We start from the raw sequence: 72,089 nt of genomic DNA on the forward strand, positions 1-72,089 counted from the left end.
TGCACAGCCTTTTCCAGCCCAGGAATACCTGATCACCTTGGAACCTCCCCAGCGCTCAGGACAGTGCTTTGCACATAGTAAGCGCTTAATAAATGCCGTTGTTAATTATCAATTAAGCCACTTAACTGCTCTGGGCCTCAGTTCCCTCCTCTGTAAAATGGGGATGAAGACTGTGAGCCCCCCCGTGGGGCAACCTGATCACCTTGGAACCTCCCCAGCGCTCAGGACAGTGCTTTGCACATAGTAAGCGCTTAATAAATGCCGTTAATTATTAAGTCACAACTGCTCTGTGCCTCAGTTCCCTCCTCTGTAAAATGGGGATGAAGACTGTGAGCCCCCCCGTGGGGCAACCTGATCACCTTGGAACCTCCCCAGCGCTCAGAAGAGTGCTTTGCACATAGTAAGCGCTTAATAAATGCCGTTGTTAATTATTAAGTCACTTAACTGCTCTGGGCCTCAGTTCCCTCCTCTGTAAAATGGGGATGAAGACTGTGAGCCCCCCCCGTGGGACAACCTGATCACCTTAGAACCTCCCCAGCGCTCAGAAGAGTGCTTTGCACATAGTAAGCGCTTAATAAATGCCGTTGTTAATTATTAATTAAGTCACTTAACTGCTCTGGGCCTCAGTTCCCTCCTCTTTAAAATGGGGATGGAGACTGTGAGCCCCCCCGTGGGGCAACCTGATCACCTTGGAACCTCCCCAGCGCTCAGAACTGTGCTTTGCACATAGTAAGCGCTTCATAAATGCCGTTGTTAATTATTAATTAAGCCACTTAACTGCTCTGGGCCTCAGTTCCCTCCTCTGTAAAATGGGGATGAAGACTGTGAGCCCCCCCGTGGGGCAACCTGATCACCTTGGAACCTCCCCAGCGCTCAGAAGAGTGCTTTGCACATAGTAAGCGCTTAATAAATGCCGTTGTTAATTATTGTCACTTAACTGCTCTGGGCCTCAGTTCCCTCCTCTGTAAAATGGGGATGAAGACTGTGAGCCCCCCCGTGGGGCAACCTGATCACCTTGGAACCTCCCCAGCGCTCAGAACAGTGTTTTGCACATAGTAAGCGCTTAATAAATGCCGTTAATTATTGTCACTTAACTGCTCTGTGCCTCAGTTCCCTCCTCTGTAAAATGGGGATGAAGACTGTGAGCCCCCCCGTGGGGCAACCTGATCACCTTGGAACCTCCCCAGCGCTCAGAACAGTGCTTTGCACATAGTAAAAGCTTAATAAATGCCGTTGTTAATTATTAAGTCACTTAACTGCTCTGTGCCTCAGTTCCCTCCTCTGTAAAATGGGGATGAAGACTGTGAGCCCCCCGTGGGGCAACCTGATTACCTTGGAACCTCCCCAGCGCTCAGAACAGTGCTTTGCACATAGTAAGCGCTTAATAAATGCCGTTGTTAATTAATTAATTACCTCCTCTTTTCTTACAGATGAGACCTGACACGATGGAGCTGGAGATAAGACCTTGAACTTCATTCCCGGCCTGGGTGTGTGGCGGTTTCCTCCCCCAAATTAACCTGGCAAACGTGAGCGTTTCCTCTCCTTGGCTAAATAGGTGGGTGTCAATCTGGTACTAATATGCGAATATTGGTTTTTGTATAATGGGCAGAGCTCAGTGTAAACAGAGACTTCCAGTTTTTTCCCTGGAAAACAGCCAATCTTGTATTCCGGACACGCAGGGTCCAGCTCCCTATCGAAAAAGAGATCTAGGCTCCTTTCAGGGTTGTAGAGAGGAAATGCACTCATGGGCTGGTATTTTTCATGTTATTGCCACAAAATGATTACGCCTCAACTGCCCTGCTGGACTAACAACTTGGTGGGATAAGCTGAAAACGTTAAAAAAAAAAAATCTGTTAAAAACAGGTGTTGGAAGAGTAGGTAATTAACTGGATTCAGTTCATTAATCCACTCAAATCTGTACCACTAGAGGATGAACTCTGACCAACTTAAAAAAAATACAACCATACAAAATACCAACAAGCAAGGCCCAATTTGCGGGAGGGGCTCGCTCAGTTTCCCTCTTAGCACTTCTCAAATAATAATAATAATAATGATGATGGCATTTATTAAGCACTTACTATTACTATTACTATTAAGCGCTTACTCACTGGGAAAGGAGGAGGGGTTGGCTTCCTTCTCGCACCCCAATGTCACTTTTGCACCATTCCACCTCTCCCATCCATTTCTTTCCCTTCCTTTGAAGCCCATATAATAATAATAATAATGGCATTTATTAAGTGCTTCCTATGTGCAAAGCACTGTTCTAAGCGCTGGGGAGGTTCCAAGGTGATCAGGTTGTCCCACGGGGGGGCTCACAGTCTTCATCCCCATTTTACAGATGAGGTCACTGAGGCACGGAGTAGTGAAGTGACTTGCCCAGTCACACAGCTGACAATTGGCGGAGCTAGGATTTGAACCCATAACCTCTGACTCCAAAGCCTGCGATCTTTCCACTGAGTTCACTCCCTAAGCAGACCTGAACTCAAATATTCCGTTTGATTTCATTTTAGCCGATGAACAATACATCAAATCAGATATGCACACCAATTGTTTTTATTTTGCCTGTCTTACTACTCCTTCAAGAGTTGCAGGTTGTCCTATCCCAATTATCTAAACAATTAAAACTTTCTACAGTGAGGGGCAGCCTTAACAAAATAAACAAACCCCTGTTGGGTAAATCAAGAACACAAAATGCTTTTTATCTTGTTATTTCTGATACAGATTATATTGCTGATTTAGAGTGGACAATTCTAAATGCCATAATTCTTCAAAAGCCATTGGAAATTTTGAAGAGTAAAATAATCTCATCAATTTTGCAAATCAGTGCAGGATTAGCCCGTTTTTGGGTAGGGACAGTCTCTATATGTTGCCGACTTGTACTTCCCAAGCGCTTAGTACAGCGCTCTGCACACAGTAAGCGCTCAATACGATTGAATGAATGAATAAGCCATCATGCTCTCCCCTAATATTTACAATTAATAGCATTCCTTAAATGATTCGAGTTAGAACTCTAGTGCTTAAGTTTGTACTTCAGGTGCACAACAGTCATCTAGATACATATAATCTTTATGCATTAGTCCAGACCCTGAAATACCATTTTGGAATGGGATAAAGTACACAATACTTTAAAGTACACAATGTTTGAGTACACAATATGCAAGTCTTTAATTTTAATCTTTAATTTGAATTGAAACGTTCCTGATTTTATTTTCTGGCTGATGTTGCAGCTCCAGTTTTTGCTTAAATGTTTACTGTATTGAAAGCATGATGTAATAGAGTAGCAATTCAAAATTACTATGCTCCTCCAACTACTGTACCAATAGTGTTTAATAATATTCAATAGCATTCACTTGTTACACGAGGGAGCAGTGAATAAAAGCCATGTCTCTCCCTGTTTTGTACATGTTTTATTTATCTGTACCTTAGAAGTGGAAGCACTTAACCACATCCCTGAATTTTAGACCGGGTTCTGCCTCCACTGTATGAAAATGGTTAAACTCTCCAAAAAAGAATCTCTAAAAGTTGATGTTTATCTTGAGCTAAAGCAAGAAAGAAAGCCCCTGTTAATAAGCACGGCTTACCAAGTGTGGTTAGCCCCTGCTGAACAAAGCAGTTAACTGTAACCATGTACCCACGGCATTGTTTGAAAAGTGCTAAATTGCCTTTGTAAAAGCAGCTTGTTCAGTCTTGGTAAACAATGCAGTTTGAGACCTTAGTTGAGCAGCAATTCTTTGGGAGAATGGGAGGGGAGCTAACATATAAACTTTCAACGCTTTTGAATCTCTACTAAGTTTCACACAGTTTAGAATCTAATAAAAAGCACCTAATCAGAAGTGGTTCACTAGCTGAGGAGGTAGACCTGGAGAATCAAAGATTTGACTTTTCAATCATTAAAGGACGGTGATCTTTGATCCATGGCTAATCCTGCTTTCGGCATAAGGATTGAGGAAAAAGATGCTGTTGCATTATTTTCTGTGCATTTAATAGAAATACTGAGATTTCCTTCTCTTTTGGTTGGCCCCAGTATATTTCAAACTTGAAGGTATGTGATCATGGAAATACCCACGAATACAGATGCGACAATATATGGTCATTTTATCTTCTTCCAAGTGCAATTCCAAGCTGCTGAGTCACGTATTAAAAAAAGTTTGGATGAAAAGAATATTTACTTGATTCACTCTAGTTCTGTGTATAGGAAGATTTGCACTGCAAAAACTATAGCCAACTTAGTAACCCAGATTTTTTTCCTATTTTTTTTCAAATGTACTAAAGGCTGCTTGCCCCTTCCTAGTTCTGAAAGCGTGCATTTTAACAATGAATTTGAACTAAAGAAAAATGTATTCCTCTCTCCCCTCAGGGACTAAAACAGTTGTAATTCCAAGAGTGAGCAACATGGGGCAACCATTTTGTGAAAAGCAGCTGGGGGGAGGCACCTTTTCCTTGCCAAATGGAGTTCAGGTTCTTTATGTGTACTGCCTGGAGGTTGGGAGGCAAAAAAAAACCCCAAAAAACAAAAAAAAAAAACACTGTCCCTCCAAAATAAGTAGGTCTTCTATTACAGGCCAATTTGAAGATTAACTATCTTCCAGCTAGCAACATCGCTACATTTGTTTTTCTCACCACTGAATGTTCAAAAAAGGTTAACATTCCAAAGAAAGACCACAAGCCAGGATTGCAAAACACCAAATCTATATTTACATCCACATATAATAACATACCTTGACTAAACTGAAATACATTATAAATTAAACGGATAATTTCTACTGCTTGACATCTTATGGTTTAACAATTAAAATAAATCAAACAAACTGGAATGAAATAAATACATAAACAAAAATCCAACAAATTGTACCTCTATATATGCACTGTTATCTCAAAAAAAGTTACAAAACCAGTAGTATCCCAATAACTAATACTGATGGGCAAAAGCGTTCATTGACATAGAGGGCTGTGAAATCAAGAAATGGGAAAAATAATGACGTGGGTATTTGGAAATGTGTTTGAAAGGACAAGTCTGAAAAAAACTGAAAAACTAAATTGCAGCAGAAAGGGAGAGATGATTGTTTTCAAATAGATTTGGTAATTTTTTGTCCATTTTAAATTTTAAACCCTGTCACATATCTCTTTAAAATGTAAGATAGCTGTGGCATGCATTCTGTAAAATCTTATAGGGAAAAAAATCAGTTTATCCATCTTCCAAATGTATTTCATCTTCAAAAATAGATTATAAAAGTGCAAAACTATGAAAACAAAATCTAGATATGTACATATGGCTCAGCTTATGAACAGGAAAAAAAGTAAATAGTGTACAATTTCCTGATACACAGCACTTCATTAAAATGCCAGTTAACAGATCTCAATTAGGTCCCCCTTTAATACAGAGTTAAGACACATCAAGAATGTCTTCTGTTGCATAATGAAAATAGGATTATTTCTAGGTTTTGCTACTTTAGAACACTTAACATTTGCTATATGGAGGTGGTGAGGGATGGGCCAAGAAAATAAACAGTGCAAAATATTTTTAAACAGTTTATTAATAAAATATACTGTACAAAGGGTACCATAGCCATGTGCTGAAGTTTAAAAAAAAAAAATCAACTGTAAGCTGCAGGTAGAGGCAACTGAGAACCAAGGTTAAAATGTCCCATAAACTGGTGGTTGTCCTCTTTTTAAACCCAAGCTGCATGTTCCTGGAGAAAAATATTTGCTGTTCCTAAACAAAGTGGAGAAGGTAGGTGGGCAACTGAAAACAATTCTCACCCCCTATCCCCCAGCACTTGATTCCCAAAATCAATCAATATACTGGCAATTAACTAAGTACCAGACATGCCGAATAGGAATATCTATACCAATCATTCATTTTTAATTTAAAAATTGCAAGCTATCTCCATTCCTCCCAAAGTTCCTACTGTTTTGCAGACTCTCTTTTTCTTGCTAGCTTGGGCTAAATGTCCAAAGACATAAAACTTTTCAACAAATGTGATTAAATCTGATAGAAAATTTGGGGTAATCTGAAAATATTTTGGTGCAATACTATCCAATACCGGAGCGCTCATGAACAAACGGCTCCTGGTAGAGACACTTTCTTAAAAACCCAGCCAGATCATGCCCTGTTAATTAAAAAATTAAGAAAGTGATGTGTTTGGTCCCTAGGTCATTATCAAATCACGAAATAGCTGGTAATAAGAAATTCACCTCTCGGTTGCCATGCGGAAATACTTAAAGTACAGAGGACTGAGTTCAAAACAGTTGATTTTAGTATTTGCAGCACAAACTGGTAGAGTCAATACCACCGTGTTCACATCAATTCTTATAAAGAAAAACAATATCAGATTTCATAGGATTTGATATCATACATATCATTGGGAATTTAAAATAAAATTATATCATTTAACTGAAAAGGCATAATATCAGAAACACTCAAAATGTTGAGTTTAGAGGGGTCGGACTGGGTGGGGGGGGGGGGCGGAAAGGGGGGAAACCACAGTATTTTAACAAGCAAGTTTCCAACTTAGATATTTACAAAGTTTACCTGAGGTGCAAGCATTATATACTTTTTTTTTTCCAAACAATTTTTTTCCAGCAGCGCTCAAGTATGCAAAAACTATCTAATATTTGGTCAATTAATTCTAAAAAAAATATTATTCAAGGTCAAAATAGAGATATACATTCTTAGCATTTTCAGACTACAATTTTTATTGCTATTTGGTACAAATTTTCTTTAACACAACCAAAGTTATAAAACTGTAGTGTTCTTTATATGTACAGTACAATCACAGCTTATTTCAGTAGCTTTCACCATTCATTTTCTCAAGGGATGATCTGAAGGTAACTCCACAGGGAATGCACACTATATATCCTTAAACCTAGAAAAAAGGTAAAGATAAAACAGAGTTTTATGACAGGCTGGATCAAAAAGAATCAGTAAAGTCCTACACCTCACTGCTTCCCAAAAAGCACAAACACCAAAAGCACATTACAAATTGATATAGGTCAAGGGTTAGCCTAGAAAAATTCAAAGGGAGGAATATCCACTAAACTCATTCTCATTTAGCAGAAGGCAAAATATTAAAGTAGTTCATAGTACATGAAATTTCCAAGAATAACAAAGTGCTAGTAGATGGGGGTTATATCCTCAGGTATTAAGTTTCAGAATCCCAAGAATGACTTAAAAACAAGCATAATGCTGATTGAACCAAGATAATATTACCATTCTAAAGGCAGATATGGATGGGGAAAAATAAAATGGGATGGGTCAATGAACTGAAATGAAAATTATTGCATCTACTCCAACTGTAGGAAGGAAATACTGGGGAACTGTGCAATATATCTTTGATAAGATGTATAACATGCATCTAAAAACACAAGTAGAATAGAATGCATAGTGTCAAGAAACACAAAGGGTAAGACCTTTGACCTCCACCCTATTTCTGCTTATAGTTTCACTAGTCCTAACATGCCTAAAGAACTACCATTGTCCATTGTCTACCATTGTCCACTGTCCTCAGGGGGAAAAAAAAATCCTTAAAAAAAATTATTTGAGATTGGGATATAAGTTGTAAAACAAATAATTCAGATACAGGTTAATCAATAATTAAATAATTAATAATATTAATATTATTGAATAATTCAGATACAGGTTAGATACAGTTCCCCAGTATTTCCTTCCTACAGTTGGAATAGATGCAGTAGTTTTCATTTCAGTTTATCGGCCCATCCCATTTTATTTTTCCCCATCCACATCTGCCTTCTAGACTGTGAGCCCACTGTTGGGTAGGGACTGTCTCTATACATTGCCAACTTGTACTTCCCAAGCGCTTAGTACAGTGCTCTGCACACAGTAAACGCTCAATAAATACGATTGAATGAATGAATGAATGAAAAGGTTAATCCTCAAAAAAATATTTTGGAACTGTATTACATGTTGAGGATAATTCCACTAGGTCGAATATTTATTCATTCTGCCTACTGGTATTTTTTATGGTGATCTTAACGCAATATGTAGAGAAATGCAGACAGATGCTTACCTATTCTCCAGATGCACGTAAATCAAATTTTCTTGTCATTTGGCCGATAATGTCCATTACCAATAAGACTGTCATAGTTTCTTTTTTGTAGCACATTGTTAGATAAGTGTTGATAAGACACAGGCCTTTTTCCTGATTTGAGAGAAGAGTTTAGATAAGTAATTTAAAATTTTTTACCATACAACCTAGTCTGTCAAAGTTTGAGAGTTTGCTTGGAATCAAAACAAGTCCATCACAAGGGTTTTTTTAATGTTGCTCTGAAACATAAATTTTTTAGACTCCAGTATTGAATAACAACTCACACCAAAAGAATATATAGGTAAGGTTTGTTCAAACATTTGTTCACCATAAAAATCTGCACATCAATACTGTTCAAAAAAAGTCTGAGGACATGTGCGGAAGAACATCTATACACAGAGGGACTATTTGAAAGCAAAACAAGTAGTTGGCTTGGGCACATAAAAAACTGCAAAAAAAAAAAATCCAAAGACATTACACTAATTACATAGTAGAATACAATTACACAATAACCCTAAGGAGCTCAGTACAAAGTCTTTCAAATCTAACATAATTATAGCTATTAATCCAAAAAAAGAAAGAAAAGGAGAAAGAAATCCTAATTCTACGATTTAGGAAGGTAGATAGGAAATTGGAAGCCTATCATAACCATAAAGTTATAGAACATGGAGAGGGGGTGCAATTTTCACCAGAATTTGGCGGTGATGGTCTTTTGAAGGCAGATTTCCCTGACTTTACCAGTACGCTATTTTAGTCCTTACCTACTATGGCAAGAAATAGAAAAAACAGTCAACATTCACTGATTTATGTTGATGGAAATTTACAGGCAACCCCAAAAGAAACTAATTTAGCCAGTAGTCTCAGTCTCCACCAGTACCAAACTAGGTGCTATTAATGTGAAACAACGTTGACTGATTTCATGAAGAGAGGCATGAAATGTGGGTAGAGACTAACACAAAGATGACGATATAATTCTTTACAAAGCTACTGAGGATCACTTTTTAAAAGTCAAACACTTAAGTCAACATATACTCCAGTAATTACAGGATGCCAGTCAGATGACAAGTACGGCTAGGAAAATCTCTTATAACCTATTTTTAAAACAGTAGAAGAGGGAAGATGCTAAAAAGCAAAGATGCTAATACTTTAACAACGCTTTAAAATCACCTGAGAAGGACAGACAATTTGACATTCTTACTGGATCAACTGGGATCTGGTTATACTAGAAAGTGTTCCACTGAAAATATTCTTAGGCTTGAATATAGCACAAACCGAATGGTTAAAAGAATGTTTTTGTAGTCAGGAAAACAGAAACTGGCACATTTTACAAGCAATAGCAGAAGGCATCATGGTTTAATCAAATCTGCCAACTGGAACGTGTCCCCCTGATACTGATGGCATGCCTCAAATCATATTCAATTTTTTTGAAGCACCAAAAAAAGGGGCAAATATTTGGATACATGTTACAGAAAAATACAGTAAGATCATATTTCATGCTTTATTTGCAAGCGCTTAACAGGTTTCAAGTTATTCTAAAGTTCCTAAGTACAGTCAGTTCTCCTATAACACGGCCACTGCTTTCTTAAAGAACTGCATGTTACTGTAGCACCTATGCCTTATTCAATGCTGCATGCAGGCTTTGCCGCTTTTTCAGGCACTACATCGTGAGACTATTCAGATAGGCATGCACTGTGCCAGAAGAACTTTCCCTAATTCCTCAACAGGAATCTATCCAAGATGCAAAATGGAGACCTGCTTTATGGAAGGATGGACTAAATTTTAACTTGCTCCATTTGAATGTCTCCCAGTGGCTTTATGACTGCTTTACAAAAAATTAAAAAGGGAGTAGAGGAAGGGAAGAAGAGGAGAATTGGTGACTAGAGAAAAGACCCCTCAGGAAGTTTCCACTAATTTCTAAAGCTATGGAAGCATGAGTTATTTTGTTTTCTAATAACTGTTCAGGGCACACCAGGTAACAGAAGGAATCAGAAGCAAACTTGACTCTGAAGGACAGGATACTCCACTGGGGCATTAGGAGAGCAATCCACCCTTTGGGGATTACGTTACGGGGAATTTGTACTCGCAGAGGCATTTTTGTGGTAAGTACACCTTTGTAAGCCCCAAATGCACTAGTTTTAAGATGTTTACCATTAGATAATAATAATAATGGCATTTATTAAGCGATTACTATGTGCAAAGCACTGTTCCATGCTCTGATCTTAGTAAGGGTCAACAATACATTTTAAGAAAAAGAGACTACTATTTCAGACGTTAAAACATAATACCTTCTATCGTTGAGCTTGATACTTGACTTCCACTTGGTCCACAAGAACTGTAGAGTGATCCAGAACTGTATGGCTCATAGGACTTCAAAATAGTCAGTACATTCTGAGAATCAACTTCATTTGAATTCAGGAGTCCTTGTTTAGTTGGCAGAACAGACATGGCAGGTGTGCATGGACATTCCTGAGGTAACAGATTTGCAATTCTACTTGCAACACGATATCTATTTATGTCATACCCTCTTCTGTAATTCGCCATTGTAGAGTCGAGGTCAAGAGTTAATAGATTAGGCTTAACTCTTTTGGAGGATGGTTCTCCAAATTCTGAACTGACATTACCTACAGTCCTATTACAAAAGTACTCTCTTCCTTGATTGTTAGGCCAAAAACTTTCACTTTTCAGGGGATACTCAATGGAGCCGTTGATATTACTGTGGGCTCCTCCAAGTTGTAAGGCTGATATGTTCAGAGACTTCGATTTAGCTTCAGCTCTTTTTACTCTATCTGGTACCGGAGAAACACTTGGTTTAGAATGAATTTCAGGTGGCTGCTGTCGACAGGTGCCCACTTGAGCTCCAATATTTTGCTGTGACCTGTGAGACTTCAGGTTATTTGGGGCTAAAGTGCTGGAGTCCATTCCTGAAGAAAGTGGGACTTTGCTCTGCAGAGGTGGGCAGTGCTTAACTTTTTCTAGCTGCAGAGATTTTGGTTGTGTGGGTAGGGATGCCTTGGGTTTAACGGGATTCATAGCCAAGGGAGGAACATCTTTTCCAAGTAAAGCTGGGGGGCATCCAGTACGCCTGGTTTCAGCAGAAGTCTTATTTCTGCAACAATTTTTATGAATGTCAGGGTTATATTTATGCATCAGTCTCTGGTGCATCATGAGGACTTCTGGGTAAACTGTTCTATAAGTACAAAACGGGCAGGTGCTAGTTGCTAATAAACCTCTAGCAACAGAAACTGCCACAAATTCTTGAGTGGTCCCAGTAGACAAGTTTAAAGGCTTTTCTTGAAAGTCCATATTGGGTTTGCGTTTACAGTTTAGTGCAATCTCTTTCACCTCTTCTACATCCATGTCAATCTCGCAGGCGATGTCTCCTCTTGAGTTAAGACTAACACCTATCTCGGCATTTTTTGCTTGAGATTCTGCTACGATTTTCTTCTTTAATTTTTCCTGATGCGGAGCCGCTGAATTTGCATTGTTTTTAGCAGAGCTCTCAACCACTGCATTTTTGCTGGAATCCTGAGAACCCTTCAAGGACGACAGGATGTCACTGCCCAGACGATTTTGAAAGGCAGAAGGCATCTCTTTTTGTTGCTTTGCAGGAGGGCAGCCTTTAGCATCTTTGGTACCATCAAAAAGCCTTTTCAAATTTTTGGTTTGAGCACCATTAATCGTCACTAGGGCATCTTCAGTCTCCCGACATAGTAATGAGTTTTTACCTTCATTCTTTACTTCAGCTGTGATATCCACCTGCTTGTCTTTGTGATGTCTCTCTAAATGATATCTCAAAGATGTTTTCTGGGCTGCTGCATAATCACAAAATTCACATTTGTATGGTTTTTCACCTGAAATAAATGTTTGAAAGATTAAGTTCGTACACTTCGACAACATAAACCTAGCAGGGCGAGAACACTTTGAGAGATCAAGTAACAAAAGTGTTAATTCCAAAAAATAACTGTCCTTCCAGTGAGACATTTTAAAATGAAGGCTCTAACTTACGATGCTTTATCAAGATCTGGGGAGTTAACTAGGCCAGAAGGAAGTTTCCAAGCAACGTTTTTCCTGAAACAAAGTTCGGAGGGAGGAAACTTGGGTATATAGGGAGTTTTCTTTAATAAATATGAATTACTAGCTGATAAAGACAGTAAATTTCAGATAAGCCTTCTCAGTTTTACCATTCATAGGTTTTGACTTCCAACACTACCTTCCTTAATGGCAGAACGGTGGTTCATCAGATGTTGGGGGAAGGAAGGGAAAGAGGGAACATGCACAGGAGTCACAGGGAAATGGAGAAACAATGTTTAAAACCCACGATGTATAGGGTAAAATGAGGGGAAAGTTGGGGAAGGGGGTGGGCGGGGAGAGGTGGGGAGGGTCAATGTTCAATTTACTTCCAATAGAGACAGGTATTCTACCGTGGAACCTTTCTGACTCAATAAATGAGTAAATAGAACTATATACTACTATACTATATATATATAAAATACTACTATACTATATATATAGTACTCATGTAGCTATATTACTCACCTAGAATATATTACTCATCTATAAATAAAATTCTGGGAAATTTTCATAAAGATAGGGTTATCTGAATTGGGTTCAGGAACCAATCCCCCATTCAGAACAACTGTTCCTATGAGAAAAGTCATTGATTCATAATAACTGGTTCCTGAAAAGTGCATTTTAAGTCAAAACGTAAGTCTTTAGAACTGCCTGTAAACAGATAATCTGTCAAGTCCCTGATATGAAAGTGTAGAGAAGTTAGAGATATTAAAGATGGAGGTTCAATAATCATGACTGAAACCATAGAGGGGACTTATATAATTAGTTCAGTGCCAAGTACTGACAGTCAAAATAGTAAAAACATTACATGCTAATAGTTTCAAAATGTTTTAAAAGTCTCAAAGGTGCAAAGGATTAATATAGTACGTGTTTGTTTCAAAATGCCCCAACATCTAGTCTTGGGATGATATCCAAACTGAGTAAGAGTTTCCTTCATTTTTAGGTAAGACTGAACATTTTTAAAAGAAAACCAGACATTTATTTACCTGTATGAGTTCTGAGATGAATATTGAGGTAATAATTTGAACGGAAATATTTTCCGCAATAGCTGCACTCTCTGGAGGATGCAAGACTCTTAATTTTTCCTCGTTCCACGGATTCTTCATTTTTATCTTAAATAAAATAATCATATTAAGAAAATAAATTTAGGTAAATATAATTTAGTGACTTAAATCATTAATAAAAATTACTCATGCCATGCAAACTTTGTCTAGTTCCACTAACTGCTTTAGGGCCTTAGAGACGTTTTGCTGAGAAAGCACTGAATCAAAAAACTTTTGTGAACTAAGTTTCACATTGTTACCAGTAATATAGTCTTTAACCAGCCTACTAATTTGTCCCCAAACTACACTGACATTTTATTTCCCAAACAATAACGACATTCTTTGCAATATACAAGTTATAGTCACAATGTATAAGCAATATAAACACATGGTCCCTTTCCTCTTGGGACTAAGCAAAAGCCATATCATTAACAGATTCAAATAGCTTTACTCCTTAGTAGCAGTATTTGAAATAAAAAGAGAATTCTGGAAAACTGATTGATGGAGAAGGCACTAGCTAAAAGGAGAACAGCTTCTTTGGAATAATTTGGAAATCCACGTCAATTTTCATCGTTTCTTATTTTAAAATCAGCTAACTAGTTACCACTAGAGGGTAGTAACAATTACAGCTTAGTGTTTAGAATAAGTACGAAGAATACTTTGCACAAAACATCTATGACAAAACAAATTTTTGAAAATACCCTAACCACATTGGACAATTCAGATTTTTAAACTGTAACTAAAAATAGAAAGGTTAGCGTATGAATGTGTTTAGCTAGGTCAGTGGTATTACTGCAATTGAGTCTAAGAAATAATAGTCATTAGGGAATTTCTGTGTCCTATTTCTATGCATACTGCATTCTGTAGAGTCCATACACAGTGCATCTTTTAAAATGTCACGATCCTCCTTTATTCAAATAAATTCTCTCTCCAATACTGGGTGGAGTACAATTGAAGCATTTTAGGTCTTTAATTTTGACTCAGAAAATCATTACTTGCATTATTTAGCAGGTTAAATATGTGCACCAACAACATTAAGAGGCAGTCAGTAAACCTAGTTATAGCTCCCAGATTCATCACTGACTCATCACAAGACAAGTTAAACATCCTACTCTCTTGAGTCTCACTTCCCCCTTGGGCAAGTTTCTCCATTTGAAAGCTAGAGATAAGGTATGAGGTGTCCTATATTAACACTCAGGATTGAGCAGTATTCTAAGTCTGTAGCCCTTCTCAAAGGATTTTCTTGAAAATTAAGCAGCATGGATAATAGGTAAGAAAATGGCAACTGCCTGTTAGAAAACTACAAACTGTTGCAATTTCCCATTCCTAGGACTTTGTCAGGATACTGTATCCTGTACATTGTGTAACTTCCTAGGGTTATGTAAGTGACCTTCATTTATAAAATAAGCACTGAAAATTACTTGAATTTGGCATAAAAAACATGATGACTAGATGACTATTTTAATACCATTACTACCGTACCAAGGATTTCTGTGCTCTCTCATGAGTTCTTCCAAAGGACTCAAAGTTCTTTAACATCCTCACTGGCCCAGATGAACTGGAGACACATTTACATCCCATTTTATAAACTGAGATGCTGAGGCACAGTGGGTTTATACAAGTCAGTAAAAGAGACAGAACTACTTCGGTATGTTATCCATTTAACTACATTTTATATAATGTTTTAAAGAATTTTAAAAGATTAAAGCAGCATGCCTAGTGGAAAAAGCTCATTCTTGGGAGGCAGAGGACCTAGGTTCTCAATCCCACATCTGCCATATGCCTGCTGAGTGACCCTGTAGAAGTCACTTCACTTTTATGCCTTAGTTTCCTCATCTGTAAAATGGGGAATCAATACCTGTTCTTCCTCCTACTTAGATTGGGAGCCCCATGTGGGATGGGGCTGGTGTTCAACATGGTTGTTATCCTGTACCTATCCCAGCACTTAGATCAGTTCTTGGAGCACACAATAAGCACTGAACTACAAGTATTAATTTTAAATTGTGGAATTTGTCAATATTAAGAAATCAACTATCTTGACAGTTTTCTAATACTAATGATGGCATTTATTACACACTTACTATGTGCAAAGCACTGTTCTAAGCGCTGGGGAGGTTACAAGGTGATCAGGTTGTCCCGCAGGGGGGCTCACAGTCTTAACCCCAATTTTCCAGATGAGGTAACTGAGGCCCAGAGAAGTTAGGTGACTTACCCAAAGTCACACAGCTGACAATTGGCAGAGCCAGGATTTGAACCCATGACCTCTGACTCTTTCCACTGAGCCACGCTGCTTAGCCCTTGGTATTTACCCCACCCTCAGCCCCAGAGCACTTACATACATATCCAGTTTATTTTAAGGTCTGTCTCCCCTGTAGACTGTAGGGTCCTTGTGGGCATGAAACACGTCCACTAACTCTCCCAAGTGCTTAATACAGTGCCCTGCACACAGTAAGCTCTCAATAAATACCATTATTATGGTATGTATTATGTCCTTACTAACAGTGCTTGGCACATAGTAAGTGCTTAACAAATACCATTATTATTATTATTATTATTATTATTATTATGTACCAAGCACTGAACATCATACTGGGGTAGATACAAGATAATCAGGTTGGACAGAGTCCCTGTCCCACATGGGGCCCCCAAACTACAACATAGGAATCACAAGGCCTAGCTGTTTCCCACCTGATTCTTAAAGGAATGATTGCTGACATTACGAATTTAATTATGCTATGCCTTTTTGACAATTATCAAACAACTTCCCCCCTACTACTGCACACTGGTATAATGCATAACTTTTATAACTGCACCTCAATTACCTCATCCGTAAAATGGAGATTAAGACTGTAAACCCCACATAGGACATGGACTGTGTCCAACCTGATTTAGCTTGTATCTACTCCAGCGCTTATTACAGTGCCTTGGCACAAAGCAAAGTGCTTAAATAGCATTAAAAAACAAAAAAGAGCAGTGCCAACACTTCATTTTCAGCACCCTGGGAAGAAAGAATGAGACAGGGCTGGGGAGGGTCACACACAGCCAGACACGGGACTGGGTGACACACAGAGAAAGCAACTGGGGCTTGGCAGGAAGCCCGCTGCTCATGTGGCTCTAGTTTCCAACTGGCCCCTTTCTTGCTAAGAATGAGTATCCTCCATTCTATGGCAAAGAAGAGCAATGCAGATATTTACTAGAAAACAATTTCAATTTGAAACATTTGACTTTAGCTCTAAGGGCCTTTCAACATTGCAGCGACTTGGTTCATAATGAAGCGGAATTTATTCATACTAAAATAACGTAAACTGCAGCCCTTTCTTGGCCCCACGTACCAATTACCAGGAAATTTAAAAATAAGCATGAAGACTACCGCATTTGGCTTAGATTTAGAATAATAATAATACTAATAATGATGATGGCATTTAAGCACTTACTATGTGCCAAGCACTGTTCAAAGCGCTAAATATAAGTAAATGATCTAACAAGCAAAACTTGAGATGGACTTATTACTGCTAATTACTAATTCATTGTTTTTAACCGTTCTAAGGCAATTATTCACTTTTACCATTCTCTTCAAAGAATTAAAAAAAATCTTGTGGTACAGGAGATGGAAGCATTAAGGATCATAACTCACCTAAATGAAGTGTTTCCGGAATCCCGTCTTCTGAGCCATCTTCAGAACCGCCTTCCACTCTGTCCATCGCTCCGTTTTCATCTAGAGCAGTACTCATGTCTGGAGAACACGTTCTCTGCTGCCTTCCTTCAATAGAAGTCGTGGGGGATTCAGCATCCGCTCTTCTATCTCTTTTATGCACTCTTGAATGTAGAACCAACTGATGGTACGTTCTGAAGGCTTTGCCACACTCTGAACAATGTGTTGGCTTCTCTTTGTTCTGGGAGAGTTTAGATTCCACATCCATGGAAGGCACTTCCCCACTGGTATGTTTGAGCTTCTCTTTGTCTTGGGAGAGGCTAGCAATTCCCGAACAATTGCTTTTATTTGTTTTGGACTTTCCGGTACTTTCAGTGTGGCTGGTTTTACTAGTATTCCAAATTTCTCCAAGCTCTTCTTTATCGGAACAAGAATCATCATTGTCCGTACTTCCTTCTTGCCCTGGTTCTTTAATTTCTCCACGGCCAACAGCAACTTTGCCTTTGGTAGCCAACTGCCAGGCTTGATATGTATTGAACGGGTCTAGTTCAGCAATCCATTTTGCAGATTTCCCCGATTTCCCAACATTTTCCGGACTCAAATTTGGCCTTAAGTTTAAAAATTGCAGGAATTCTTCCCTTGGAGATGAAAATCTTCCTTCGTTGGCACCAACAACTTGAGTCTCACCACCACTGGAAATGGATTCTTTGGTGTGCACTTTGCTGTGTTCAATTAGACTTTCTTTATTCGGAAATAAGAAACCACAAACCATGCAGATTTTGTAGGGAGATGTTATATTTTCAGCTGCATGCTCTTGAACAACTTCATTTATGGTTACTGGGCTCTCAGAGCCTTGCTGGAGTTTGTTCCTAGACCCAGGCTTACCGGTGTGTGTTCTCATATGATTTTTAAGGAACCACGGTTCTTTAAATCTTCTTCCACAAACGCTACACCAATAAGTAAATGAGTCCTTATGTTTTTTCATGTGGATCTCGACATCAAAAGCTCCACCAAATGTTTGCCCGCAAACTTCACAGCTGAATTCATTTTCCTTGCCATTATTTTCCTGCAAAGCAGACTCTGTTCGCACTTGACTTTTATCGAGAGGGCTAAGGTACTCTGCTTCAACCCGCAATACTGCTGGTTCGCAAAGAGTGGGTCTGTGTTGGGTTAAGACATGCTTACTAAGGTCTTCTGGATGTTTAAAAGTCTGATCACAAAACATGCAATCCAAAGGCATGCATTCTTCGGCTTCCATTAAAAACTTTTCTTGAATGTTTTTGTAAGAGATTGTATTGGTCCCTTTTATTGACATGGATGCATCACTGATTTCCATCCGTGTACCAACTGTACTGGCTATTCCATCTGGTCCATCCATGTAAGCTAAGAGAGGTTGTGTTGGCATGTTTTCTGCCGGTTTGTTGTGGTAATAAGAAGAAATGCCAATTTCTTTGGAAATTTCTGCAGTCACAATAAGGGCACTTGTAGGACTTCTTGTGTGAATTCCTCCGATACACTAGTCTTCGAGACCACAGCAAAAGTTTTCCATAACTGTCTAGAAGAGGTATGTTGTGGATCCGTAGTCCTATATATTCCAAAGCTATAGGACGATCACTGGTGAAAGTGGTTAGGCATTAAGATCCTCAATATTTTGTCTAGTACTTCAAATCCAATCAAATTAAGAAGTTCTATTTTCCCCAGCTAATTTACACTAAATTATTCAGTTGAGCAAGATGAAGCCAAAGGAATGCTGAGACAAGATCTTCAACTGGAAAAAAAAAAAAAAAGAAGTCCAAATCAGAAATATTAAGAAGTATAAAAAGCAAAGCTTCAAAAGGTGGAAGTGCAAAAACTATCATCATCAATCGTATTTATTGAGCACTTACTATGTGCAGAGCACTGTACTAAGCGCTTGATCTCATCTACGGTATTGGCAAATATTTCATTTAGGCTATCTATATTCTTCCCATTCATAAACAAGAATGATCTTATAATCTTAACTCTTCCCTTTGCATCCATTTCCTGTCATTTGCATACATTTTATTGAATCTAAAGATGTTTATTCAAATCAGAATTAAGCATTTAGAAGATGCTCGCTGACCGTTCCAAGTTAAAGTTTTAAGAAGGAAGGTTGCATAGATGCACTTTAAAAGACTCTTAAAAAGATAATTACTCATAGGATACTATCTCTTTTGAGAAAATAAAGAAAAACCCAGCATTCCGAGTTAAGAGCCTACAGTAATCCCCAAAGCATACTTCTCTTAAAATAAGATTTTTCAGCTAAAAACAAGACAAATAGATATTCTAGGAATTCAGAAGCAAAGTTTATTTCTGGATCATAGAATTTTGATCAATAGCATTAGAGTTGTTCAAACAGCTTTAGTTGAAAGATATAGGAGCTTATGTTTGAGGATTATTTAGTGCTAAACAAACTGAACCTTTGAGCCTTAGGTTAGAATTTAAAAACAAAAAGAATTTCTTAAATTATCTGATGGCACTATTCTACATCTTATCACCATTAAATCATTTAAAGTCTGACTTCCGGAGACTAACAAGGTTAATTTGTTCCACTGCAAAGAAATTTTTCATTAGCAAATTGCTATCAGACCAACTTTCTAGAGATTGTCTGCAGTCAGCAGTACCAAAGATATACCTTCATCCCAGTCTCCTCAATTGAATCAGATTAATTGATGATGACTAGTACTTAAATAGATTCCAAAAATCTAATATGATTTATAGACTTTCCTTTGTTTTTCCCTTATCCCTAACCTTGAATAAGCTATTTTCTGCCTAAATTCTGGATAGCTCATCGACAAATTCTCATCTCTTGGAAACTACAAAGGAGACCAGGAGTTTTGGTAGTAAGACACATTTAACTAAAAACATTATAGGGCTCAGAAAAACAAATCCATTAAGACCTGAAGGTTTTTACCCCAAGCCATTAAGTTGTGCTCTGCGTTATTTATTTATTATTGTATTTGTTAAATACTTACTCTGTGTCAAGTACTGTACTAAGTCCTGGGAGAAATATATAATAATCAGATCAGCCACTAATCCTAAGCCATATGGGGCCACAATCTAAGAGGTATTTCATCCCCATTTTACAGAAGAGGAACCTGAGGCACAGTGAAGTTAAGTGACTTGCCCAGTGTCAAACAGGCAGAGCTGCGGTTAGAACCCAGATCCTCTAACTCCCAGGCCTGTGCTCATTCCACCTTAGCCATGTTTTCCTAACTACAAAGACTGTGCTGTACTATGCAATCCTTTAAAAGCACAATCCTTGATTACTATAATGATATCTTTCTGAAGAGTGATCTATAGGCCTGAACTCCTGAATTTTAGGATGCAGCATTTTTAAGCCTCTGAAATACGAGAAGTTTAAGTGATGGATCTGGACATTTGAAAAACTAAGATCAAGCTTTGCAAACTCGATAGGTAAAAATACTTATCAATGATTTGCTTAGTTGTATTGCAGAGTTTGGTTGTTAGGAAAAGTTGAGACACAAAAAATATTTTTCCAGGACTTAAATTAGGTCTTGAGAATAAATTTGAAACTCTGGGGAGCATATTACCTCTTTCAAATCACATGGATACCTTGCCAACTACAGCAAATCCCATCTCACCCCTTCCCAGAAAACAAATCAAAAAATCAAAACAAAAAACTACCTTACAACCCCATCTAAAAATATAGAGGTTACACTACCCTAAAATATGGGTCAAAGCCAAACAAAATTGAAAACTAGTGTTGAAATATACATGAACACACTCCATGTGTCATAGCATGTATGACATGCTTTGGCTAAAATGGCAGGGAATTGGGGAATTTTTGCCCGTCCACGTACGCCTGTTTGGATATGGCACAATGCAGTATTGGGAAAACTGTTTGTGTACATGTGTATAGCATCTGACAACTTTTCCTAATGCAGGATTTTGCAAGAATAAAACCCCTCTGTTGAAGCAGAGAACTGGATGTTTCATGTTGCTTTATGATTCTGGGCCTCCAGGAGCATCCATCCCACTGCACATGGTAAGAATTCAATGTATACCTCTTAAGATGCAAAACAAAGAATGGACAAAGGTCTCTACAGCTCCTAAAAGCAAATAAAAATTTCACTGATAGGGTGCTGCTTCTTTTCATTAAAATGCAGATCAAAAACGTTGAATTTTTCTTCTTCCCTCATGGGTTTTTACTGAATGTGTCATTTGCCATTTGGGGAATACACTAAAAGAAGCTTTTTTAAATGCTAATTTCCCAGAAAAATAGGTGGCAATCAGTATTTGAGATTATGAAATAGTGGTGCTTGAATGGATGACCTTTCTAAATTGTTAAAGAAAAAAAAAATCAGCCTGCATTCCATATTGAACACCAAATGCTTTATGTATTTTGGAAAAGTGTGTGGCCTAATGGATAGAGTGTGGGCCTGGGAGTTAGGAGGATCTGGGTTCTAATCCTGGGTCTGCCATTTGTCTGTTGCTGTGTGACCTTGGGCAAGTCACTTAACTTCTCTGTGCCTCAATTACTTCATCTGAAAAACGGGGATTAATACTGTGAGCCCCACTGGGATATGGACCGAGTCCAACCTGATTAGCTTGTATCTACCCCAATGCTTAATACAGTGCCTGGCACCCAGTAAGCACGTAAGTACTATAAAAAAGTATATTGTGATTAGAAACAACTACATAATCGCTTTATGCTGGAGAAAAAAGAAACAAGTTACTATCACTGCTGTGCCAAATCAATAAAGATTGAAGAATGTCTTACAGCAAGGACTCTCGAGGGTATAAGTGTTCTCAAAAAAGCCGCTCAGGAACACATAGACACATTACTATAACACCTCTCACATCCTACTCCCCAGAATTATTTTGGTACTTTTCATGGACATGCACACTGATTTATGAAACTTCCACACATGGTACTGATCATTAAGTATGCCTTTTCTGAGGCTAAAGGAATAGCAGAGAAAGTAAGGAAATACTGTAATCTTACACCCTATACTCCACTAATTTGCAGGAAGGGAGCCAACCTGCATTCTAGACAATTGTGTTAACTCAACTAAAACAGAAAAAAAAAATCCAAGTTACAAAAATTAAAAAATTTAAAAAATCCATGAAGGACAAATATCCTTCCAAAGTATTTTCATAATGGATGCTTAAAAATCAAGTAAATGGAGGCACTTAACCTGCAGCCTTGTTCTAAAAAGGCATCTCTAAAGTATGACACTAAGCAATGTAACACATCTTGTCCTGTATTAGAGACAATTTAAATAATCCCAATGTAAACAAAGTTAGAGATCATTTTGGTACTTACATAACCTTTAAATCCAGTAGCAGGCTGTACTGCTGCAACTAACCAAAAAATGAATGGTAAAATGTTTTGCAGCACTTAGGCCAGTGTTTGTTTTTACAAAAGAAATTGGTACATGACTAAAGTTACAAATAATAAATCCCACCTGTACCTGTAGATCTTGAAATCAACCAATGCAAAACATTACACAATGCTTGATGAAAAGCACAATAATTTGGGCAGGTCTAAGTACAGCAAATTAGGCTTGATTGCCACACCGCTGGCACCTGCTGTGTTTTTGTAACACTGTTAAACAGATGTACAGAAAAGACCAAGCCTGAAAGTGGATGCAGGTAACTTTCAAGAACCAACACACAGCAGCAACTTTAGACATTTTATAACTTATGAAATACCATACCCAGACAAAACAACTTCCTGTTCATGCTATGAAGCAAACTATTTTATATATTTATTAAAATATATATTTTTTATATTGTATTATATTGAGCACGACTTCATAATTAAAAAAAAAAGCTTCAAATCAAATCTACCTAAACAAATGTTATCGTGGAAGTGCCTCATCTTCATTATCACAGCTACAACTATTGAGGTCAGTATCATACTACTAAATGGAAGAAATAATTTTTTATTATGGTACTCTCATTCATTCATTCATATTGATTGAGTGTTTACTGTGTGCCAAGCACTGTACTAAGTGATAATAAAAGTAATAAGTACTTGTTAAGTGCTTACTAGGTGCCAGACATTGTACTAAAATACAGTGATAACCAGGTAGACACAAGATAATCAGGTTGAACTTGGGACTCACAGTCTAAACTGGAAGGAGGGAAGTGATTCTATATCATATAATTGGATAGAAAAGAAGGAATGTCACAAAACTTATCATTCGGGTCCTATTTTTAGTCCTGCTATACAACAGATTATTTTTAATCTATAGTATAGATTACACTATAGATTTATTTTTCTGATGAAGATTGATAAATCTTTTAGACAGTGGTGTAAAACATGCAAAACAAATGTTTAATTAATCTGTTATAAGAACTCAGAAATCAATAAGTATATTTTCTATTCAATGCACCTAGGTTTACTCATATATTTTCCACTTACTCAGAAATACCCATCTCAGGATCACTGAAAATTGACTATTTAAGTTCATGAGACACTTAATCTTTAGTGTATCTTATGTAATATTAAAATTTTGAAGATTTTTTTTCAATAGTCTTATGCCAATGTTAACAAACATATTACTTCAAGTTAATAACCTGTAGTTGTTTGCTCTTTTTGGTGCTTTCTTGTTGTTCAACCAATGACTCAATGTCCATTTGTGAAAATATTTTTAACATACAATTTTATAGAAAAACATTTCCTCGTGGTTAAATTATATTCTTCAGAGATAAAGCTGTGCATTCATACAGTGCTTTATTTAAAAATGTATTTCCATTAAATGATTTCCCCTTCTCAAATTTTCTGTAACTACCTCAGTTTGGGTTGAATCACAATTTCCCAAATAATCTCAAAGGCTAAACGTAAATTATTTATTTATATAAAAACCAAACAACCCACATGAAAAGTAGCATAATGAAACTAGGTGATATTTTACAGCATAAATGAAATCCTAGGGACTCTCAATATATCAGTTCATCATTTCCGAAGTCAAAACTCAAAAATTACCCTTTAAAGAGAAAAAAATGATACAGCTCACCCACAAGTGTACACTTACGACAAAGGGACTTGTCACTAGATCTGTTTTTATTGAGCTTATAATGAAGGATGCTTCATTACCTTGCAGGCGACTGAGCATATCAAAATTAATGCTATCTACCCATATAACTAGTTTTAACTCTTCCCAAGAAAACAACATACAAATTGTTATGCAATTTGGACACTGCATGTGGCAGGACAGACAGTGACGTTTACATATGCTAAAGATTTTTTTTTCAGTTTGACTAGAGAAGAAACAATCTTCAGTGACAATCAGTCAACTTGTAACTAAATCATTAGTCACTATTTCAAGGAAATCACAAGGTCACAACCCAACAGCCAAATGGGCAATCTAACTTTCCCTATGTAACTCAAACTTGAAGCTTGAAGGTTAAATGAAAAAGAGAAAGGTTCCAGTAATTCCAATAAAAGTTTCAGTCAGTAATACTGGCTACAATGTTTATTTGGAACTCATAAATGATAGGTATCATTTTAAATAACATTTTCAGGATATAATGAAATATTTTTCAATCTTTTATACCTAGAAAGTTTACTGGATGTATTGGTAAAAAAAAAAAAACATCAGGTAAATTTAATGTTTTATAGCTTAACTAAATAAAACTGGCATATATTTTAGTTTCAATCGAACTAAAGTTTCTCAACAAGGGTTATGAAGTGTAAATTGAATTCTTAAGCTCTCTTCTTTACACTTTATACTACACAGGAAGAATCTTGAGAAGGGGGGATAAAAACCACACAGCCCTTATATTTGAAGGGGATAAATGTTTCCTGTCAGTAAGCTTCTTTACTCCAATTAACCTGCTCACTTGAAATTATTTTCAAAAGATGTAGGGCAGGTCCACAACACTTCAGTAAAAATGCAGTGTTAAAACAATCAATTGGATTTTAAGTTGGTGCTAGCCACAATCACCAAAAAATATAAAATGAAAAGCAGCCACTATTTAAAAAAAAAACAAAAAACCACATGCAAATGGTTGTCCAGTTCTACATAGGCAGGTTTGCAAGCTTAGATTATTTCCCCAAATGCCTGTTATTCCCCCTAAAACATTCTAACAAGTTCTTACATGATTTTACAATGAGTCATTATTGATGATTGGAGTGCTTTTTTAAAGTATCATTTACTCGTTTCCCCAAAGAAAACTCAGGTTAAATGCTTTCTTGTCCCTTGCTAAGGATGAGAAAGGAAAATAAATGGCTCCCTTTTATTCGGTTACTATCATAGCTCATGTTCTGTAGTATGGGTCAGAAGATCATGATTGCCTTTATACAGTAAGTTTTCAATATAAACCCAAGGAGAATTTTCTCTATAAAGTTAATCAAGAATGTATACTGTTTTGAAATAATTCAGATGAGATGCTGTTTGGGCTACCCACCACCACTGTGACTAGTAATTTACCTTTAAAAATACTTTCACAAATGGACATTAAGAGTCATTGGCTGAACAACAAGAAAGCACCCAAAAAAAGCATAAAAATGTATTTAAATGTATTATATCTGCAATTCCTCTGACAGCGAAAAAACAAACAAAACAAAAAACAACAAATTTTTAAGGCCCAGCAACTCCAGCTGGGAAAAGTTAAATGTTCCAAAATGTGAAGAAATACTTAGGCAGTTTTAATTTACCTATTCCCACATGTTAGAGTTAAGCAACTAGCAATGGTTAATGGATATAAAGTTCAGATTTAAGCATCAATGTAAGTCTTCACACACTTCTACTGTACTTTTCCAAACTCCTTAGAATAGTGCTCTGGTGCATACAGCGTACACTTAAATATGATTGATCCCATTACATGCAGTCTTTGTACATCTTTTAAAAAAAAATAAAAAACCCAAACTCTACAAATTCTACAAAGCGTTCCAATGTGCAGAGAGCCAAAAGTTGCTTAAAAGGAGATTTCCTTTATTCAGTTCCAGGACATTTCTAAACTACCTTCAGTACTGTAGAGGAAGTTAACCTGCTTGTGATAGATGTGTTGCTTATGAAACTGAAGAATAACCCTTATCCTCCCACTTCCTTAAATCAGATTTTGATCCTCCATAGCTAGAAATTGCTGTTAAAATTTTAAGTGAATATGATGCTAAACGAAGAAAATATACAACTGTTCCAACTTCTTAGTCCATTCAACAGGCCACATCTTTGTCTGAAGTCTTATACCGTACACATAATAAAATCATGCCCCACAGTTATAGACAATCTGTTTTTTATGAAAGTTAATGAATCCTCCAACCCTTAATAAAACCAAGATAAATTCCAAATTCAACAGTGGCTTAAAAACAGGTGAGACTATGGCATGGTCTTCTGTTGATGAGGAACCCCGTGTCCACACACTGCATGGTCTATCGTTGCCTATGTGGGCTGCAAGGGAACCAGGAGAGGGAACGGGATTCAGTACTGTCTTCCCATTTGGAGTATGACCCTTTTGTAGGAGAGGGATTGTGTCTAATCTGATTATCATGTACTTATCCCAGGGTTTAGTACCCTGGGACATTATTATCATTATTACAGTGCTTAGCACATAGTAAGTGCTTAACAAATACCATGGTTATTATTTTTATTATTAGGGGTGGCTCAGTGCAAGAACAGGTCATGACTGTTGTCCTACTGGCAGCAGGGTATATCTCCCCCCCCCCCCCATCCCCCCCAATTCCACTCCCATGGAAACTGGCATTCCCATACTGGTTTCCAGTTGGTGCCCAAGCAGCCTTAATCATGGGCGCAATGCTCACTCTAAATCGCAAGAGGATATTAATGTGACCTAAATTTCTGGTAAACTGAACAAAAGAATGGGTATCTCACACACACGCGCGGATGTCAGTTTACCAGTTGTGGCATTTTCCAAACATGAAGGACTATTCATATGCATTTTTAATTCAAGAATTTCCCCCACAGGTTTTCAAAGGTTAGAAGTATCAAATCTATGATAACGACTTTCTACTCATTACAAAAGAAATCTTTGTGTTTGAGATGAAAAGGGCTTGTGTAAATTAACTACCATTGGCAGATACTTGATATATTTATACCAGAAGCACTAATATCTCTTGAAGAATCAAGAGCTACTTAATTTGACTGGGAATTTTTCAAGCCTCAGTCATACATCTCTTCTATCCATATCTTCAAGTTGCGGGGTAGGGAAGTTTACTTTAAAATTACAGAACTATTTTGGACCATTTTGCACTTCCCAGATTTATTATTTTTCTCTTAAATATTTTGTTTTCTCGCCTGCATTCAATTGTCACATTTTCCTGTCCTTCTTTATAACCCTAAACAAATACTGCCGGCTAGCCTGGTTATTCCAAAGGGAAGTTATCTGCTCTATCAGCCTTTCAATTCAGGGATGAAATCCTATATACTAATAAGGATTGGCCTTAAATGGGGTACTGGAAATGGATGTTATCCTCCAAGTCATAGCAAGTCATTAAAAAACAAAATATGAGTGTTGAACCTAGTATTCCATTAGATGGACACTGGAGGTGGTTTGTGACCATTTGAACAACTAGGAAGTTTAAGTTCCAAAATGTGGCTAAGAAGAAATACAAGACTAGAAGCTTTACTAGCATCTGCTTGAAAAGCCAGATGATATCTAGCTTCTTTTTGCTACAATTACTTCATGAACATTTAAAGTGTCATGAATCCTTAAGCAGTTTTAATATTAAGCAAACCATGTTTGTGACAACTGGGAAAAAAATATATAATTTTATAAAGTGGAAAAACTGCATTTTATGGGACCCCTGATGTTCTAATCAAATGTCTCAGAATTAATAGGACTCCTGGATTGGGTAATGGCAGCCCTGCTGTGGCAGTATGCCACTTTATGCTTTCTTTTTTGAAAGAATGTTTAGGATTTATCTGAAAGGTGAGATCATTAAGTGATTTGGGCACTTTCGGGCTAATACAATCTTTGGTTATTTATCTCAGTGGTAAATTTTGAGTTAAATAATCATGTCAAATTCTTCTTTAAAAAAGCAACTGCATTGTGAATTATCTAGTGTTACTGCTACTACCTAGAATTTATGTTTACATAAATACAGATTGTGAATTGCATGAGGTGACAGCAAGACTAATAAACCAATAAACTTGACATTAAAAATATGAGCATGGGGACTCTTGAAGCTACTTACAGTAACTTCCCCTTCTTAATATCTGGAAAATGTCTCTCTACAAAGCACTCTTTAAAAATGCTATTTCCTTTTTTAGCACTTCAGCTGGGTGCTTTTCTCTTCAGGGTGATAGGAAGTGAGAGGAGAAAATATAACCTAATTCTGTATCAAATCAGCCTTTAGCTCAGAGGATACAGAATAATACTAGTAAAAGACCACATCAAGGGTCAACATGTTCAGTACGGTCAGAAAGTATTTAAAATGATAGCTTCAAATTCCATGAAATCCTGTTAAGGAACATTGTGTTTACTTCTGCAGAACGTATCTTCTTCATTTTTTTTTCTATTTCCTCTTCCCACATGCAAATAAGCAAGTTCAAAAAAGTCTATCTTCTATCCAAACACATTAAAAATTTGAACAAGATCAATGCTAGGCGTAATTTTAAAGTACAGAATTAACGCTATATAAACAATGAACGTGTTTTGCATCCACCGACCACTGAACTTCTAAACAAGAAGTCACTGCCTTTTGGAAGTGTCGATAGCTCAATGTAAGAGATAAATTACTTATCTTTGAGAACTTGAATAAAAAACTTCGGTAACAAAAGACTGGTCTTTTAAGTACTGCAGAAAAAGAGTGCTGCCGAAAATAAGCATAACTTATCAAAAGAACAAAAATCAGCTGCCATTAGGGGCACACCTTAAAAGTTCTTAGCACACAGCAATTCAGCAAGTATAAACTAGTGGTGACTATTTTCTGTCAAAGTTTAAACACTAGTTGTTGCCTCACACAACACTTTTTGATGCATTTGTGGCTTTAAGGAAACGACCACTTTTCAAAATATCGCCAGTTGTAGGACTACATATAAATTCAGAATGGCATAATCTTAAACTTTAAAAGAGTACAGTGGAATATGAACATTTAAACTTACTACTTGACACCATACAAAGGAAAAAGGTAAGAGGCCTCCTTTGCTAAAACCACTAGTGTTCCAGTACTGGAAGGCAGCTGTTGTTACCCTGCCTTTTCTTTTGTTGTGCTTAATCTCATGTCAAGTCATTCAACCAACTCAAAAGCGATGAAGACATAATTGAATCAACCTGAACTAAATCAGATCTACTGTTCTTAAATAGCTATATTCTGTTTACTGATTCTAAAATATCACGAAATGTATGAAATGAAAACCTTAATACTCGCAACAAGTTCTCTTCTGCTCTGGAATCAGTAATCTATTGCAACTATTTATTTAATGCATGCTGAGGAATGTTTAAAGCCCTATAGGCTGATTTCAGAAAGATACATGGAGGCTTGAAAAAATGTAAGACGTCAAAACCCCTGAAAACGCTATCCTGGGTGGGGGTGGGTTTTATTTTTTTCTAAATTAGGTGGCTAATACTGTAGCAAGCAGACTACTGATAGAGCAAGAACTGGCAGATCTTTCTTATTCAAGTCATTAACTAAACCTTCAGTAGAAACTCCCCCGCTCTTCCAACATCTCCACCCACCCCTTTTTCCTCTCTCCTCGTTTCTCCCCTCCCTCCCCCAACCTCCGTTCCACTGGCTGGAAGAATGTAAATTTATCCTATTTCCTGGGCCCTACCCTTTACATTGTTAAAAGGCTAAACAACGATGCAGACGAGGGAGTTCAACTTATTCCAGCCTCGGTAAACTACATGTAAAAGTTAGAGAAAATGGCGTGAAAGCATTACCCAGGACTGTAATCCTAAAAGCCCCTTGCAGAAACAAAACCACCCTCCACCAAACAACAGCATGTAATCATTGGTCAGCAAGTCACTGCCTGCTATTCAACTTGTAATTAGGAGCTTTCCTCCTCCCTGGGTTTTCCAAATCATATCACACATAGTTTAAGGTCCGATCAAGTGCGAAAAAGATATTCTAGTTTATTTGGAAATACATTACCCTCCCACCACCCCCTCCCTAAAAGAAACTTCCCTTTAAAGCATTAGTGTTTTCCCCTTCGTTTCTATTTTCAGTGTGCTCCAGATCCCCCCCTCCGTGCTTCCCAGTGGAACGAGTTATATTTTAAGCTTTCAAGGTCACTTAAAAAAGAAAATGGGGGGGTTCCATAAAAACCTGCTCACATACAGTAAACGAAACCTTCCGAATAGCTTTTCATCAGTAAATCGATAACCCGCATAGCGATGTACCGGTGACCACTTCAAAACTATTACTTTAATTCAAATACTTACGGAGTTGCCCACGAGAGGGGCTCATTAAAGTGCCTATGGGGAACTGAGACTGCTTTATCTTCCCAAAAACAACCACCACCAGCCCCCCAGAAGCCGGAGATAGAAGAGTTTAACTATGTTTCCTAAAGACAGTCAAAATGACCGAGGTGAATTCTGAGTCAGTTGAGCGTTTCATTCTTCCTCGTCTGAAGCTCTCTATTGTTGTTGTTAACGCCTGTTAGGGCTTATTGTTTTGCTTTCCTGGCTCCCCATCTCCAAGTACTACACACCGCCATACAGATCGATCAATCAATCAATCAATCGTGTTTAAATGATGATGATCGGAAGGTGGGTGAACTCCCAACCTCCCTCCCTCCCAACCCCAAGGGCAGGCGAGAAACAAAAAGAAGCTGGCCCAAACGGATCGATAAACTTTTCATTAATACCTCGAGTCGCTCTCCCACCCCGAGATCAACATCCCCCTTACAAAGGAGCTGTAAACACCACCACCACCACCACCCCCCAAAAAAAACTCATCTGGATTATTTCCAGGAGTGTGGTCCGACTGAAAAAGTATTTCCATCAAGCAGTGCATAAGGGCAGACGTTCGTTTAGACAAGTGAAATCATCATTATCAATCGTATTTATTGAGCGCTTACTATGTGCAGAGCACTGTACTAAGCGCTTGGGAAGTACAAATTGGCAACATATAGAGGCAGTCCCTACCCATCAGTGGGCTCACAGTCTAAAAGAGGGGAGACACAGAACAAAACCAATCTTGGGGGAGGCTGAGAAACAGGGCTGAGAATTGGGGGGGGGGAGGGGGCAGTGGAAGATGAGAGGTTATGTTGCTAACTTGTACTTCCCAAGCGCTTAGTACAGTGCCCAGCACATAGTAAGCGCTCAATAAATACTATTGGATGGATGAATGAGAGGGAAGAAGGGGGGGGCAAAGGAAGGGAGACCCCCCCCAGAATGGGTATATCAGGAAAGGGTGGGGTTGTGGGGGGGGAAGGGAAGGAGAAAAACAAAATCAGAGGCAGTGAACTTCAGGGGGAGAGATGGTTTTTATCCTCTGCGGCAGGTCCACACCCTATTATTTATCGCAGGCCCCCTCCCCACCTAACACGCCCCCCCCCCCCCCAATTTACCTGCTCCTCTGCCATTTCCTCTCCCAGCGGCGGCCAGGATTAAACTGACACCACACGAGTTAAGGGTTTGAATGAGGAGCAAAGGGGTGGAGTGGGGAGGAGACAAGAGGGAGGAGGAGGAGGAGGAACAGAGGTGGAGAGGAAAGAAGACAAGGAGTTGCTCTGCCTTTTGTGTTGCTACCTCATGGAGATCACCCCCCCCTCCCCTTCCCCATTCCTACTTCTTTATCCCAACTAGTCCCTTCCCTGAAAATCCCCCCCTTCTAGGGAGATCGAAGGGTGCACACTGGACCCCCCCACCCCCACCCCACCCCACCCCACGGTCGGAATTTTCTAACTTTAAATGGCCCGCAGAGGGCGATTAATGGGGCGAGGAGGAGAAGGCCCAGGCCTTAGGGCTCACCTCACAACGCGGGGGCCCGGGGGGGGGGGGGAGAAAGGGCAGAGGTGAGGCGGGAGGGCGCCCCCTAGTCCTCCCCTCGGTACTACTGCAGCTCCATCGCAGTTGGACTGTTTGTAAAATGGTTAGGGTGCAGCTGTTGGTCCGGTGCTACAGCAGCTCCACCGCGGTTGGACTGTTTGTAAATTGTCAGGGTGCAGCTGTTGCTCCCGCCTGTCCTGTCCTCCGTCCTCACCACCGTGTGCTCCTCCCGCCGCCCCCTCTCCACCCCTTGACGCGGCTCCCGGCCCGGAGAGCCCCGCCTCTCTCTCCCTCCCTCTCTCTCTCTCTCTCGCCGCTCCTCCTCGCCCCCCCCTTCCCACCACGTGACCCGCGGGGACTCGAAGGCGCCCCCGCCGGCCGAGGACGGGAACGCGCCTGTACATCATCATCGTCAATCGTATTTATTGAGCGCTTACTATGTGCAGAGCACTGTACTAAGCGCTTGGGAAGTACAAATTGGCAACATAGAGAGACGGTCCCTACCCAACAGTGGGCTCAAAGTCTAAAAGGGGGAGACTTTAATAATAATAATTTGGTATTTATAATAAATATAATGTAATATAATATATTTATAATTTAATAATAATAATGGCATTTATTAAGCGCTTACTATGTGCAAAGCGCTGTTCTAGGCCCTACTGAGAGCTCACCTCCTCCAGGAGGCCTTTCCAGACTGAGCCCCTTCCTTCCTTTCCCCCTCGTCCCCCTCTCCATCCCCCATCTTACCTCCTTCCCTTCCCCACAGCACCTGTATGTATGTATATATGTTTGTACATGTTTATTACTCTATTTATTTATCTTACTTGTACTTATCTATTCTATTTATTTTATTTTGTTAGTATGTGTGGTTTTGTTCTGTCTCCCCCTTCTAGACTGTGAGCCCGCTGTTGGGTAGGGACCGTCTCTATGTGTTGCCAACATGTACTTCCCAAGCGCTTAGTACAGTTCACTGCACACAGTAAGCACTCAATACAATTGATTGATTCCTCTCCCCCTCGTTCCCCTCTCCATCCCCCCATCTTACCTCCTTCCCTTCCCCACAGCACCTGTATAGATGTATATATGTTTGTCCATATTTTTTACTCTATTTATTTATTTATTTTATTTGTACATATCTACTCTATTTTATTTTGTTGGTATGTTTGGTTTTGTTCTCTGTCTCCCCCTTTTAGACTGTGAGCCCACTGTTGGGTAGGGACTGTCTCCATGTGTTGCCAATTTGTACTTCCCAAGCGCTTAGTCCAGTGCTCTGCACATAGTAAGCGCTCAATAAATACGATTGATGATGATGATGATGATAAAAGGGGGGAGACAGAGAACAAAACCAAACATATATCTAGTCCTGGACAGAACCCTCCAACCTTCTGAGAGTTTGCCTCACGGTATCCTGGAGTTCATGGAGGGGACTCCTTAGTGCCTTTGTTTCTTGCTTTTTTCTTTAAAATGGCATATTCTAAGCACTTACTATGAACCAGGCGCTGTACACTAAGCGCTGGGTTAGACACAGCCTAGTCAGGTAAGACACAGTCCCTGTCAGTCTTAATCCCAGTTTTACAGATGAGGCAACTGAGGCCCAGAGAAGCCAAGTGGCTTGCCCAGCAGCACCCGGAAGGCAAGTGGCGGTGCCAGGGTTAGAACCCAGGCCCAGGCTCTCTCCACTGCTTTTTTTTTTTAATAGCATTTATCCATTCATTCATTCATTCAATTGTATTTATTGAGCGCTTACTGTGTGCAGAGCACTGTACTAAGCACTTGGGAAGTACAAGTTGGCAACGTTAAGTGCTTACTATATACAGGGCACTGTTCCAAACGCTGGGGAGGTAACAAGGTGATCAGGTTGTCCCGTGGGGGGCTCACAGTCTTAATCCCCATTTTCCAGATGAGGTAACCGAGGCCCAGAGAAGTGAAGTGACTCATCATACTAATAGCATTTATTAATAATGATGGCATTTCTTAAGCGCTTACTATGTGCAGAGCACTATTCTAAGCGCTGGGGGGGGGGATACAAGGTGATTAAGTTGTCCCACACGGGGCTCACAGTGTTCATCCCCATTACAGATGAGGTCGCTGAGGCTCAGAGAAGTGAAGTGACTTGCCCAAGGTCACACAGCAGACAGGTGGCAGAGTCAATCCATCAATCAATCAATCGTATTTATTGAGCGCTTACTGTGTGCAGAGCACTGGACTAAGCGCTTGGGACGTACAGTTTGGCAACATAGAGGCATTCCCTACCCAACAGCGGGCTCACAGCCTAGAAGGGGGAGACAGAGAACAAACCAAACATACTAACAAAATCAAATAAATAGAATAGATATGTACAAGTAAGATAAATAGAGTAATAAATATGTACAAACATATATACATATATACAGGTGTTGTGGGGAAGGGAAGGAGGTAAGATGGGATGGAGAGGGGACAAGGGGGAATATATATGTATGTACATATTTATTACTCTATTTATTGATTGATTGATTTTACTTGTACATATCTATTCTATTTATTTTATTTTGTTAGTATGTTTGGTTTTGTTTTCTGTCTCCCACTTCTAGGCTGTGAGCCCGCTGTTGGGTAGGGACTGCCTCTATATGTTGCCAAACTGTACTTCCCAAGCGCTTAGTCCAGTGCTGTGCACACAGTAAGCGCTCAATAAATACGATTGATTGATTGATTTTAGGCCCTACTGAGAGCTCACCTCCTCCAGGAGGCCTTCCCAGACTGAGCCCCTTCCTTCCTCTCCCCCTCGTGCCCCTCTCCATCCCCCATCTTACCTCCTTCCCTTCCCCACAGCACCTGTATATATGTTTGTACATATTTATTACTCTATTTATTTTACTTGTACATATCTATTCATTTTATTTTGTTAGTATGTTTGGTTTTGTTGTCTGTCTCCGCCTTTTAGACTGTGAGCCCCGTGTTGGGTAGGGACTGTCTCTATACGTTGCCAACTTGTACTTCCCAAGCGCTTAGTTCAGTGCTCTGCATGCAGTAAGCGCTCAATAAATATGATTGATTGATTGATTTTAGGCCCTACTGAGAGCTCACCTCCTCCAGGAGGCCTTCCCAGACTGAGCCCCTTCCTTCCTCTCCCCCTCGTCCCCCTTTCCATCCCCCCATCTTACCTCCTTCCCTTCCCCACAGCACCTGTATATATGTTTGTACATATTTATTACTCTATTTTACTTGTACATATCTATTCTATTTATTTTGTTAGTATGTTTGGTTTTGTTCTCTGTCTCCCCCTTTTAGACTGTGAGCCCCGTGTTGGGTAGGGACTGTCTCTATACGTTGCCAACTTGTACTTCCCAAGCGCTTAGTACAGTGCTCTGCACACAGTAAGCGCTCAATAAATACGATTAATTGATTGATTGGGGAGGTTACAAGGTGATCAGGTTGTCCCACGGGGAGCTCAGTCTTAATCCCCATTTAGGTGAGGTAACTGAGGCCCAGAGAAGTGAAGCGACTTGCCCAAAGTCACACAGCTGACAATTGGCGGAGCCGGAATTTGAACACAGCGCTTAGAACAGTGCTTTGCACATAGTAAGCGCTTAATAAATGCAATTAAAAAAAAACCCATGACCCCTGACTCCAAAGCCCGGGATCTTTTCCACTGAGCCACGCTGCTTCTGTACATATTTATTACTCTATTTCACTTGTACATATTTAGTCTATTTCTTTTATTCTGTTAATGTTTTGTTGTCTGCCTGCCCCTTCTAGACTGTGAGGCCGCTGTTGGGTAGGGACCGTCTCTATATATTGCCAACTTGGACTTCCCAAGCGCTTAGTACAGTGCTCTGCACACAGTAAGCGCTCAATAAATATGAATGAATGAATGAATGAAGGCAAACTCCTCGCCCTCGCTTACCACCACGTGACCCGCGGGGACCCGAGGGCGCCGCCGCCGGTCGAGGACGGGAATGCGCCTCTACATATTTACTTCTCTGCTTTTCTTGTACATATTTTATTCTATTTATTTTATTTTGTTAATGTCCTGGTCTCTCCTTCTAGACTGTGAGCCCGCTGTTGGGTGGGAACCGTCTCTATATGTTGCCAACTTGGACTTCCCAAGCGCTCAGTACAGTGCCCTGCACACAGTAAGCGCTCAATAAATACGAATGAATGAATGAAGGCCAGCTCCTCCTCGCCCTCGCTTACCACCACGTGACCCGCAGGCGCCGCCGCCGGCCGAGGACGGGAACGCGCCTCGATCGGGAGCGAGCCCGCCCCCCCCCCCGCCTCTCTGCGCACGCGCGCCTTCGTCCCCCATTAGGCCGGTGGGAGCCACGCGCCCCGACCGTTTGTGACAGGTAGAGGGGGGGCTACTGCGCATGCGCAGAGGCCTTCCTTGGCCATGATGTGCTTCTCCTCAGGGATGAGGAGAAGGCGGAGCTAGGACTCCTGCGTCTTTTATTTTTGCCTGACCCATCATCCCCTCACCTGAACATTGGGGCAGAAAATTCAATAAAGCTTTCAATCAAGGGTGTGGGAAGCATTTGTCACAGAGCTCACCTCCCTTCCTTTAAAGAAGCCATAATAACCTTTTTTTTTTAATAAAAGTAGCAACTCAAGCATAAACTAATTTGCACAGTTGATGACTCAACCGTTTCCTTTAGCTTAGGAGAGTCAGCTACTGCACTCAAGACATTTAGTCCCTGTCACACTCCTGAACACTATGTTGTTTCAATTCGTTTGGACGTCATAATGGCGACCAGTATTAATCATTTCCAGCGGGTTGGACTAAGGGCCCGGATAAGCAGAAGGACTGGGGGTTGGTTTCTTGGAGGGTAAAGTTTGGTATGAGTTGCAAAACACAACAAAAATGCTCTAGTTAGTCGCTACAGGAAGAGGGGGATGTGATGATGAAGGAAGGAGAAAACCAGATCTCTTTCCTGCTTTTTCCTATAATTTTTTCGTTCTGTTCTGATGTACTTCCCAAGCGCTTAGTACAGTGCTCTGCACACAGTAAGCACCCAAATACGACTGAGTGAATGAATGCAGGGTGGAAGACCGGAGAAGCAGAAAAAGCACTTATTACAGTACAGGCTTTCAAAATTAAATGGAAAAATAAAATGCACAGTATTACCACCGTCCAAGTTAGCGATGGAACCTGACTGAGGCTAATCATCAGAGACCTGTGGCTATGGGGGTGTATTTTTTAAATCAGTAGGGGAACTACAAGAAAGAACCATAGAATATGAGTCAGGGAAGGTTAGCAGAAGAAGATAAAATGCAAGGCCTGGCTATTATTCTACAAAAAGTAAACTAATTGATTATTTACGAAGGTCACACAGCTAGTAGAATCAGGACTAGAACTCAGGTCTCCTTACTACTAGAAAAATCTCTTTTTTATATAATTTTAATACCAGGTTTACTTTTTCTTAATTTCAATAACATTACTTTGGAATATATGTTTAGGGAACTTGTTTTAAATATGAAAAAATTAAATCATATCTACCTCCAGCATACGCAGTTTGCAGACATGGCAAGAATAGAAGCATGCCAGCTTCTATTCTTCAAAAACAATGAGGTGTTTTGCTTGAAGGGGATTTTTCTGCAGACATTTCAAATGTCTTACCAAAACAAATAACACCGAACAGGCATTACTACAACACAAAGACACTATGAACGAATGAAATAAGGCTGAGCCTTAACATAATAACAAATGTAGCAACACTTTATGTGTTAATGGATAACCTTTGAACTCTGAAACCTTGAATGCTGTGAACACAATAGTGTTGTTAGTTGAGGACATTGGTCTGCAAACTTTTTTTGTCTATTTTTTGACACTAAACTACAGAGCTAGTAGAAAAGGGAAAACTCTGATGTAAACTAATTTGCCTAAAAACTAGAAACGTTTCTGTATCTTTGAATGGATGCCAATTGTTCTCAGCAAAATATCTATTTCTTCACTAAGCTACTACAATGTAGCTTCTTAATTTTACATTCAGTTGTGGTTTTAAGAATAGAAAGAGAGCAGTATTGACCGAAATATGTTCTAAAGTGTGCTCTCACAAAGGCATACGGTGCTTTTGTTTTTTGAAAGGGCTTCTACATCAATAGATTATTCTTACAGATCCCGGGAGGGAGGGAGGCTCAAGTACTATTATTCCCATTTATCAGATGAGGAAATTAAGGCCCAGGTTAAGTGATTGGCCGAAGGTCACATTGTACGCCAGTTAGAACTACAACTCAAATCTCCCAACTCCTGAAACTTGTGCTTTTTCTACTGAAGCACATTATTTGGCCCTAAAGCTAATCACAGAGGATTACATTCTGGAAACTTGCCACCAGAATAACCAAGTCACGGTAAAAAAAAAAAAATACTGAGCAGTGTGTGCCGATTATAACAAATACATTCTTGGTGGTTGTTTTTTCAATGGGCACCTAGAGAACTAGTTTTGCACTAGAAAGGGCTTTCACAACACGTGCTTTTTTCCCCAACTTGTGGAAGTTTAACATTACTCACAGGCTTTTAAAGTTTTTTTGAAGCAGCATTTTAAAAGCTAAAATTTATCTTAAATTGAAATGATGAATTCTCCAAACCAAAAAAAACCCCTAATTTAAAAACCTAAAGCCCTCCTTTTTGGCTTTTAATCTGTTATTGTAGCCCAACTATACAAATCCCTTTCCAATGGGATGAGATGGAAGCACAAACAAAATGCAGGTCACCTGACTGCCGCATTTTTACTATGTCTGCTTAGTACAAAGGTTTTGCAGAAATATGTACAATTTGAACATAATGGAATGAAAGTTATACTCTTTTCAAAAAAGATTGTATACATTATAATCAGTAGGAAAATGGTTTAGGAAGTCTAGTTGCAAGAAGAAATCCAGCTGGGGTGGAGAGAGTTGGGTGGAGATAAATAGAAAGTTAAGTAACTATTTCATCAGTTAATACTCAAAATGAGGAATTTTTAACTATGAGTATTAGTCACACCTTGTTTTCCTCCACAGTCATTCTAAAATGCAACCACTAAGACATGCCCAGAGCATGTGAGTGATAAATCGTATTGCATTAACAATGATTTACATCATGTATTATTCCAGGACCACTGCTATCTGGCAATACAGCACAGATTAGCCAGTGTTTCATGTAGTCTATGACTCAGGTCACTTAAAAGCACAGGAAAGACTGTTTTGCATGTATGCAGTTTTGAAAATTAGAACAGTGCTTTGCACATAGCAAGCGCTTAATAAATGCCATCATCATTTTGAAATTCAAACCGGATTAAATGAGCAAAATAGTTGCAGAACAATCAGATGGTCATAGAACAGAACCAGGAAAAAGAGCAATCATTCAGTTATATTTTTTTCTTCATTCAAGAGTGCTTAAAAAAAAGTTGGCTAAAAAGTCATGAAAGTTCAGGGCAGAAAAACAACAGCTAAGAGAAATGAGTAGGAAAATAAAAGTTACACAAACCTGCCAGCATTTGAAAACTACAAAGGACATTTGAGAAGGAAACAGGGACAGCCCTTTAACCCAGCTGAATAGATTGGAATAGGCAGGAATAACAAATGGGACACATGGGAATTAGAGGGCACTAAGCCGCTTTCCTTTCAGTTTTCTAACTCATTTTAACTTATCTATGTATTCTATAACGTTTCACAAAAGTACAGGCAATACCTTGAATAAAGAGGAATCTTCCAGTCTACACAGCAGCAGCCGCCTTCTCTTCCATCAGTGCAGTACTGCTCGAGAAGTACCACATTTAGCAACTTTTCTTGGAATGCAAGAGAAAGGGGAGTGTACCTGAATATATGCCTGTCAACTTTAACACCCTGAGAAAAGCTGTGAACTCCACTATTCATCTAAACGTGGTGTGAAAATTAGGTCTCAGGTCCTCTAAACCCTCCCTTTGGGAAGATACAGAGACAAATACTACTTAACTGGGTCAATTACTATTAATAAAGAGCAAATGTTTCTTGATTTTAAAAGATCAGGTTTGGTTATTTTGTTCCATTAGCAACTTTAATTATTCCCCTATAATTGTTAGCCACCCCTTCTCTCCCACTCTTCCAGGTACATCATTCCCAAATGCATTATCCAAGACAGTATTTTTCAAAAGTAAATATAAAATGAAAACTATCTCTTAAGCATATCAGTATTAGGAAGCAATAGAGACACATTAGAAGAATACTCCCTTTAAAATTAAATTCCTGCTATACACTGTACATCTCTGGAGAACAGTTTAATTTTAGCTAAGATTTTAGGTCTGCTTTAAGAGACTATGTACAGGTTTAAATGTACTTATATTGTACTGATTAAAGAGGCACATTCTATGTCTAAAGACTCTAGTTTATGGAGAAGTGAATCACAGTACCACCTATGACTTCATTTGTTGTTCTAGTAGCTGTGGAAGATTTGGCATAGTGGGTTTTAACCAACACGATTTTTTTTCTTGTATGTGCATGTTCAGGATATTTATTGACTTAAGGCAGTTTAGTTACAGTATGGTCCAGAAGGGACATATCAAGAGATAGAAATTCTGGGGGTTTTTTTCATCAGGGAACCTGTTATGAACCTATTATTTCCTACGAGGGAAATAATGCAGGTAATTTGGAAGTAATTTAACTTCCTTATCCCAAACAAGCAAGCACTGGTTAAAGTGATCACATTTTTTTTTTCTGTAGGACAGGAAAGAAAACCAGAACTACTGACTCCCAGGTTTTTGAGCCGGGTGAATTTAGGGATGGAAAGGGAGAGGAAGAAAGGTAAGATTCTTCAGTAGTACTTAGATACAGAGAGAGGGCTAAAGGGGATTGGGGTGACTGAAGGCCCTTAAGTTGGTGGTAGGGATGGACAGTCACCTTTTCCCTCCATTTACCTTTTCCTATGTCTCTTTCAACAGACATAGGTGACATTTATTGAGAGCCTAGTGTGAGATTTTCATATTTTCTATGATCAGAGGAACAGGTACACATATTTTCTACTAGGGAAAAAATGCTGCAAGTTCAACAAGTCTTTTAATGGTGGAATTCAATTCCTCCCCCAGAGTTCTTATGCATTCTTCAATACAGTGTAAACCCACACATTCCACCCATGCACCACTGAAATGTTTAGATACCTCAATCCTCCTCACAGTCAAGAAGAGAATCTTCTTGAGTAAGTGAGTAACAACACTTCAATGTATTCTCCTTAACACACTTTTCACCATTGAGAACTGGGTCATTCAATTGAATCTTGGTCTTCCTCCTACTTCGATTGTGAGTCCCCTTTCGGACAGGGACTGTGTCCGATTGGGTTATCTTGAATCTACTCCAAAACTTAGTACAGTGCTTGGCACACAGTAAGCATTTAACCAATATCATAATTAATAATGCACAGCTGAACCAGGCTATGGGGAGAACTGCTCTGGGAACAAGGGGGAAATGGGGTTTCTGTCATCTATTTGTTCAAGGCCACAGAAGCCGTGAGGGGTTTAGGAGTTTGTCATGGGGGATGCATGCCTAATACTAAGTCACTAACTCAACTCCATATTCTCTTTCCCTTTGTTCTCCCTTCAGAATGCCCTTTCTCCTCGTATCAGATGGACAATTTCTCTTCCCCACTTTAAAGTCTATTGAAGGCATGTCTCCTCCAGGAAGACTTCCCTGACTGAACCCTCCACTCCTCTTCTCCCACTCCCTTTTGGGCCGCTCATACTTGCTCTTTCATTCAACCTCTCTCCCTTCCCCACGGCACATATATATACACCAGTGAGCCCATTATTGGGTAGGGACCATCTCTATATGTTGCCGATTTGTACTTCCCAAGCACTTAGTATGGTGCTCTGCACACCGTAAGCGCTCAATAATTACGATTGAATGAAAGGATATCTGTATATATCAGTAATTTATTTATTTTTTATGTATTTATATTAATATCTGTCTCTCCCTCTAGACTATGAGCTCGTTGTGGGCAGACTCATGCCTACATGTCTAGAAGCAGCATCGCTTAGTGGATAGAACCATGGTCCTGGGAATCAGAAAGACCTAGGTTCTAATCCCAGCTCTGCCACATATTTGCTGCATGACCTTGGGCAAGTCACTTCATTTATCTGGGCCTCAGTTCCCTCATCTGTAAAATGGGGATAAGTGTGTTAGTCCCATGTGGGGCAGGGACTGGGTCCAACCTGATTAACTTCTATCTACCCCAGTATTTAGAATGGTGTTTGCTACATAGTAAGCACTTAACAAGTACCATAATTATTAATCAGTTTTTAGATGGCAAGCCTCCTGAGGGACCATGTTTAATTCCCACCTGTGTTTTTTCTCCTAGCACTTTTCTCCCAGTGCTTTGCACATAGTAAGCACTTAAGAAATACTATTCCTACCATTTACCAAGTGCTTTGCATACAGATAGGTGCTCAATAAAGACCATTACTTCTTTGACCGATTGATGATTTAACAAGGTCACAAGATTATGTCATAATAGGTCCCGATGATATGCGTCACTGTTGGGTAGGGACCTTCTATATGTTGCCAACTTGCACTTCCCAATTGCTTAGTACAGTGCTCTGCACACAGTAAGCACTCAATAAATAGGATTGATTGATTGATTGATCAGAGTTGAAAAGACCTTGTCTTTTCCTTTCTCTATCACCAACCGAGAAGAAAACTGCATACTAGGTCCATGATTGCCAGGCATGACTTTAGACCTTCGACGTCCCTGAGGCAGGAAAAAAGCCCCATGCAATATGCCAGGCACACATCATAATACAGTGATATCATACAGAAATTTGTGCCTCGGTTACCTCATCTGTAAAATGGGGATATGAGTGTGAGCCCCATATGGGACAGGGACCGTGTCCAACTTGTATCTACCTCAGGGCTTAGAACAATCAATCAATCAATCAATCGTATTTATTGAGCACTTACTGTGTGCAGAGCACTGTACTACGTGCTTGGGAAGTACAAGTTGGCAACATATAGAGACGGTCCCTACCCAACAGTGGGCTCACAGTCTAGAAGGGGGAGACAGAGAACAGAACCAGACATATTAACAAAATAAAATAAATAGAATAGTGCTTGGCACATAGTAAGCACTTAACAAGTACCATAATAATAACATTTATTTATTAATAAATATGAACAATTTGGGAGTGTTTATACTATTTAAATGACATATTTGTAGGGAATTTTTTTGGTTTGGCAGCAAATTTTCAGCAAGCCCAGCTAAATCACCTCCCCTGTCGAAGAGAAGCAGAAAGGCTGGCAAGAGCCCCAGTCATGGGGAGCCCAGCTCTCTTCAACCACACAACCTGCTCTAAGTACTCTCCCTGGACTCAATCAATCAATCGACCAGTGGCATTTATTGAGCATTTAGTGTGTGCAAAGCACTGCACTAAAGCGCTTGGGAGAAGATGAAACAACCAAGTTGGTAGGCACAATCCCTGCTTACAAGAAGCTTACAGCATAGAGAGAGAAATTAAAATAAACTATGGATATGGTCTGGGCAAAGTAGGTGGTGATTCCTTAATGGGGATGAAGACTATGAGCCCCACGTGGGACAACCTGATTACCTTGTATCTACCCCAGCGCTTAGAACGGTGCTTGGCACATAGTGAGCGCCTGACAAATACCAACATCATTATCATTATTATTATTGTAAACTTTTGACACATGAGCTGGAATTTCTGATAACTGACCAACATCCTCACTGAGTTTTTACGTAGTATATGTGGGAGATGAAAGCTAAAGAATTGACTGACAATGTACTGTGCTTGCTTCACATGTATATATGTTTGTACATATTTATTACTCTATTTATTTACTTATTTGTTTTACTTGTACATATCTATTCTATTTATTTTATTTTGTTAATATGTTTGGTTTTGTTCTCTGTCTCCCCCTTCTAGACTGTGAGCCCACTGTTGGGTAGGGACTGTCTGTATACGTTGCCAACTTGTAGTTCCCAAGCACTTAGTACAGTGCTCTGCACACAGTAAGTGCTCAATAAATACGATTGATTGATTGATTGTATGCAGCAAAGCAACTCAATTTCTGGTTGCTCATAAATTCTCCATCTCCCTACAGCCAGGAGACTGATTTGCACTCTCCATTACCTAAATACGACATACAGTAAATAAAATATTCAGTGTTTAGTGTGTTTAACTTTTTTATTATTTTATCTTTCCCAAAATAGTACAAAATTCCATCCAATCTAACTGGTTAAATTCTCAGGCATTTTTTTTAATAAACACTTTTTTTTTAGCAAATCATTGCAAATATCAAGTCGGGATGTCTGTCCTCTTAAATAATCCCCCTTTTATTAAATTTTGCTGATACTTGGGTTTGAAAAGTGCACATAAAATAGCTGGGTTGATTAAAGGAGTTAAAAAGTGATTGCGAATAGTTTCATCTCTCCACCATTCTCAAGTCCAAAAGCCATGTGCAACATTTTAAAACAAGTTATTTGACTCAACTTTTTAAATAGCCTCAATAGAAAGCTTTCACGACTGTTTCTAGGTTTGGCAAGGTCTTAGAATGAATCTTTCGCTCCTGTTTGGCTTCATTTTCCTTTTTATATTCTCTTCTCATTGAATAAACGTTTCCAAAAGGAAACATTTTTTCTAAAGTCCTTCAAAACCAACATGATTGGATTTTATGAAGCAACTAACCAGCAAAAATAGAGAAACACGTATACATTTCAGGGGAGAGAAAATATCCTACGATCCAAAACACTCAATCTTTCCTGGGCTAATTTTACCTGAAATGTAGTTTCATCAGCATTCTTTCAGCAAGAAACAATCAGACAAACAAAAAACTTGAAGGAGATTCAGCTAAAATGTCTGGCCTTAAGCTTCTGTTCCTGTGCACAGTGTTTCATTTACAGGAAATGCCTGCCACACACAAATCTTTGGCTAGTCATTGTCTGGTATTTGCTAGACAATGTTTCGTCATAATCGGGCATACTAAATGAACACAAACCTTTTATGACATCATTAGAAGTACTTTTAAAAACTTGAAGAAGCTAAGATAAAATTCTCCAATTCTCCCCTCTTCCACCCCCGCTCCCACCCCACCAAGAATATACTTTACTTTTGAGTTTGTTACTTCCTCTACACATTTCCAGCTATGAAATACTTTAAATTGTTCGTCGGTACTACTGTTTGCACATGTGGTACTTTGCATAGCTGAACACAATTTATTTTTACATTAGAAATGACTTTCTCTTCTATGACAAATTTACATCATACCACATGACACATTTAAGATGGCCCCTTCTATTTGTGATTTAAAAGAATCTGGAAAGACGTGCTTTCAAAAGAACTAACGATACATTAAAGTATTTCTGAATGTTGGAAACACTGCACAACCCCTGAGGAGATGGACATGTGTTTTAGCTCTAAGCCCAGGAGAACAGGAACTATGTTTTTAGGTATCGTTTGCAAACTCTAACATACACAAATGCTCAAGAAATTATTATCAAAAATACTTTTTAAGCACCTACTAGAACAAGGTGCTTGTTCTAGACTCTGTACAAAGCAAATCAAATGGTCCATTTAAGGCCAGTTATTGCTCCCCTACTTTCATCTTGAAAAATCCCATTTCATATTTAAGCACAAGAGGCTTATTTCTCAATCTTCACACAATAATAATTTTAGCACAGACTCCTTACTCGCACTATGCTGACTCAGAAGGAAGGATTTGGAATTACTTAATCATCACTATCATAGAGCACCATTTCCTGTAGAACTGGAATTTTCCTTTCTCATCCTAGTTCTGACAGTACAGCTCCGCTCTGATTCTCAGTTGCCTAATAAGATCCCTTTCTAGGTGGAATGGCTAAAAGAGTTATTGACAGGACAATAGGACTCTGGTGGAAAGCTCAAAATGCCATGAGTATCTTTTATTAGTAAGTTCATTTTAATTTGATGTTATGATATTGTGTCGGGTTAAAGTAGACTTCCATTATTTTATTTAATCATTTATTATTTATTTTATAACCCCCCCCCCCCCGACTGTAAGCTTATTGTGGGCAGGGAACATGTCTACCAACTCTGTTACACTGTACATTCGTACAGTGCTCTGCACACAGCAAGTACTCAATAAATATGATTGATTGATTGATGTAAGAAATTAGTGAACTTTAAGTAGACTCCCGATCTGGACAAAATGCTTTTAATGTGCCCTGCTTTTGATTATGTATCTCTATGCTACTTTAATGATCATAATTTAAAATTCATTATGTCAAAAGTGCCCACATATTTTATATAAAAGACAGACGCATTATGTTTATATTTTTAAAAAGATGTAAGGATTCTGAAAAATACCTGTAATGTGTTATGATAGAAAAAACAGCCTCTACTTTTGCAGTTTAAATATGTAAAATAGGTACTTAGTTTCTCAGTTTGCTATCCCAATGCTCCACATTATTTTTTTTTCCTATAGTGCCTTTCTTAATAAGTGTTCAAGACTCTATAAACTCATCAATGGAGCAGTAAACCCTACCTCTGTCAAATGAGTAAAAATGAATATCAGTTATTATTTTACCTTCTCCCCCAAGGACCCATCTCACACAATCCCATAAATGTACCTCCTAAATTCTAGGTGCTGTTCTTCATCAATTTTATTTCCACTCATCCACATTCTTATTAGGGATCAAGAAGCAATATTTAGTCTAAAGAAGCACTGAGCTGTTTACTTGGGACTCATGACAATCTAAACAAATTCCTTAATGTTGAAAAAATAAAAATGCTACCCAGTTTTCCAAATTATAAAAAATGCCAAGATTTATAGGAAAAGCAGAATGAAGCTATTCTGGAGAGTTTACTACCTTCTTCCCACTTACATTTTGTTGCTAATTTACACTGCGGGGCTTGCTGGGAAGAGACCATATGTTGTTTTGTGTTATTTATGGCTTATAAAATATTGTGAAATTGTAATTATAAAATGATTTTCCTGATTCAAAAACTTGTGGGAAAAGTTAAGGCGGTGCACAGACATATGGACTCCTAGAATAAGCCCGATTGTGTATTCCCTCAGTGCTATTTTTAGTGTTGTCCTGGCCAGCATTCCTTGCAGCAGTTTCATTGGAGACAGACTATTCATGAGCAGAAGGAATCCATGTCCTCACTTCAAGAGCACACGTCTAAGTAGCCGAGTAGCATTCACCACACTTGCCGCACTATCATTCTCACTTTGGCTTCAGTTGGCACCAATTACTAACTTCATTCATTTTCCTTTCCCTTACACACAGATAACTCCTCAGCTACTCCTCACTGTGACTACCTGCGTCCCAATCCTGTTGAAAAGCAAGGAGGAAATGAGTTTCTCGACTGTCCTCTCCCCCCTGAAACTGATCCAGGATTCTGCTGCCCCTGGAAGAGTGGCAGAATGGAAGCAAGATGAAGATTGGAACCCCAGTCTCTGAAAAAAACTCAGTCTCGAAAACCCAAACACTGCTCTTCTGCTGTTGCTTCTAGCATAAGAAAGAAAGTAGATGGCTCTATCATCATCATCATCATCAATCGTATTTATTGAGTGCTTACTGTGTGCAGAGCACTCTACTAAGTGCTTGGGAAGTACAAATTGGCAACACATAGAGACAGTCCCTACCCAACAGTGGGCTCACAGTCGAAAAGGGGGAGACAGACAGCAAAACAAAACACACTAACAAAATAAAATAAATAGAATAGATATGTACAAGTAAAATAAATAGAGTAATAAATATGTACAAACATATATACATATATACAGGCTCTAGTGATTATACTGTTAGAAAGTGCTTGTTTTTGAAATATGTTAAATCATTAGTGAAATTGGCAGTCAAACCAGGACAAGTTCCTAGCTTCTGACCCTTATGGTTAAGATATGCTATCTCCAACTGCTAGGTAAAGTCAATTGGAATTTCTTTATCATCACCATCAACGATGGTATTTATTGAATGCTTACTGTGTGCAGAACACTGTATTCAGTGCTTGGGAGAGTACAATACAACAGAGTTGGTAGACATGTTCCCTGACCTCAGTGAACTCACATTCTAGAGGGGGAGATAGAAATTAATATAAATAATTTATAAGATAGCACTTTTAGATAGGTACACAAGCGTTCTTTCTACATCATTGTTCCTTATTTAAAAGATGAAGATGAAGTGCTGATAGTGTAACTCTCCGTGGAACATGATTGCAAAGTCTTACCATCCTGGCTACACATGTTTAATTCATCTGCCAGTAGGCCACTCTTTGAAATGTCTGCTGCTATTTGTGGCTCTGCCTGTTCACCTCACAGTCTGTACTAAACCTTAGCTGTAAATGAGTCTTTCCATCTCCGACTGATACACTCCAGATGGATCTGACAATCACTTCTGCTTCCCTAGCATTAGCATTTGTGTCGGACGGCTTGTTCTACTTCAGTCAGTTTTTACTTCGTTTCTGCTGACCTCTTTACCTGCAGTTCTCCCCTTTCAGTTCACTCTACTGGAACTATTTGGGGAATCCAGCTGTCATCCATTCTCCACACCTGTCCTGGGCACAGGAACTGGATTTCGACCAGTTTTGCTTCAGGTTGACAGACTGGCTGTGATCCAAGACTTCCTTTGGGTGATCCTGTCTCATTACCATTTTGGTTGTTGAGAACTGTGCACGTATAACTTTGATGAAACACTCGAGAAGCTGAATGTGTCATCTGAGGCAGGGCCACTTCTTAGTTTATATTAAACTGAACACAACCACCACTGCAGTTTGTTTTGAAGCCTAATGCCAAAGTCAGTCAAATAGAGCATACTGACTTTGTTGATATAGTTTCTACCTCTTTGCCTATCAGCGCACCATTTGTCGGTGAAATTCCTTAGTCATTGAGACTGGCAGTTGATTCAATATCCTTAGCAGAAACTACACTTGTAGATAATTATGGTTACTTGGACTAAACATGAAAAGGGTATTGGTTAGTTTACTTAGAGCAATGATTTGACATTTTTTTCCTGATTCTTGAAATGTTTTCCCATTTTTTTTTGCAGCAATGGTCTGATTCTGACTCCTAAATGCCATTTACAAAATTGAGTTCTTAATTTATGTGAAGAAAGCTTGAAGAGATTTAGTGCTCTTCCTGACCATTCAAATGAAACTGCATTACCTTTTTATAGTTTCTGATTCTTAAAAATGCATAGGTCTTTTGAGCATTAGCCAAAAAAATGATAAAGCACTGGCATGGAAACAATCCCCAAGACTACACAGAGTTAAATTTATGCTACATTTGAACACAAAATGTTTTTGAAAATACTATTTTTATTTTAAGCATTCTTTACCTCTTTCCTAGAAGCGCTCAATAAATACGATTGAATGAATGAATGAATATCATTTTAATATAAATTTACTTTTCCAAGTTCAGACATGAATTTATCACTTTGCACAAAACTTGCAGCCGGAAGTCTTTACAGGAGATTAGGGAAACCAAATCAGGCATTTGTTTTAAAATATGCTTCGACAAACAAGGCCAAACCTTAAACAAAGTCATTTCCATCCCTTGCAAGAAGAAGCTAATGAAGAAAGACACTTTACTATCCATTCAATTAAAAGTTAAATTCTATATATTGTGTTTTAACTGGGAGTGGAGCACTATTACACTGTGGGTGACACTTCCATCCTGGGTGAGAATACATGTTGGAATTAGAAATAGATTAGAGTGAGGAATACTGGGACAGATTAAATTGCTTTTCAATGCTACATGGAGCTATAGGATTCCAGGATTCAGATTTATGATTACATTCCAATTTCAAATTTAAAAGCTCTAAAATCCAACATTATTTGAACATAGCAAATTTGCTGAATTAAAGGTATTCAATGCATAAATAAATAAATAAATAAATCAAATAAAAGGCCAGATTATCGTCAGATGAACTCTATCGCTCCGAACGTTGTGTGAAGGAAAAATATTCAGAGGAAAATCTCTGAAAGGCCGAGGATAAAAAAATAAAGAAATCATTTTAGTTTCATTGCCGGATAAACTGGAACTGAAATCTGTAAAGGCAGAAACAACTCCCACATACTACTGACATTCCCTTTCCCCCTCAGCCACAGACATTTTTCAAGAAAAATTTGTTGCTGAATTGTACTTTCCAAGAGCTTAGTATGGTGCTCTGCACAGAGTAAGCACTCAATAAATATGAGTGAATGAATGAAAGAAAAATAATATAGGCATAATGGCTAATCATAGTTATAAAAGATTGTAAGCTCCTTGTGGGCCAGGAACGTGCCTACCAACTCTCTTAATGGTGTTCCACAATCAATAAATACCATTAATTGATTGATGATTGACTGATTTACTTAGCTATTACACTACTCAAAATATCCATCTACATTAAAATAAAATATGCATTATGGGCTGTTGGAATAGCACAGGATTGGGAGTCAGGAGACTGTGTTCTAATACTGGCTTCATTACTTGCCTGCTGTGTGTAATCCTGGGCAATTTACTAGTACCTCAGTTATGCTCCGTGCCTCAGTTTTTTCATCTGTTAAATGGGGATCCAATAACTACTCTCCTGCCCCCATAGACTGAGAGACCCATATGGGATTGGGACGCTGTCTGATCTGATTGCACTTTGTCTGCCACAGTGCTCAGCACACAGTGAGTGCTTAGCCAATCTTATTAATAATAATATCTTATTATATCATGCTATTAATAATTGGTAACATTCCCTGGCCGTTTTCATTATTCAAAAAGCCCATCTGAACACGTTAAGTCTCGACAAACATTTTTCATGCGACCAAATAGTGGAACTTCAAAAGTGTAAATTAAGGATACTGAATTTATCAAACACGATATAGACTTGCAAGGCAGGCTTTATTGAAGAATTTCTCAATCAGCTGAATGTTTCCCTTTGAGCTCAGAGAAGGGCACTACAACCTGATCTCCTGGGCAGCCTAAGGGAGAAGATGTCGGCTGGTAAAATGAACTTTTTAGTCCAGCAGTCCCCCACCCCTCCCACCCAATGCCCCCCATAAAGGGAGGGCAGTGAGCTCATCCTAGAAAATGAGGCAATTTGCTTGCCAATTCCCTTCTTGTTCTATTCTCAGGCTTGGACTTTCTGAAGCTCCGTGACTAGTATTGCATTTATATGCAAGACCACATCAAAGGATCCCTGCACTGAATGTTGGGGTGGAGGAGACATCCTCTTCCCTCTCAAGAAAAGACCATTCTCCACCCTTCTCCAGGCCCCTATGGATTCTTTGGAGGCAGAATAGTGGATCAGGTCCCCAGTGACCTCGGGGGCAAATGGGAAACGTATAAAAAGTGGAAATTAAGCCAAACCACTAAAGAAGCATACAAAGAAAGAACACAATTATGTCAGGACAAGATAGAAAAGTGATGTCTGAAAAGGGAAAGAAGATACAACTAGTATGAGACATAAAAGTTAACAACAGTTCTTCAGCTCTAAAGAGGCAAAAAAGGAGGAGAGAAAATGGCATCCCTTTCTCCTCCCTACCACCATCCAGGAAACAAGAAAAGAAAGCAAATAAAGGGTGATTGTGATTGAAAGAAGGTAGACAATTTATTTCACTCTGTACAGAAATGATCAAAAGTAAGAGCTAACCAGAACAAATCGAAAATTGCAAATCTAACTAGGAGAGGGAAAAATTAAAGGATCTTTTTAAAAACTGGTTGAATTAAAATTAACAGATCCTGATGACATATATTCTGGTAGGCTGATTATGCATCCTGGTTTAATCAGGAGTGTCCCAGATTTTTATAAGACATCTCTTGCAAGTTCAGAAAACCATACCAATGTCCCAGAATTGGTTAAATGGGCAGCTTTCCTTGTACCTAGCTGCAGTCACTTCTGCTCATTTTAAATCCTTGTATTTCCATACTTAGGCTGAGATATGTTCTGTGGAACATTTAGGTCAGATCCCAGAATACTGGGTCACCTTAAATCCACATTTCTTTTCCACCACCCTCATCAGTTGTGAACAGAGAAAGAAGGGGCACATAAGCCCAGTTGGTAATTCCACAAGGGGAAGTCAGAGCTCCTGGAATGTGCCTTCTGGTAGGAATTCTTTTCAAAGCCAGTCCTTTTTTTTTCTTAAGCACAGGATCTCCCTCCACTAGCATCTCTCACACATCTGATCCGGCCCCTGGCTTGGGAATTCCCATTGAATTCCTGGCAGAGTGAGGACTAAGCTGTAATTCAATGGTTCAGGGGAGCTCATATGTGTGTGTGTGCCTAGGAGTGGACCTAACATCATAATAATTGTTGGTGTTTACTATGTGTCAGTGTACTGTACTAAGCACTGTTGTAGACCCAAGATAATCAGTTTGGATACAGTTCCGGTTCCACATGGGCCTTACAGACTAAACTAGAGAATAGGTATTTTAATCCCCATTTTACAGATAAGAAAATAGAGGCATAGAGAAGTCCAGTGCCTTGACTTGCCCGAGGTCACCCACCCCAGGCCAGTGGCAGAAATGGGATTAGAGCACAGGACTTCTGACTCCCAGCCCCAAGCTCTTTCCACTAGGCCATGTCAGGGGGGAAGCAGCGTGGCTCAGTGGAAAGAGCACGGGCTTTGGAGTCAGAGGTCATGGGTTCAAATCCCAGCTCCGCCACTTGTCAGCTGTGTGACTCTAGGCAAGTCATTTAACTTCTATGTGCCCCAGTGACCTCATCTGTAAAATGGGGATTAAGACTGTGAGCTCTCTGTGGGACAACCTGATCACCTTGCAACCTCCCCAGTGCTTAGAACAGTGCTTTGCACATAGTAAGCACTTAATAAATGCCATTATTATTATTATTAGACTGTAAGATCATTGCGGGCAGGGAAGGTGTCTGTTCATTGTTGTACAAGCACTTAGTACAGTGCTTTGCACACAGTAAGCACTCAATAAACATGATTGCCTGACTGACTGAATGACTCTTCCTTGACCCTGATGCAGTACGAGTATGGGCTACAGTGGGACAGACAGCCACAAGCAGCACCAACCGTTCGTTCAATCATATTTATTAAGCATTCACTGTGTGCAGAGCATTGTACTAAGCACTTGGGAAAGTACAATAAAAATACAGCAATAAAGAGTGACAATCCCTGCCCACAGTGAAGTCCCAGCCTAGAAGGGGGAAGAGAAGTATAAGCATGGGAGTATAAGTATATATGGTACTATAGTATATATAAATATATATATATATATATATATAAGTATAAGCACCAACCCATGATTTAGAGGCTAGAGCACCAGCCTGGGAGTCAGAAGGACCTGGGTTCTAATTCAGGCTCTGCCACTTGTCTGCTGTGTGACCTTTGGCAAGTAACGTCACTTCTCTGTGTCTCCGTTCCCTCTTCTGGAAAAGGGGGATTAAGACTGTGAGCCCTATGTGAGACAGGGATGTGTCCAACCCAATTACCTTGTATTTACCCCAGTGCTTAGTACAATGCCTGGCACACAGTAAATGCTTAACAAATACCACAACTATTATTATTACTATTACCTGCTTCCTCAGGTAGTCCAGCGCAACTCCAGGTGAAGGGGGTCACTCCTGGGATGTGGAGAAGGCCAACTGGCACATCTGCTGCTTCATTTGTTTCAGCTGGCAGGATGCGGCCCCTGGCACCAAGCCGGCTGGCCTCTGCCCACCCCTCACAGCTCTTGGCCCAGCTTAAGTTTCCTATCTATCGTCTTCACCAGGATGCAAGGGGAGTTGAAACAGTCTGACCCCCCTCCACTCTATGGGCCAATACAATTTGAAATGCTTTTCATTGCCTCCACAACACCAGCTTGCTGTTCTGGTAAGTGATTGTTTTGACTTTCATCCCTGCTGTGCCAGTGTTCCAATTTTTAACAAAAATAATACAGTCAGCCCCTAGTCCACTTGAAAAATTGGTGGACACTACTGCGGGGCTACAATCTACTTTTGAAACCTCAAGGAAATGGGAAAAAAAATTTCTGAGGACTGGAAAAGAGTAAATATGCTGTCCACCGTTTAAAGAAGATCCTGCAGACAGCTAATCATCATTGCCAGGAAGACAAAGTCAATCTGCCGCCATTTAGGAGACAACAGCAGAGAAAGGACCAGCATAACTTTTAAAATTACAATGTAAATGCCCTGAAGCTATGTTGGTTGGTTGCTTCCAAGCTGCTTGAAGGCAAGACAACATCTTTTCAATCAATCTATTGGGTTTATTGAGAACCTACTGTGTGCAGAGCACTGTACAACTTGCTTGGGAGAGTACAATAAAACAAAGTTGGTAGACACATTCCCTGCCCCAGAGAACTCACAGGTCTAGAGGGGGAGATTGACATTAATATAAATAAATAAATTACCACTTTGGACATAAATGCTGTGGGGCAGAGGGGAGCATGAATAAAGGGAGCAAATCGGGGAGACGTAGAAGGGAGTGGGAGAAAAGGAAAATGAGGGCTTAGTCAGGGAAGGCCTCTTGGAGGAGATATGCCTTCAAAAAGGGAAAAAGCGTGGCTTAATGGAAAGAGCCCGGGCTTGGGAGTCAGAGGTCATGGGTTCTGATCCTGGCTCTGCCACTCCTCTGCCGTATGATCTTAGGCAAGTCACCTTCTCTGTGCCTCAGTTCCCTCATCTGTAAAATGGGGATTAAGACTGTGAGCCCCACATGGGACAACCTGATTACCTTGTATCTACCCCCGTGCTTAGAACAGTGCTTGGCACTTAATAAGCGCTCAACAAATACTATTATTATTATTAGGTTTGAAAAGGAGGGAGAGTCATTTTCTGTGCGATATGAAGAAGAAGAAGGGCTTTTCAGGGCCGAGGCAGGATGTGAGCAAGAGGTCAGTGGCGAGATAGACCAGATGGAATACATGCAGGATGGCATTAAAGGAATGAAGTGTTACTCTTGTTGAAAATGGTAGTGAATTTGAATTTAGGTAATGGAAAGAGTAAACCGTGCCAGATAAAGTTAATCTCCTATGAGACAGTGATAAGGGAGAAGCAATCAATAATACTAATAATGATGGCATTTATTAAGCGCTTACTATGTACAAAGCACTGTTCTAAGCGCTGGGGAGGTGATCAGGTTGTCCCATGGGAGGCTCACAGTCTTAATCCCCATTTTACAGATGAGGTAACTGAGGCCCAGAGAAGTTAAGTGACTTGCTCAAAGTCACACAGCTGACAATTGGCAGAGCCGGAATTTGAACCCATGACCCCTGACTCCAAAGCCCGGGCTTTTCAAGAAAATCAATCACTGGTATTTTTGACCGCTTACTATGTCTAGTTTCAAGTAACGCTTTTAATTCCATCTCACATGACATCCATATCGATGGGCCGGAGAAATACGGTCTCAACCACATTAATGTTAGGCGGGTGAATGGGTGTTGCTAAAAATTTGCACCCAAAGAGTAGTCACTGATTGTTCTCGTCGGCAGGCAGTGTGTCTACCAACTGTTATATTGTACTGTACCAAGCTCTTAGTACAGTGCACTGTATACAGTAAGCACTCAGTAAACACAACTGATTGATTGAGTGAGCGGTTCAATATTGAACAGTTAGGATATATTGAGTGGCACTCTACATGATTCCATTTTATGTCTTCACTAATGACCTGTGTGAAAGAATCCCAGAGCTTGCCAGCTAAATCTGCAAATCACTCTGTACAGATAGGAAAAGGAATTTAGAAAATAGAGACAGTCAAAATGTCTAAGGAAAATTGGGAAAATGGTTCATTAAGTACAGGATGACATTTCACAGAGATGTGCAAGAGATAAAAAAAATCAACAACTATGAAAACGAGCTAGGTACAAGTAAAACAGAAAATGACCAAGGGATCATAGTTGAAGAGGAGCTGAAGATGAGCCAGCATGTATATTGCTATTAATAAAAGGCTAATATCAGACAAAGATATATCCACAGGCATGTGACATGCAAGAATTGGGAAGGAAACTGTCTGCCAAACTTCTGATTATGCCAGACCATATTTGAATATTTATTTCGGGAAGCAGCATGGCCTAGTGGAAAGAACACAGGCCTGGAAGCCGGAGGACCTGGTTCTAATCCCAGCTCCATCACCTGTCTGCTATGTGACCTTAGGCAAGTCACTAAACTTCTCTGTGCCTCAATTACCTCATCTATATAAATGGGAATTAAACCCTACTCCTTCCTACTTAGACTGTGAGCCCCACATGGGACAGGGATGGTGTCCAACTGAATTATCCCACATCTTCCCCAGCTCTTAATACAGTGTTTGGTATATATTAAGCACTTAGCAAGTACTATTTAAAAAAAAATAGATTTGGTCATCTCATTTTAAGAATGTAGTAAAACTGGAGAGGATCCATTGAAGAGAAACAAAATGGGAGGGATGGTACTCTGAGGAAGGCCTAAAATAATCATTAATTAGCCTCGAAGACAGTAGGTTAAAGAGTGACATTTTCTTCAGGTATATGAAGGAACTTGTGGAGAGGATGCTGTCTAGCTGTTACCTTGTCTGTTGGGGATGGAATAAAAGAAAATGAATGGGCTTAAATTGAAGCAGGAGAAATTCTGGATGAGCAAAAAGAAGAATTTCCTAACAAAGAAATGACATGCCATAATAGGCTATCAAGAAAGATTATGGCAACCCCATCCTTTAAGATGGATGTTTGGTTATTTACCACCTAGAGATGGAAGACTTTTCCAGGTGATCTCTGTACCTCCCTCCTCATTCTCTGGTTCCATTTACCATAGCAACCAAAAGAAGCCATGACCCTCAGTGATAGATAGTTCGTGCATTTCGTGAGAGTGAAATTTTACTAAGGACATACTGTATGATTTCCTCAAAATATAACTCACTGATGATTAATATTTTAAAGCAGTTAAATCCATTTTGTTCATGAGTAAGCAGGAACTCTTTATCATAGTCATCACTTAATGTGCATTAGCCAAAGCACACTGTATTTGAGTGATTTTTCCTTAGTAAAGATAAAATGCACTTTTGAATAGAGGGAAAGTAGCACCAATTAGTTGTAAGAGAACTCATGTTTTTCTACACATATGAGATCACAGTATTTGGAAAAAAATAGTTTCTAGCTTTAAATTTGATTTCTGTACTATGTCACCCTCTTTTTAAAACTTTAATTCAGGTTTTGAATATTTCTTTAGCTGTACATAATAATGAAGAGCTGTATTTCTAAGCATCTCTTAAATCTTTTCTGGCGTTGCTTGGAGCGTAGAAAACTCCATAGCTGGGATTAGTATTACCTTGTGGTAAAATGACTGCACCAAAATGATTACGCCGTACAAACTGTTTTTAGATGGTCCCAGTGATTTTCACTTGAGAACAATGCGGAAGTGTTACTCTTTGTTGTTCAAAAGATTCTGTTTTGAAAAAGTGCAGTGGAAGTGAACATTCTCTTACCATTTTGTTGTTTTTAAAACAAGGTACACAAGGATGAATACATAATGTGTGGTAAGTTCAACAAGATTCTTCATGTTATTTGTTAAATAATTTTAATTATTTCTAACTGAGCTCCGTAGGGTCAAACTTCCATTACCTTGGGATTAAAATGTGGATTTTTAGGTTGTGCCTGATTTTACCCAACACTTCCCAATTAAAATATATATTTGCAAAATTTGGATTAAATGTAAAGAAAGCTGGATTATGTCTTCCTGCCTCAGAGCAATCTGCAGTTCTGTTGTGATTTGGGAGTTTGTATCCATTTACCACTCCCCCACCTCCCCTCCCCTCTGACTCCCCCCCTCCTTTTTTTTTTCTCTCTCTCCTCCTCCCTTTCAGCTAGTAGGCAGAGCCAATGGAAAGGAATAGCCCCTAGGGAGAAAGGCTGGGGAAACTAGAGTAAGAGAAAGAGACTGTGGCTGTTTTACATGCAAAGCCTCCTGCATTCCGCTCCGCCACCCTCTCCTCCCCCAGTGGTGGGAGAGGCCCGCAGGAGCCTGCCAGCCAGCCTGGTATCTCTGGGACTGGGGGTACTCTTAAAGAAAAAAAAAAAAAATCAAAATCAAACTTCAGTGTTTTTAACATAGGTTCAAACCAGTTTATCTCAAAGTAAAAGGAAAAAAAAAGTAATGGCATTTTTAACCTGAAAAATATGTGCCCGGTTTGTAGTGCAGTGCAAGAGCTCTCTCTTCTAAACCTCCCTCGCACTGAACATTTGGCTGAAGAAGAATAGCACCAAGGCACCAGTTGTATAGTATGCAGCCATAATTTTCTGAAGAGGGACTAGTGATAATACGAATGTTGAAAGTTAAAAAAAAAATGCAAGCCTCATACTTCCTGCTGCAGACTTCCTGCTCCTTCTGACTGAGCCACAAAATACATTTGGCCCAGGCAATCCCCCAAAGCTAAATTTACATCCCTTCCGGGAGATGGGTGAATCAGGCTCAGTATGCACTGAATGAAATTATTCTGGCACCTCTATAAGCAGAAAATAAATAATATTAGTAATAATAATAGTAGTGGGATTTGTTGTGCGCTTACTATGTGCCAGACACTGTATTGAGCGATGGGGTAGATACAAGATACTCCCAGTCTCAATCTCCATTTTACAGATGAGGTAACTGAGGCACAGAGAAGTCAAAGAACTTGCCCAAGGTCACAGAGTAGACAAGTCTTCTAGGCTGTGAGCCCGTTGTGGCAGGAATTGTCTCTGTTGCTGAACTGTACTTTCCAAGCACTTAGTACAGTGCTGTGCACACAGTAAGCACTCAACAAATACGACTGAATGAATTAAAGTGGCAGAGCTGGAATTAGAACACAGGTCCTCCTGAATAATGTTATGTGCTAACAATAAACCAGGTACTGTGCTAAACTCTGGGATAGGTACATTACAAAAGAGTAAAAATGAGTTTACTCCTACATGATAACAATAATTGTGGATATTCATTAAGTGCTTACTCTGTGCCAAGCACTGTACTAAGCGCTGGAGTAGGTACAATGTAACCAGGTTGGACACAGTCCCTGTCTCACATAGGGCTCACAGTCTTAATCCCCATTTTAAAGATGAGGTGAGTGACACACAGAGAAGTTAAGTGACTTGCCCAAGGTCACACAGCAGACACGGGGCAGAGCTAAGATTAGAACCCTGGTCTTCTAACTCCTAGGCGCATGCTCTATCCACTGGCCACGCTGCTTCTCATCTGACTCCTAGTAAAAGTGTTCCAAATACAGTAACTTCCAAGAGCATTATGTAGCATTTTAAAACTACAGTGAAACTCAGCACAAATGGTGAAAAGCTTAGATTTTGATTGGACTTCATCATTTCCCGCATCTGGCAATACCCAGACAGAAAAAATAAGGAGGCTCTCCAAAACTCCAGAGTCACTGCAAAATTAGCTGACAGTCACAGTCAGCTCTCCCAAAGCCAAATAACAACTGCCGAATTTTCCGTGTTTTAAGGGACAGACACTCTTTCAGTACTTTTAATTGTTCCAGACAAGTTACAGCCTCATCTACCCTAATTGGGCTTCATGATCAGTTGCTTGCAGTAGCAATCTACCCGAGGCATTTGCCTCTTCTGAAGAGTCTGCGATTAACCAATTTGGGCATAGCAGTTATTTGGCTGTGGACTTGGATTTCTTCCAAGTTTCATGCTACAGAATAACAAATGGGTGGGGTTCTATGGAAAGGCCAACGTTTCAAGCCCTTGATGCGTACTTCTGGCCAAGACCCCCGAGAGCAGAGCCTTGCTGAGGATGAGGCTAGATTTTTAGGTGTGGAAGCTTTTCCAAAATTACCGGGGTTCAGTTTCGACACATACCAAGTATTGCCTCAGGAAAAGTCTGTCATCAGCTATGGTGGGGTTTGATGGTGTTTTGGGACACCATTCTGAGGGACCTTCTCTATATACAGTGCTCTGCACACAGTAGGCGCTCAATAAATACGATTGAATGAATGGGAGAGGGTCATTGCTAGGTTGAGGTAGGCCTGGGGGTGGTGGTAGTCCTGTTCTTGGAAGACCAAGGGACATAAACGAGCTGGGAAAGGACTGACTATGACCAAGTTGAATAAAGTCACGAAGGTTGAAACAAGTTGGATATGGCTGGTTTGGAAAGAGTGAGCAATGCTTAGTTGAACAGCGGGCACAAAAGAGCTCATATGTCTGTCCGTCTTAAGCGCAGAAATTAACCTGCCTGAGTTTGTAGAGGTTGTTTATTTGTAGTGAATAAGTTTTCAATTCTGGCGTATCTGTGTAATTTGCACTCTTTCCTTAAATTTTGTTTTCTGGTGGATTGAGGGTGGGAGAGGTGCTAGGAGAGGGAGGAGAGAGAGAGAGAGAGAGAGAGCTGACAAATAAAGCCCTTTCTTGGACTCAGAAAAACCTACTTACAATCCTGCCTCAGTTTGATCCATGGTAAAAAAATCATACAGAAACTTCAGGTTTGGGAAGTGAGTGAACTTTCATTCCACTTGTTAGGACTGATCTGGTGTTTAAAATATTGTCTTCTGAAAGGTTTAAAACCCTATGATTTTATGATTTAAGACTTGTGCTCCATTAAACGCCTTTCACTGTCATGGAATTAAAGGTATATTTAAAGCTTTCGTCTGTAAGCTTTACTTAGAGACAAGGATAGCATCTGTATGAGGTTTATGGAATCTGGCTCTAGGTATTTATTTATGCCGATTATTTTTTCTCTCTTTTGTTATGAATTTATTTAGATGACCAGGTTTAAATCAATCAATCAACCATATTTATTGAGTGCTTACTGTGTGCAGAGTACTGTACTAAGCTCTTGGGAAGTACAAGTTGGCAACATATAGAGACAGTCCCTACCCAACAGTGGGCTCACAGTCTAGAAGGGGGAGACAGAGAACAAAACCAAACATATTAACAAAATAACCATTTCTGGGCTTGGAAATTTGCCAAAATCTTTGAGATCCTTAATTCACATCCTTTCTACCACACCCCCACTAACATTCAGTCTAATCACCTTTAGTTACCTCTTCATTTCTCATATTGACGCATTACAGCATGATGACCTCTGAAGTTTCCTTCACCACTCTCATGCCTCCCCCTCACCTTCTCTCTTTAAAGACAATATTCAAATACCATATCTCATTCTGTCTAATACCTAGAGCAGTATGGGTTTTATTCTTAATACTCTTATTGCTAGCAATAGAAATAGTGAAAAATCAGACCTCTGTTTGAAACAGCAAGCCTCACTTCTTAGTTATTAATGACGACAAATTAGCCAAAATAGTTTTAATTTTAATCAAGGATAAATTTAACTAAATTGGCATGGCATGAGAGAGTTAATTCTGCATTTTATAGTTGCACGAAGTCAACTATAAAGTATGAAGCCGTAAAGTGAAAGCATAGCCAGAACAGAGATTAGGTCCACAACTAAAATAACGAAATTAATTTCCTTGAGGCCCTCAGAGTGCCTGTTTAAAGAGAGGCATAAGACACATTCCTTGCCCACAAGAAGGCTACATTCTAATGAGAAAGACATAAAATTTTGTGCTTTATGTTTTTATGACACAAAATTGTATTTTATTAATGTATTACTTATTTACTTAACCTATTTTACCCTAAAATCTAGGTTAAAATTCATGCACAGCAACATGAAACTCCATGAATGCCATCCTAGGTTAATTACTACATCTAACCCCAAAGCATTTTTTGGCAGTGGGGGAAAACTAATTTAGAAGCAGAGAGTTGATTATTTGACTTAAATTATATTAAACGTTGAAGTCCAAATTTCACAATAGGAGAATGAAACATCTCTCGGGACACAATTAAGGTAAAATAGCAGCTTCTGTGGATCATTATAAGTGGTCATCATTATACAGTTATTAAACACTGGGTGACATGCAGATGCTTATGACAAATATAATTTCATTAAACTTTCATTTTGACAATGATAGGCATTGTATGTCTTTAAAGTTCTAATCATAATGAGATGCTTAATGTATGTCACTATTGAACAGTGCTAATTTATCTGACCCCCCTCAGCCAGTAGAAGAGAAGATCCATGTAAGTACAGTGCTCTGCATATAGTAAGTGCTCAATAAATACGATTGATGATGTAAATGTATTCCTCCTGCTAAATACCTGCACTTTAAGGGTAATCCAAAGGTACCAGGGCTCTTCTACCAGAGCTTGGACAAGCAGAGAGAATCACCTCTGTGGAGGCTCCCTGTGTCTATCACCTAGGTGAAGGGAATACAGTTGAAGGTGTTCCACAATAAAGAAAGAATCCAATTCATTGTGTGGTAGAGAGTTGGGGAATCTTTTCTCCCTCCCTCACCCACCCCCACTGATCTATATGTGTCATTTATACTGACACCAGCTTTCATTAACATAAATTATTTATAAAAATTCTTTATAAATGAAGAAGAGGTCCCTATAATATTTTATTACCCATTCTTCTTCTGGACTAGATACACAACGTTCATTTTCTTCCCTCCCTCATCTTTTCTTTCTTTTATTTTTTCCTCCCTTTTGGTTTTCTCAAGTTCCCTCACTCTGCAACTTCCTGTCTCTCTCCCTTCATACTCTTCTTTAGTTGGCTGGTCTCCTGTTTCACTGTGAGAGGGAGGGAGGGAGTGGGGGAGAGAGAGGTTGTATGCTGCCTTCCCAAGATGTGGTTTCCTCACTCTTATCTCAGGTTTCAGGTTAGATGCATTTTTGGGTGGGTTGTGAGTGTAGGGACTGTGGTCAAAATAAGGTTCTTTGGAGGGTCCAAGCAATCTTAGTCTGACAGCTCATCAGACCAAAGTTGCCTTTTTTTTTTACCTTACCCAACATGCAGCCACATGCCCCTCCCTGAAATTATTGAAGCTATTTTTACTCAAGAGTAAAAGTAAGGGAGAGAAGGAAGTTGACCTGTGCAAATGACTGCAATAGGCCTCCCCAGTGACTCTGATAGGCCTCTCCTGATAACTATGGAGCCCTTTGAGGGTGGAGGCGTGGGGCAGATTGCTTTTTTGACCAGTAAAGAAGCTTGGTATCTCCATGTATGATTTTGCATCTTTAGGTTTGTGTGTCTTGGGCAAATGTGTCTGTTTGCGGTCCTAAGTGTGGGAAGGAGAGGCATTAGGAAACTGAAACCTCAGGCCCCTTGGGTGGTTCAGAAAGGATATCAGAAGGCTTAAGCTTCACTTTGGGAGTGGATGAGTCTTCAAAATTGCCATAGCAGGAAGTGAGGAGAATAATAATAATAATTATCGTAGTATTTGCTAAGCACTTGTTATGTGCTAAGCACTGTATAAGATAATCAGGCCAGACCCAGTCCCATGGGGCTCACAATATAAGGAGGGAGAGTAGGTATTGAATTCCCATTTTACAGGTGAAGAAACTGAGGCTCAGAAAAGTTAAATGACTTGCCCAAGGTCACACAGCAGGCATATGGTAGAACTGGGATTAGAACCAGGTCCTCAGACTCCCAAAGCTTGGTCTCTTTCCATTAGGCTGTGCTGCTTTAGTCCCCCTTTGCCCTCTGGCCAGAGGATCAGAAGGCCTGAACCACTTGCTGGTTTCTCTTCACTCTTTACCATCAAAAGGGCAATGCTTCAGGGCTGCCGTTTATATTAACATCTGTCTCCCTCTCTAGATTGTAAGCTTGTGTAGGCAGGGAATGTGTCTGCCGGTTCTGAACTGTACTCTCTCAAGGACCTAGTACAGTGATCTGCACGTAGTAAAGTGCTCAATAAATACTGTAGATGATGATGATGATGGGCAACATCGTGGTCATGGCTGCATTGCCTCGCCAGTGGGTCTGGGACTGCTAGATTTTGTGTGTGCCCTCTATATTACATCATGCTGGGCACGTCACAGTGAGAATATGTCATCCTGTGATGCCGTCTCTAACTCTTTCTACGAAGCTCTGGCCAACCCTAGGGTCTTCTGGGTCATTTATGCTTGCAGCCCCTGGGTCAGCTGCCAGAGCGCTACTCCCTTTTGGAAGGTCTGTGTCCTGCCAATTGGGACCTCTACACCCTGACATCTCCGCCCTAGAGATCCCCACCCTCATCATCATCATCATCATCAATCATATTTATTGAGCGCTTACTATGTGCAGAGCACTGTACTAAGCGCTTGGGAAGTACAAATTGGCAACATATAGAGAAAGTCCCTACCCGATGCCCCTCTGGTCTCCAAGGCTGGGGCTTCTCCACCCTTCCCCTTACATCTCTGCCCAACCCCACTCTTCCCTGAGGGGTTGGGAACCTGAAGAATTGGGTGTCGGAGACCAAGATTGGAGATCCTTCTGAGGGCATAATAATAATAATGGCATTTATTAAGCGCTTACTATGTGCAAAGCAATCTTCTGAGCGCTGGGGAAGTTACAAGGTGATTAGGTTGTCCCACTGGGGGCTCACAGTCTTAATCCCCATTTTGCAGATGAGGTGACTGAGGCACAGAGAACTTAAATGACTTGCCCAAAGTCACACAGCTGACACTTGGCGGAGCCGGGATTTGAACCCATAACCTCTGACTCCAAAGCGTGTGCTCTTTCCACTGAGCCACACTGCAGAAGGTGGGTGAGAGAGAGGAGGAGGAGGAGGAGGTGAGGAGTTTTCCAGGAGTGGCAACAGCGGTTTCAAGAGCTGGAGACTTTAATAGTCCTGCCCCGGTCCACTGTGCGGCTGCAGCGGAAACCAGTGCTCCTGCACTCAGCTACAGGGGAGAGTGTAGTTGGGCCCACTGTTGGTGGCTGGATGCCTGGGTCTCAGCCCTTCCTCCTTGCCTGACAACGTGAAGCCAACTTGATTTGACTCTACTGCCAGTCCACCCTCAGACCTCCTATCTCTATCCCACTCAATTCCAACCCCGTCTGTTCTAGCTCTTCTACCCCTAACGGTGGAGATATCAGCAGTAGGCTGTGGGGGAGAAGGGTGGCAAGAGGCTTCAGGGATGGGAGATGCCAGCAAACTCTTGCACTTAGAACAGTGCTTTGCACATAGTAAGCGCTTAATAAATGCCATTATTATTATTATTATTATTATTATTATTATTATTATTATTGCAGGCAGCATGGTACCCCATTTTGACTCCCAATGCCAGGGCAAACTTGGGGCTTGGGAAACACCACTTGGCTTTCAATCAGCTGTATCGATGAGGGCTTACTGTGTGCAGGGCACTGTACTAAGCGCTTGGGAGAGTACAATTTAACAGAGTTGGTAGATAAGTTCCTTGCTCTCAACGAGTTAATGGTCTAAAGACTACTCGGTGTCTTTTGTTTTCTCCCCACTGATTGGTCCCATCTTCTTCATTCTCCATCTTTTCCATTTTTTCCCCACCACTTATTAACAGATGTATGGCAGAAGACAGGACGGTCTGGAGAAAATATATTCATAGAGTCACTGTGCGTGAATTGGAAACTACTCGACGGCACTTGATAATACTATTAACAGATGAATTCCCTTTCTGATGCTTTGTCCTGTCCTTTTAGTCAGAAAATGATACTTAGTTGTCCCCTGACTCTGCTCAGGTCCAGCTGCTGTGTGGCCTTGGGCAAGTCACTTGACTTCTCAGTGCCTCAATTACCTCATCTGTAAAATGGCGATTAACACTGTGAGCCCCACATGGGTCAACCTGATTACCTTGTATCTACCCCAGTGCTTAAAACAGTGCTTGGCACATAGTAAGCACTTAACAAATACTATTATTATTAAGCAGAGGAGGATCATGTTTAGCTTAAACCTCACTCTGAATGAGCCTAAACTGAGGTTAAAGGGAAAAAAGAAAGAACCACTCTAGATCAGAAACAGGACTCTGGTGTCTCCTGCTTCTGCTGCAGCCCTGGACTCTAAAAGTTAGGATATATATATATATATATATATATATATATATATATATATATATACATATATATATATAAAATATATATATATTTTGGCTATACCTGCTCTGAACTTGCATCAGCTCACCTGCTTTCTGAGCAAGCTTTCAAGTAACTGAAGCACTGATGGTTGGCCACAGCAGCATAGCTGTCAGTGACTTTCTGATACTCCTGACCCAAGTGTCTTCCCAAGCGCTTAGTCCAGTGCTCTGCACACAGTAAGTGCTCAATAAATACGATTGAATGAAAAGTGTCTGGTAATCCCACACCTGGAGAAAACCCCTTTGGTCCTGGAGATGGGAGAGAGGAGATTTTAAACAATTACCAGCCCTGGCTCCATTACCATCATCCCTTCTCCTTTCAGCACACTATTTGTCTCCAAGCTGAAAAGAGAAAGTCGGTATCCATGGCACCATCTCTAAACACCATTTAGATCAGCAAAGGAAAACAGCCACATATCCGATATGGTTGGGACAATTGCACATTTTTGACTCGCACCTATCCAAATTGCGGATGTGGCCCACAGCTCTTCATCCTCATACCACAGGGGCTTCAGGGTCCACAAGGGGCTACTTGATCAGCCGTTACTTGGGCGATGCCCCTCCCTGCCCCGCAATTAGAATGTTGGGAAAGTTGCGGCAATTTTTCACTGAGGAATTGAGGATATTTTGACTAAAGTGACAAGGTTCCCAAAGACTCCCTCATACGGGCAGTAATGAACTTTTGTATTGTTTATGGGTCACGTTTTTCAGTTGTTGGTGATTGCAGACTTTGACTTTCTTTTAGACTGTGAGCCCACTGTTGGGTAGGGACTGTCTCTATATGTTGCCAACTTGTACTTCCCAAGCACTTACAACAGTGCTCTGCACACAGTAAGCGCTCAATAAATACGATTGATGATGATGATTGCAACTGTGGGCGTGGCTGGGAGCAACTCTCCTGTGGCAGCCAGCAGCCCTGAGTTGGCCAGTCAGCCTGGTGTGGACAACTCTTCTCTCTTCTCTGTCCTTTACTATTGGCTGCAGTTAATCCTATTGTCCACCTCAGCCTTAGTAGCAGCTAATAGTAATAATGATTGTAACATTTGTCAAGGACTCACTACATTCCAAGCACTGGGGCCGATAGAGTATGATCACCTCAGACACAGTCCCTGTCCCACGTGAAGCTCACAGCCTAAGGGAGAAGAAGAAAAGGTATTGGATCTCCTTTTTACAGATGAGGAAACAGAAGGCCCGAAGATGTTAAGTGACTTGCCCAGGGGTCACAACACAACAAGCAAGTGGCTGAGCTGAGATTAGACGCCAGGTCATTCAAATTTCAGTTTTGGGCTCTTTCCACTAGGTCACACTGGTTTTCCAGAGGGGGGAAAGAGGGAAAGCAGTACTTTTAGTTTGGCCTTCCCCTCTACCATTGTGTTCCCTGGAGGTTGGAAGGACCTGGGTTCTAAACCCAGCTCTGCCACTTTTCTGCTGTGTGATCTTGGGCAAGTCACTTAACTTCTCTGTGCCTCAGTCACCTCATCTGTAAAATGGGGATTAAGACTGTGAGCCCCAGGTGGAACACGGACTGTGTCCGAACTGATTAGTTTGGGTCTACCCCAGCACTTTCAGTGCCTGGCACAAAGTTAAGTGCTTAATGAATACCATTAAGACAATAATAATTTAACAAAACATTCAATGATTCTCCCTGAAGATCCATTTGTGAATATATTTTCTGTCTTTTGAAAGAGTAGTCTGAATTTATTTTGGTTTCTTTCAGAGGACCATATTGAAGGGATAAAGGCATGGGCACAAAGAAATACCACAATGCTTCTTTTACTTGTATACTCAACTTATTTCTTCTAATATTTCTCCAGGGGTCTACTGAGCGGCAGAGTACTTGGGTGGAGTACTGCTCAGATTGTAAAAATAAATGGTATGATATAATTGTTAAAATCCTTTTCTTTAGAAAATAATAGTCATGCAGAAAGACTTCACATGCTTTTAGAAAGATAATGAGATAGTTCAATTTTTTTTTAATCTTGAAGAACAGTTTTAAAATATTCTTTTTCTACCTTTAGAGTTCCAGGGCTAGTGACTGTGTATTGGGTTGATATAGAGAGAATTTAAATAATGACTTTCATGATTTTCAGTAACTATTTCACGATCTTCTCAATTCCCATAGCAGCAACCAAACGACAGCAATAAAGAACTGCCATACCATACACTCCAGCTGTCCCTGGTAACTACCACTCCCCCCTTTCACTGTGTGGCCTCTCTTTTAAAAGCAAAAAACACAGTTTGAAAATGGAAAAGACGGGGTTTGAAGGTGAAAAGGAAACAATAGTTAAGAGAATCCATTTCATAAAATTTGAAAATAATCAATCCCATCTGGAAAACAAAAACATTTCCCCTGAAAGATAATGGGAACGGAAATACGTGCATTAAAATGAAACTAGTGACTCGTGCTATGAAATTCCATGTCTCAAGTGGCTTTAGAAACTAATCAGGTCTTACTGCATATTATAATAAAGGGTTGCATATAATCCCGGGTTAATATGTCTGTCAAGAAGCCTGTTCTTTCTACCTTCCTTTGATTTTTAAAGCATCATTTCATTTCCTTTGAGAGCAAGAATTTTGAATTCTAAATTTTTTCTTCTAAATTGACCTCTTTTTGATTTTGGCATCTTTTCACAATACAACAAAGAGTTTAATGAAGACAATGGCCAATTGAGATCTGAAAGAGTGGCACATATTGTCCTACAACAGAACTTCCTTTATCTAAGGTCATGAGGACCTAAATTCCTTGATAATCAAAATTGTGGTTAATAGGGATTAGGTGGTATTCAGAGCACAGTTACTTTCTAGAGTTTGGTTATATGATTTGATATTAAGAGCAATGCACAAAATGCATAAGAACTAAGAGATCATTAACATGATATCAGACTATTTCCCCCATGGAATTACCTGGATAATTACATCTGTGTGAGTCTGTCCTCAGATGAGGACTATATCATACAAATCTCTTTGCCCTCCTTCTCTCCTTCCCTCTCTCTATTACAAGCAAAATAAACTCCAGCCTCAAGGTGATAAATGTGGGAGGAGAGGAGGAGGAGGTAGGGGATACAATGTATTTAATTAATAAACAGCAAGAAAGGATTAACTGCTCATTTTAGTTTTAGGCACTGTCTTTTTAGAATCCAAAATTAATTATCACTTGAACACTACAAGCTATTACAAGAATGTCCAGAGGACAAGATTCTGCTTTATGCGGGACCAAATATATTAAATACCCTCTGAAGCTTTTTAGGAAGAAAATCATGTCTACGTAAAATCCAACCTCTTACATATTTTCAATTGTTAACATATTTCAATTTTCTTGAAGAAAACAAGTCTATAAAAAGTTAAAGTCATAAGGTAGTAACATGCACTTTATAATGGCAGATTTCTGAACTGAAAAAATAATATTAAGTTAACTCTAGATCCATTTGGGGGCCATCCTTATAAAGGTCATAATGGAATCGAATATGTAAAATAATTAAATATATTTTAGTGTAAATCAATTTTAAATAACAACCTGTTCAAGATAATATCTAGTTGTTTTGGGGGACAAATGAATTCCTATAACCCAGAATGTTGGTTTTAAATGGATCCAATTATTTCTTGTTTGTATGCTATCAGCACTTGATTATCCTCTGAAAAAAATTCACACAATTGTGTCTCAAAAAAAATATCAGCGTTTCAGCAAACGGAAAAACCTCAGACTTCCTGTATTTTTGTAACTGTTATCCCTTTCTTCTTATTTTAATTTGTTAATGATCTCAGCCCACAAACACTTTCTTTCATTCTTCCTCTCTTGTACATCCATCTCACACACACACACACACACACACAAAAAAAAAACAAAACCCAAAACACCTTCCTCCTTCTCACTCCCCCCACCCCACCACCACCTCTAATCATCAGTGGATCAAAAATGACAGTTTTCTAAGGAATCCATGATTTTTTTTTTGGTGCAGGAAGCTATTAAGAAATGGACCTGTTGTGTTTTTCAGGGGCAGTCAATGTTCATTGATTTGGCAATCAGAAAGTACTGTAGCACAAGCAGTAATATATAAATGCCAGTATTTCCACAAATCGCTATTCTTTACTGCCCATGTGTGAAATCCTGTTTGTCTCAGCAAATGCAAATATACCCATCCCCCACAGGCTGATCCTGACTTCAGGAAGGAATTTCATTGTTATAAATTAAACTGAGAAGAGGAAACCTTCCTTTTATTTAGCATTTGTTCTGATTTTTAAGTGTCTATCATCGTTTTCTAGTATTCATTCTTTGGAAAGTTTTTAGAAATATGTTTTCATATAATATATTCTTAACATTCTTAACTGTATACAGTGGTAATTGGGATTATTCTATCAACCAACCACGTAATAGAAAAATAATTTAATTCTCAATATATACAGTGGCTTGGATTAAAATTGTTCTTATCTCTAGGACCCTCTGAAGCATTTGGGAACTTTTCTTCTTAATACCGGTGTTAAAATCTAGAAGAGGCTCTCATATGATTGATCACCACAAGCTGCAGAGGGAAATGATTCACCACAATACTGTAACTGAAACTGCTCTAACAGCTGATTGCAAACGCCATTCAGAGGAGATAATTAGCAAATTTACCTGCTCAAAGGGTCAGATTTACAAAGGGGCTCCAATCTGGTTCCTAAATTTTCCTCCTCAGATTTGCATGCACCTTTGGATACTCCCATTTGTTTTCCTCAGACAGGTTTCTAGTTTCTAGACCTTTCCTAGTGTCTGCAAATGATTTGAATGCAAAGCTCCCCCAACCTCCCTGCCAACACACACCGAGTAAAGCTATTAACTTGAATGCTATTAAAAATAAAACCTAAAAGACTTAATAATGCATCTCTGGTGATTTTTCTAAATGCACATTTCCACTAGTGTTGTTTTATTGCTATTTCTACTACTGTTTAAACTGAAAGTATGCATCAAGAAATGTGTGGGGTAGTTTAAAACTGAATACATCTGTTAGTGATAAAAAATGTCAAAGAAAAAAATTAAAAGGGAAAAAACCCAAATGAAAAACAAGCATTTTTTTTTTTCTAAAAAGACTTTGACTATCATTGCAAAGATGGCAGGTAACAACCACGTATATGTTATAAAGGAACAGAGGTTCATGTCGTTCATGAGGAAGGGCCATTTTGGACTTGAAGCTAATGATTAATTGCCCGGTTATTTTTACAAAATAAAAATTGATTCCAAATGAGTGATCTAAAATGGTCTGATTATTTACCTGAATGAGATTCACGTGAATTTTCTGTTCTTCCATATGGAACTTTCCAGTTGTCAACACAGTCATTTTAAGTGGTGGTAGCATAGCCAACTGTTAGCAAATCTGCCAAAACTCTGTAGTTTTAGATAAACTCTAAATACACACTCACATGTATTTAGAACATATTTTTAACATTACTCGGCGCTGCAAATATTACCTCCCCATCCCCATCTATGAAGGGCAGCATTTAAAATAATCAGACAAACGTTTTGCTGCAAATATTACCTCCCCATCCCCATCTATGAAGGGAAGCATTTAGAATAATCATACAGACAAACGTTTCTTTCGGTGGAAATTCTGGTCCAGCATTTCAGTAATGGCAAGAGTGAATCTTCATTAAGTGAAGCCCATTATGCTCTTGCCAACCTAACCCTTCCTCCTTCTCCCCACCCTCCTGCCCAAAGACATGTTCAGCAACTTCTTCTGCATAGCCTCACAGCACTAAACTTTCTCCCCTGGGAGAATCCAACCGCCAGGCCCATTCTCCACGATTGTACTCTGTTAGGCCTTTAGGTTAGTCCTATTTTAGGCTCCAACCCACCCTCAATCCCCAACAGGCCATAGCTGCTGAGGGGTGCGGGTGGAGAGAATAATAATAATAATAATAATAATAATAATAATAATAATAATAATAATAATAATGGCATTTGTTAAGCGCTTACTATGTGCAAGGCACTGTTCCAAGTACTGGGAAGGATACAAGGTGATCAGGTTGTCCCAAGTGGGGCTCACACTTTTAATCCCAAAGTCACACAGCTGACAATTAACGGAACCGGGATTTGAACCTATGACCTCTGACTCCCAAGCCCGAGCTCTTTCCATTGAGCCACGATGCTTCTCCAAGCAACGCCTGTAGCAGGAAAGGACTTAAATAAAATATCTGGAAGGTATTTTATGGTAGCAGCAGGTCATCAGGAGCTTAAAAGAGAAAACACCTCCGAAGCACCCCTGCGGTGCGACTTGTACTTCCAACTTGGAAATTCCAAAGCTCAAGAGTAATGTGTGGTAATGCCCAAACTGGGAAAATAAATTCTCCAGTTTGATCAACAAATGGGTGCACAGAGTTGGGCCTGGATATGATGATTTGTAGAATCAGTCACATTTTGCAGAATTCAACCTGCAAACCCGCTAATGTAATAATAATAATAATAATAATAATGGCATTTATTAAGCACTTACTATGTGCAAAGCACTGTTCTAAGCACTGGGGAGGTTACAAGGTGATCAGGTTGTCCCACGGGGAGCTCACTGTCTTAATCCCCATTTTCCAGATGAGGGAACTGAGGCACAGAGAAGTTAAGTGACTTGCCCAAAGTCGTTGACAGTTGGTAGAGCTGGGATTTGAACTCATGACCGCTGACTCCAAAGCTCGGGC

At 39.6% G+C, this 72,089-nt stretch overlaps 1 protein-coding gene across 3 annotated transcripts; it reads right to left on the bottom strand.

Annotated features, from left to right (window-relative positions):
* Positions 1-4,672: 4,672 nt before the first annotated feature.
* Positions 4,673-44,436, bottom strand: ZNF217 (zinc finger protein 217). 3 transcript variants are annotated; one of them, XM_038750100.1, is made up of 7 exons: positions 44,404-44,436; positions 39,340-39,436; positions 16,794-18,579; positions 13,103-13,228; positions 10,331-11,896; positions 8,028-8,159; positions 4,673-6,866 (listed from the first exon to the last, which is right to left on the bottom strand). In XM_038750100.1, exons 3-6 carry the CDS (start codon positions 18,214-18,216, stop codon positions 8,050-8,052), a joined length of 3,225 nt encoding a protein of 1,074 aa, XP_038606028.1. In that variant the 5' UTR covers positions 18,217-18,579; positions 39,340-39,436; positions 44,404-44,436; the 3' UTR covers positions 4,673-6,866; positions 8,028-8,049. The 3 variants fall into 3 exon arrangements, with proteins under 3 accessions (XP_038606028.1, XP_038606029.1, XP_038606027.1); XM_038750101.1 differs by lacking the exon at positions 39,340-39,436 and having other exon boundaries at positions 44,404-44,425; XM_038750099.1 differs by lacking the exons at positions 39,340-39,436; positions 44,404-44,436 and adding an exon at positions 31,277-31,378.
* Between the last annotated feature and the right edge of the window lie 27,653 nt (positions 44,437-72,089).

Source organism: Tachyglossus aculeatus, chromosome 8 (genome assembly GCF_015852505.1).
Source record: "Tachyglossus aculeatus isolate mTacAcu1 chromosome 8, mTacAcu1.pri, whole genome shotgun sequence".
Taxonomy (NCBI): Eukaryota; Metazoa; Chordata; class Mammalia; order Monotremata; family Tachyglossidae; genus Tachyglossus; species Tachyglossus aculeatus.

Coding starts and splice junctions, on each gene's coding strand:
- ZNF217 (XM_038750100.1), bottom strand. CDS start 18,216: ATGCCAACACAACCTCTCTTAGCTTACATGGATGGACCAGATGGAATA. Junction 13,229..16,793: donor TCCGGAAACACTTCATTTAG/GTGAGTTATGAT, acceptor ATTTTATTTAAG/ATAAAAATGAAGAATCCGTG. Junction 8,160..10,330: donor ATCAAGCTCAACGATAGAAG/GTATTATGTTTT, acceptor CTCTCAAATCAG/GAAAAAGGCCTGTGTCTTAT.